This window comes from Ixodes scapularis, unplaced genomic scaffold (assembly GCF_016920785.2).
Source record: "Ixodes scapularis isolate PalLabHiFi unplaced genomic scaffold, ASM1692078v2 PGA_scaffold4__175_contigs__length_147842914, whole genome shotgun sequence".
In the NCBI taxonomy this organism is placed as follows: Eukaryota; Metazoa; Arthropoda; class Arachnida; order Ixodida; family Ixodidae; genus Ixodes; species Ixodes scapularis.
The window spans coordinates 56,795,319-56,867,407 of NW_024609879.1; the positions used below are offsets into that span (position 1 = coordinate 56,795,319).

General features: G+C 46.1%; 1 protein-coding gene across 1 annotated transcript; it reads left to right on the forward strand.

The window, feature by feature from the left end:
• Positions 1-9,448: 9,448 nt before the first annotated feature.
• On the forward strand, positions 9,449-41,419 carry LOC120849461 (retinol dehydrogenase 7-like). Its single transcript, XM_040221676.1, has 5 exons — positions 9,449-9,656; positions 18,596-18,802; positions 21,231-21,413; positions 23,829-23,961; positions 41,071-41,419. The coding sequence occupies exons 1-5, from the start codon at positions 9,449-9,451 to the stop codon at positions 41,417-41,419; spliced, it is 1,080 nt and encodes a 359-aa protein (XP_040077610.1).
• The last annotated feature ends 30,670 nt before the right edge of the window (positions 41,420-72,089 follow it).

The window sequence follows — 72,089 nt, forward strand, 5'->3', positions numbered from 1 at the left end:
AAAATATTAGACAAAAAGCTGGCAGGAATTTGTCGCTGGTGGTTTCATACCCCTGTCAGATAGACACACAAAAGGATCTTTAGGGCAGTATAAATGTCATTTAAGCAGTGTAAAAAGGCAACTCAATGGCATTTAGCGTAAAGGTCCTTTTTCTGAACCTGAGTTCCCCACAACTCCTTTGCGGCTGCTAAAGGCGTACTGTCGCCGACGGCGGTCTACACGAGAGACGCGTATTGAAATTAAAGATCGTACTGATATCAGATATCAATGTTTTTTTTTTAAATTTTTATTATTGAAAAAGAGCGTGTTTCACGTATATTCTGTACAGAACTCGCTCGACTAATAGTTTTTTGTTCTCACGGCCCCAGCTATCTAGTAGGCCTCGTCGTCCCGCTGCTCATCTGCTCGCATCGTCCGCTTCGGCATTTCGGTTTTCCTCCTCTCGATTTTCCTTACAACCCTACTTATCTAGCTTTTATTTCTCTACTTTATATTTTATCATTCTTTAATAGTAGTTTACTAACTATACTGCATATATTTCATATAGTTTTGTACATATATATTTCTGTATATCACTCTTGCGTCGTGCGATATGTCGAACAAAGGAGGAGCGTCCACGAGTAGGAAGGGGTCCATTGAAGCGTTGAGGCAACCTGGGCGCTGGCACAGCTCTGGGAGGACCGGCTGGAGGACCTCCGACGCGCGCGATAACACTCAAGCGCGAGCACAACGCCAAACCGAACACAGCAAAAGCGTAGCACGGAAAGGAGCGGGAGCACTGAGCTGCGTTAGGACTAAGTGAGCGGGGGACGCTCAGGGTTGCCGCTAATTGCCACAAAACTGCTTCGCTTGGGTTTAAAGTGAACTTTGCTGTAATCACTCGACTGAACTTGGAATTTCGTCTTTTATTTTTTTTTCTTTTCTTTCAGAAAAACGTTTAACATAATTTCTATAGCCAATACAATATTTTCCTGGCGTAAACGTCATTTATGCGTTTGAACGTGCTACAAGACTTCAGTCTCAGTAAACAACGTCTAAATGACGATGTTTACAGCGATGTTTACATGCAGAACTTAAATGCCCTTTGAAACTCCTAGAGGCTTTTGGCGTATAGGTCCTTTTATGCCCGTCTGAGAAAGCTATAATAGTGTAAATATGCGTTAAAGTCTTACTTGTTTTCAACATTCTTGCCTTTGGTAAATATTCTTACTTTCTGTAAAATGTTTTACACCAAGACTTTTCAGAGAAGATTGACCAAAGGGTGGCTGGTCGACATTTCTAAATAAACTGATGTTTTATATGCTATTTTCTAGTGTCTGGTATAAACGAATCCAAACTTATTTTTGACAAGAAAAATATTTGGGGACAGGAAAAGTCGTAAGGCATGAAGAGGTGGACAATTTCATTAACGCGCACTGATGGAGGGGGCATGTTTGAAAGTGAATAACTAAAGCGATAACATTAGAAAAATTATAGTACTTCATGGACGCAAACTATGCGTATATCGTGCTTGTAATAGAAAGTAATAATATTTATTTAAATTGTATTCAGCTTTCTAACAAATTGCCAAACATGGCTACTCGAACGACAAATGGCAAAATTTGGAGGCCTGTACCTCATAAAATAATTCATTCATTATTATATAATTTTCAGACAGTATTCTAATTATATGTGGCTAATATTTAAAAAAAAATGTATCTGAGTGATTCGATAGACAAGATATATTTAGGCAAACATGGAAAACAAATCAAACAACAAAAAGTTCCGATACAAAAAAAACAAACAAAAAACACCACCACCACCTTCGGTTATATTTTTTTTTTTTTTTTAAATTTCGGTACCCTATTATACTCTATTTGGGCATTTATTTCTAATAAAAAGAAACAACGCCCCAAAATAGGGTCCTTTTTCAAAGCCTACATTTAGCACTGCCTTATACAGGAGGTGACTCTGAGTTCCAGTTTCATGAAACTAACACACACCTTTTATATATTTTTATTCAGATGAGGCCATTGATAACTATAAAAGTCGTTCACACACTAAAATTGAGGAGCAACTACTGTGTACAAAGAACTATCATATTACGAACTAGTTATCCGATAAAAAATCCAGCAGCCATCGGCCACTGGGAACCTTGTTTACATTATTTTCCTACCGCTCTATATATGCTCCTCTCTCTTACCCTCTATCACCATCTCTCTATTTTATATATATCACTGACTTATATCTAGAATAAATATATTCAAGCATTACCTTTCTGCGTGATAGTGTTCTGTGGCTAGCAACAACTATTTCCTCGCGTAGATCACGATTATGCCGGAATAGTTGACGGAAGTATCAGGAGACACTCGTCGCTAGTTCTAGCAAAACGGCCGATACAATCTTTGTTCGCATTTCCCCGCTCGCGGTCAAGAATGAGAGGGTTAGCGTCAGCCAGCAAAATATAGCCGCCGATGCCTGTTTACTGAGCAGTCATGCCTGTCGCCATCCCACTCGCTGGGTTCGCGGGCGATAATATCAGGCACACAGTGGCACACCGACAGAGAGCAGAACCCCCAAATGCTCGAGCCCCGCCTAAATACAATAGAGCGTAAACGCGGTCGCCAGGTTAACCTAGGAAAGGTTAATATGGCGACAGTGTTTACGTTTTAGCTAAGGGAAGGCATGGCGCGTGGTATGAGCAGGATCCTTACGCAAGGGGCAAGGTGAGCCCTGAGAACCTGTCTGCTGCCATAGAGGACTTCACGAAAGACGAGCTACAATGTTCGCGCCAAGGTCTCAACCAGAAGGAGTGATCTTTGTCATGCTCGACGGGGAGAAAACGTTCGCGCCAAAGCGCTTCTGACACGCTCAATCGGAGAGGCCTTTCGTGTATACAAAGACAAGCATCCTGATTCCGGCGTTGGGCTAACAAAATTTTTTTTCTTGCGCCCTAAATGGGTAAAATATATCCCATACCGGGAAGTGTCCGTTTCTGTGTGCTGCGCCAATTATGACCTTTGGGTGACCGCTGTAGAGAATGCTACAGGCTCAACAGTCAACACTGGTGAAATGAACTCAGCATTTCTGTGCGACCCAGTAACAAGTCTGTGTCTTTAAGGAGTCTGATATCACTGCCCAAAAGGCTAGTCTCTTACAATCGAGAAACTTTATATCCCAGAGGCTGAAGAGATTGTGCTTACAACATGGAAGTCCGGCGACCTTGTGAAAAAACAACAACAACAACAACGACATTGCATTCTGAGACTTTCCTAAAAGTCGTTCAAGTAACGGTTGAAAGTTGGATATTTCACAACCATATCTGACAAACGCAAGATAGAGAGATCTACGATGAAAAGCTGGTGCATGCAACACTTGAGCATTGTCTTTCATTTTGACTTTGATGATAACTGGACCATCGTGCTTCCTGACTAAGTTAAAGCATACCACTGCAGAAAAAAAAAGTTACGATGTTTAAATGTGTAGTGACGGCAAGAAAATTTACAAACAGCGTTGCTCTCATTAGTGAGGACCTGTGTGACGACGTCGCTCTCACGCGCTTGGCTCTAGAAAAAGTGAAAGAATGGGTTGAAGGCAACGTTGCGGTATACTCGCACGTGACGTACGTAAGTGACGGGGCCGCTAGTAATTTTTGAGAACTGCTACCAGCTTCAGCAGTTTGCACAGAATGATTGCCCACAAGCCCAGTAGTTATTTTCTGCATCTATCCATGGGAAAATGCATGCGTCGGAGTTGGCGGACTTGTGGAGCACCAGGCCACGCTGAACAACCTGAAAGAACGTTCAATAAACGCAATTCAGACGGCCTGGACAATGGTGAGCGTTCTATTTGAGAAGCTGGTGCATCTTGCGTATTTGTACGAAAATGAGCTTGTTCGGTATCGTCAACAAAAAAAGAAAGAGTGGCTGACGGTGCGTGCCTTTCCTGGCATTCAGTCTTGGCATACATGACGGCTGTGCAAGTCATCGACAGAAGGAACTTCTGACCTATATGTGGTACAGACAGTCGGATTTCGTTAGAAGAAACTTAATTAAATGGATACATCGAAGAAAGCCTTAGTGTCAAGTGCCGAATTTGATGCCCCATGGACTGCCTATTTTGAATGCATGGTTTTCTTAATTATCACAGTCTTCGCGGGGTATTCAACCTACTATTTTACTTGGTGATAGGTTATAATCTTTATCTGATCACCATCTGAGAATCACGAAACGTTATGATCGCGCAGGATAAAATATCTCGGCTTGCCACGATCCATTCGGTCACCGAGAGCATCGATGCTCTTACAGTCCGGCGCGGTGACACCGTTCACCTGAAATGATTTGTACCTGGACATACATAACTAACCTAAACAATTTTAATATTCTACCTTTATTTTTTCGCCTGGAAGTTAAGTTGTTTCTTCAGTTTAAGTATAAATTATACCGGAAAGCATAACATTACACTGCCTCACCTTTTCTAGAATCACTAGTCTCTAGTACGTCTTCGTACGCTGTAGGTAAAATGCTGTATATGGCTTCTCCTCACTTTTAGTGTGTGACCGATTGCTCTAGTTGTCAGTGACCTTATTTGATTAAAAATATATGATACGTGCGTGTTAGTTTCCTGAAACTGGAACTCAGAGTCACTTATCGTGTAGGGCACTACAAAGTGTAGGCTTTGAAAAAGTACCCTGCTTTAGGGAGATGTGTCTTCATTCTCAATAAAATAATGCAACATGCTTTTAACAGAAATGAACTTTGAAATAGAATATCACAGGGTACCCAAATTTAAAAAAAAGAAGTCTCGAAGGTGGTTTTTTTTTTATTTGCATCGGAATTTTTCGGGGTTTGATATTTTTTCCCATGATTGTTTAGATATATCCCGATTATCGTATCACTCAGATACCTTATTTATTTTTTACATAATAGCCAAATATAATTCAAACACAACCTGCAAATTATATGATAATGATTAAATGATGTCATGGGATACAGGCCTCCAAATTTCGCCATTTGTCGTTAGAGTGGGCAAGTTTGGCAATTTTTAGAAAAACAAGTGAAATGTATATATATATATTACTTTATATTAAAAGCAAGCTATACCAATAGTTTGTTTTTAAAAAGTATTACAATTCTTCTAGTTTTATTCTTGTAGTTATTCAGTTTCAAACGTGCCCCCTCCATCAATACGCGTTAATGCAACTGTCCACCTCTTCATGCCTTACGATTTTTCTCGTCCCCAAATATTTTTTCTGGTCAAAATTAAGTGTGGATTCGTTTATACCAGACACTAAAAAATATAGCACATGAAAACATCAGTTTATTTAAAAATCTCGACCAACCACCCTCCGTTCGATTCATCTGAAATCGCTCATATCAATTTCGCGTCCTCATAAGTCAGTTCACAAAGTATATTCCAACGTATTATAAATTTTTATTAGTATATGAAACGTATGCTTTTAGTACCTAGGCCGTCTATTCCTAACAGGGTAAGCGCGCTAACCATGTTGCCAAGAACGCTAAGTACACTCAATTTATTTTGAAAATATTCATTGCATAATAAACGCATAACAAAGAAAATTTTCACTGTATTTTGATTCATAAAAGTACAAACGTTTGCACCATTTCTTTTATTTTCTTCCACTAAGGGTACAGATCATTGAACGCATTGACCGGACAACTTCCTGCGTTCATATGTACGGTAGGACCCACTCAGTGCTTTACACTATGCTGGAATATTTCATCGTTAAATTTCTATCAGCACACGTAAGTGATGTTAAAGAAAATAAGTAGTATCTAATTTCTGCTGACTGTTTCGTATTCCTTATCACACGTGTAAAAGACTTACAAAGCAAAGTCTTCCTCTCTGTCAATGTGAACCACTGCAGATGAGCGCAACTAGCGGCGAGCACAATCACTGATATCCAAAAGACAGATGTCGCCTTTATAAAGTAATAATTGAAGGGGAAAAGACTACAGTGTTATACGGATTGTAGTTTGCACCTGCGGTATAGTCCGGAAAGGCCGAATTTCATTTGAGAAGATAAGTCTTTATTTTCCTCCCTCAGACCGCACCTGGTGAATAGTCTGTGAATAGTAATTTTAACGCGCTCGTCAGCGCATGAAAATTTATTATAGACAGCAAAACTTTAGAAATGCCTACTCCATTAAATATGACCTCATAAAAATACTAGCACAATACATAGATCATTACTATCACTGCCCATAAAGTAGTAATTTTACCGCTTTGGTGTATTTAGTCAATGGATTACTTTTATTGCGTTTAATACAGAGGTTGATATATTTGCTGAAGTGCTGAGAGATTATATAGATACTAATTACGCGAGGAGAACGAAATTTCTTAGACTCCTATTGCATACTGAATGAATAAATTGTGCGTTTTATTAAAGTTTCTTAAAGAATAATAATTATCTGGCACAGACTGAAATGCCGTGAGCCGAGGGCAAAAAGGACACAAGATGGTGACAAGGAAGATAAGCACACATTTTAACTTCAGTTTGGCAGCTGCAATACTCGTAGTCACCCAAGGAAAATTTCACTGCAGAAACCACTATTGTTTGTAGCCTATGACTTGCTATATCATTTGTCATGAGAGTCACAATGCAGCTCATAGTGCATACGACGATGCAAAGTTTAGATAAACACTGTATTTTATGAATAATTTACGACGCCCTCATGAACCTCAGTGCGATCACGGTGCGCCACTTCGAAATCGAGTGATTGCTTTGTCCCCGTGTTATCGTGCAGTTTATTGTCTCTGTGTAATCGTTTCATGTTCAAGATGTTTTCCCAGCATCATTGTAGCTTCGTGTGTGTGACTTGTCTTGTTTCTCTGTAATCGTGTAATGGCCAAGCTGTTTCGCCGCCATCATTGACCTTGTAACAACCAGCTCAACTAAAACCGATCATTGCTTCGTAGCTGGGGCGCAAATGTGGATATGTGCGTACTCCCGCTCCATGTATGAGCGGCGCTGGTTTATCGGCTCGTGCTGCAGCCATGAGCAATCGCTTCATAGCTTGGGTGCCAATCTGGTTGTGTGCGTACTGCCGCTCCATGTATGAGCGGCGCTGGTTTATCGGCTCGTGCTGCAGCCATGAGCAATCGCTTCATAGCTTGGGTGCGAATGTGAATATGTGCGTACTCCCGATACGTGTATGAGCGGCGCTGGTTTATCGGATCGTGCTGCAGCCATGAGCAATTGCTTCATAGCTTGGGTGCGAATGTGAATATGTGCGTACTGCCGCTCCATGGATGAGCGGCGCTGGTTTATCGGCTCGTGCTGCAGCCATGAGCAATCGCTTCATAGCTTGGGTGCGAATGTGAATATGTGCGTACTCCCGATACGTGTATGAGCGGCGCTGGTTTATCGGCTTGTGCCGCAGCCATGAGCAATTGCTTAGAGGGGAGGGCGACGTCAAAGACGACGCTTATGACGACCTCTAGGACGACCTCTAGGGCGATCTAAATGACGACTTCTAGGATGACGTGAAAGATGATGTCTAGGTAGACGTGGAGGACGACGCCCTAAAGGACTTCGTCTGGAACGACTCCTAGGACGATTTCTAATGTGATCTTAAGGAGGAGGTCGAAGACGACATCCTAGAAAATGTCGTAAAACATGACGTCTAGACCGACCTCGAGGACGACCTCCAAAGTAACCTCAAGGACGTCCTCAAGAACTGCGTCTAGTACGACGTTGAGGACGACGTTCTGGAGGACGACGTCAAACACCACGTTTAGGACGACCTCTTAGACGACCTCTAGAACGACATCGAGGACGACATCCGCATACGCGCGGCGCCTGCGGACTTCGTGCGTATGCGGACTTCTTGCGTATGCAAAGGCGCTGCACGGTCGCGCGGCGCCTCCGCATGCACGCAACGCGCATACCTACGGTGTATTCGAGGCTAAATAGCCCATCTCGAAACGACGGTCAAGTTGCTAAAGGACTCTATCGCATTAAAACACGTTTGCACCCTGTCCTATTGCTGGGCGAACTAGCTCTTGCAAAATTTGTTGGGTGGGGGTAGAAATTATGTTTTTTGACTTTTAAACGTGTGAGCCTTGACAATGAAACATAGATATAATGCCTAAATTTCGCAATATATATCTGAATTCATCGGACGAAGGGGGAAATTAATAATTCTTGGCGTAAACCCGGACTTTTTCATTGAGGTTTTTTAAGGCGGATACGAGAATAGGCCAATTTGAATAAGTGAAGCCATAGCCTCCTCTATACGGAGAAAGCCTGGCACATCGACGACGGAGCAATAGGGCGCGCGGCCGCAGGAAAAAGGAGAGGAGGAGCGTGCCGAACGGTGACCAATATGGTAGCGCAGAGCAGAAAAGGCAGACCTAGACAGTGAGCGCTTGGGTCATGAGCGGCCGCTCCCCGAACCACGCTTGTTTTTGTGTTTTCGTCACCGTCGTTATCGTACTCCGGGAGAAACAGGCGCGGCGATTCGAAAGGGCGCAGGGAGAAACGGGAAAGGGTGGACGTTGAGTTTCTCCTCTCCACGATAGCGACAAGAAAAGAGAGAGAAGAAGAAAAGATTGTTTCTGCGTTTGGCCGCTCGCTCTTTTGTGGCGCTAGCAGCAAAGGTTCTCTCCGCTCCCGTTTCTCCACCCCTCCTTTCCCATTTACGGCGGCCGTCTTTTCACGCGACGCGCCAGGCTTTCTCCGTATAGAGGAGGCTATGGTGAAGCATACCGCCTCTGTTATTTATATATAAGTATTCGTTCGATTCAAACATGAGAGTGGAGATTGACATAAAATGAGCGTGGTTATTTACTGACATTTCATATTCCTCTATTGTTTGGCTGTAGAAAAGTGAAACACAAAACATGCCAATAAAAAATTCGTTCGCCAAACGAAAGCTAATAAGCATACATAGGTGACTCTTAGCCAAGTTTAGTTATAGTCATCGGAAAATGCGGGTAGTGGGGTTAGCGATTTTTAAACAGATGATGTTCAGTGACATTGATGCTACGGGATAACATGATATCAAGTATCCCAGAGGCAGTGTGAGGTGACGTGGTACCCTGATGTCACGCGACACTAGATTCTCATTAAAGATAGCAAAAATGTCAGCTAAATTTTATTTAGCAAACAAAGTTCAACACTGAATTTAGCCAAATTCGTAGGCGCTAAAGTTAGAGAGTACGTTTTGACGGCATAAAAACGTCGTCACGTCATACCATGACGTCACAAGATAAAGACATTGTGATCCCCTAGAAAGTATGGCAAACAAATATTTGCTCTAAATTTAGCGTGTCACGGCTTTGTCGAAAAAGACATGCGACCTGCTCGCGAAACCGCAGTTGCATGCGCCAAGCAAGGCTATCGCCGTAAAACGCGTCTGCCTGTATCCGGTGAGTACCTTCGCAGCGAGTGTGTGCTGATACAGCTGTGGGTCCGCACGTTGTTTCTTCAACCAGCGAGCGAACAATGCGAATCGCCACGGCCCACCTGTTCCTCCTGCTGGCGGTGCCGCTCTGGCTGGTGTCTGCCAGGGTGCCGCTGCTGGTACAGTGCGCCCAGATCCTCGGCCTGCTGATTCTGATTACGCTTGTCAGCTACTGGACGGTCTGGATTCTGCGGCGGAAGGCGTTCCTCAAGCTCGTTGATGGGGACGGTAAAGCTGTGCTCATCACAGGTGAGACTCAAAAAACCTCCGGCCTGTTCTGTATCAATGCTACAGAGAAGACGAGTCCGCTCGTGACGGCATCGTCGGTGGATCCCCGGCTTGCTTCAAGCGGCATGGCTTGCCGCAGTTTGACGAGAGTACGCCGCAAAGCGACAGTCGCATGCGTCTTGGCATCGCTGTATATCTTCGCGAGCCTTTTGAGACGCTGCTAGACGCTGCAAGACTCGCTGGCGGCGACGCTGACAGGAGCTAGACGGCGCTGCGTAATTCCAATAGCGGTGCCGTTCGAGGTGGAAAGGTGTAGGCATTGTCTTCTATATAATAATAACTGTTTCCACGTTGTCCTAGAAAGGGAGACAACGCGTGCTCTGTTTTTGACTTGAGTTTTTCTGAAATTGGTAGACCTTAGAACCTTCAATGGGTCGAAAGGTGTGTCCCACTCTAAAGATAGGTGCTCCATGTAGTGAAGGTATGATGCTGCTGCTTAAAGAAAATACCGTAATTAAAACGAAAACAATTTCTTTAACGCTCATTTCGGACACTTAGTTCTTATCTCAATTGTTTTGACGAATCTGTTTTCCATTTTTCGGACAATATTTACGCTGTTAGACGCAATTTAGGTGGAGGTCACGGCCCGCTCTAATCCCCACCCACAGATCAATGGCCCCGCCCATTACTCCTGGATTTTTCTGGCTGCTCTGCCGAAAACCCTCGGAAGTTTAGTGTCAGCATTTCGCGACAACCGGTAAGCCTAGTTGGGCGTCTGACACTGCCCGCCAATTAAGAGTGCAGACGCGAGGCAACCTTCGGAATCGTATGCTATTTTACCAAATCTATCGTCGTCTGCAAAGCCTGTAAGAATCGGACATGAACTCTGCGCGTCGGCGTCCGTTTTTGCTTTCGTCCGTCTGCTATTTCGCCCCCGCCTAAACAAGTTCTACAACACTCGCAATAGACGTCCATAAAAGCGGCGTTTTAGCGTTCCATATTGTGCGAGCGACTGTCGAATACGAGCGCCTCTCAACGTCTGTCGACTTGCGGTAAACGTGACCGAGAGGGCTAAGAAAAACACAAATTAAATATGCCGTCATTTCAGTGTCTAGGTTGTTGTTATTTCTTCGCATGGCATCCGCGAGCAAGGTGAGTGAGCGTCATGACGCCCAATTCTAATGTGACCTAAATATATTCACTTCCGCAGGCCAGGTGCACTGCAAACCTTGAGCTACTTTCCTTTCGAAGCGAAATGACGGGAACATACCTGAACTAACTTGATACGAGCCGAACGCAAGATTATCTCCAGCCAAGTGGCCCTCAAATTTTTCCTGTCTAGCTACGTTCTCAATAATAAAATCATGGTTGCAGTAGACCCTCTTCCAAATAATGCCCTCTGTTGGCAGCTGTGGAGTTCCTGCATACTGAGGACTAAAACCTCAACGCCGCAGCACAAGAAAAAAAAACACAAAGAAAACGGGGATGAGCGTAGTGACGTTGCACGTTCGATGCTGTTGGATTGGCTCGTAGGCTTGTAGAGTTGGCCACGCTCCGACGTCCGCTATCTTAAGGAATCACTGCAAGTCCCTCAATACAGCCACTCCACCATTGTGCAGTGGTTTCGATCTTCTAATAATCGGCGCGTGACTTCGAAAGGGGTGTGTCACGGTGGTTGCAGAATTCAAAAGCATCGGTGTCGCTTTAAGGGAAACCAACATCGTTATTCAACAGAAACACGCACTAACGAACAAATCAACTCAGAGCGAGCAACATAGTTGACGTGGTAGTTTTCGTAGCGGGACTGACTTAGGCTGCAGTCCCGCTACAAAAAACAAGCACCAGCGCAGCTCTTCCGAAGTAGCGTACTTGCGGTAGTTGTTGTTACAAACTAAATCGGTTGAGGAAATCTTCCTTTCTACACTCCGGTGAACGGAAAACGACACACACTCGTAAAAAAATACGAGTTCAACAAGCTGCACTCGTTCATCACGCACTCCGTCGACGCTGGCAGCCATGTTTGTCATCGTGTCACACCATTCCGGAAAAGACAATCTTGGGGCACTTTTGAAAACATCAATAACTCTTGAAAATATAAATGACTCTGTCGAACTTTTTCTTCTTCAAAGATGAAAAAAATTGCATTCAAAATATTGTTACGGCGCGGTAATTCAATTCCACAACCAACATTTCGCACGTCGATCATCTATCCAGCCAATGAGAGATGAAAACAACTTGTAAGCACGGGTCGGGGTTGAACGCGCTGCAGCCTCCACCTTCTTCACTTAAATTTGGTCTCACTGCTCAAACATTACTAGAATATGTCTTTTCAGTCGTAAAATAAAACAAAAATACTTAGGTGTCCTGTCGATTCCCTTTAGAAATTCTTTTTCGTTGGAATGTCACTTTAATGAAGCGCGCTCCCAATTCCGAGTTTGAACTGATTCGTTGCTGATACGGCTGTATCAACGCCATATCGGCCCAGTATTTGTATTAATTTCGGCGTTGTCACATACTAATAGAAACTCTATTACACTTTAGTATACTGGCACCAACCTTAATAATAAATATTCATGGGAACCTTATTTTAGCTAGATTTCTATAAGAACAAAGTGAAGTTTATGATTTTTAAAGTAATTTGTATGTCCACGCAGGAAACTGAACTTATCGCATACAATACTCTCAACCTTCCTCAACTCAAATGTACCTCACATGTCTCTAACACCTGCCAGCTATATAAAAACAGCTGTATCTGTACAAAACAATACTCCTAACTGTCTTCATCCTTTTTAATTATAGCAACTATTATCAGTACCATTGCAATAAAAGCTGCATTAAGCATTCCTTTTTGTTTGGAACGCTGAATAAATATAACACGTTTTCACGGCAAAACAAAATTCATTACTACTCTGTTAAAAAAAACGCGCATTCTTTATTAATTTTTTTATATTGCGTATCAATATAAAAAGGCAATGATCGCCAGTTTGAGTTATCCGAGTCATAAATCACAAAATTGGTTGCATAGTTGTTCTTAGAGCAGTAGTATGGTTTGTCACTAAAGGAGCGAAAGTTAAGCTTTCTTCCAGAGATGCAATGCAAAGAGTGAACTACGACCACTACAATAGCGTATTTAGCTTCTCGGTTTGATGGATAGTGGGAGTGCGATCAATCAAGAAGTGCATGGCGGGGGTATCATCATTACTTGAAATACCATATAGAAGGCAAGGCTTGTGCAGGACGTCACTCTAAGTGAATTCTCGACCCATCCCGAGCGGGAAACACGTGCAAGCTTGACGGCGGTCACCGAAAATTGACAAACACCTCGATTGTTGCCTTACATTTGTAACTGAATATTACTTTATATAGAGGCAGGTTACTAGCACGCCAGGTTACACGGCAACAAAGGATTTTTTTCTCGTAATTTCAAGAGTCAACGCCGGTTTCTTTTTACATTATTCTTCATTTTAAATATTTTTGGACGTTCGAAAGTGGTAGTTGTGTCTCCCCCTGCACGTCAGCAATTCGCTGACGAATTTTATAGAGCTCTGTGTCCCTCGGACAGCGAAATTAAGCTGAAAATTAATCTTTGACAAATATTCCTGTCTGCGCTCGAGAGCAATACACCCTTTTCAGTTTTACACAAGTGCCCTAGCGCGCGCCCCATGAATTTTGGTTGCTGCGTTCTTTCTTCTGGCTGCCCTCCCAACAGATCGCCTTACCGCACTGTTGACGTCTTCTTAGTCGTCCCCTTTTATATTTAATTACTTAGTTTTTTTTTAATTGCAGTGTAAGTTTCTTTTTTGTCAATGTTTTTTTTTTTTTTTTTTTTTTTTTTGTGTCTGGTGTATTTTCTTAATTTTTAGTGTTTTTCTTGCAACTTTCATCGTCTTTGACTCGGGAGTCCACAGACATCATGCCGCTGCTAACGCTGCTTCAGAGGTCTGTACTACGTCACGATGCTGTATTTCGCTATAAACTCGTCTGTTTTACTATTGCATGCATGGAGTCTCCAGAGAGCAAATTTGGAATGTCACTGCTCATGTCATCTTTGTAAGCGAATCAACGACGTAGCAATCGCGACGGGAGAGCCGACTGCGCTTCGACCTGGCCGATCGCGCTCGCTCCGCTGAAACGAGAGCGCCTGACTCTTCAGAACCGCTAGCTCGGCGGTAATGCAGCACGCTGCTTATTCGTGTGGAATCCTTTGACCTGCGAACGCCCGCGAAGCCGTTTTGGTGTTCGGCGTAGCCTAGCAGCGCCAGTCAACAACCATCCCCGCGGCATCGCAACCTTTCTGGCGCTCGTCGGCCGTCGGTGAGCGCCGGCGATTAGCAGTCACGACACGACTTGTAAGCGAGCATTTTATAAACCTTCGCAAACATAAACCCCCGTGACGATGGACTGGCGGCGCTCGAAGAAGAAAGATTACGATGCTGCAAAGACGGTTGTTGAATCGTAAGCTGAGCCCTGCAACGGCTTCGCAGGCGTTTGAAAGAAAAGTATTCGCGAGGAAAAAAGCAATGTTAGGAATCCTCAGCAGGCTAACGGTGCTTGAAGGGCCCCCGCTGACACTTGAGAAGAGCGAGCGCGGTCGACCTGATCCAGGCGCAGTAGGCTCTCACGTCGCAATTCCTAAGTCGTTGCCCTGCCTTCAGTGATGACATCTGCATTGATATTCGAAACGGCTTTCTTGAGAGTGCATCCCGATCCAATAGGCAAATTTATAGCGCCATGCCGCGCTGTGAAAGGAGTGGCGCTTATCTTCGCCGCGGCGTAAGCAGCGACGTAACTTCAGTCGACGCCCATGTGGAAAACAACAGAATATATTTAAACAAAAACTAACCAGACAAAACGTACAGCACGCAGAATGAAATAAATTTACCTAGAAACAATAGAAACACACTGGAATATATAAAAGTAAATGATCAAAGCTAAAGACTAAAGAGTAAGAAGACGCCTATGACGAGGTAAGGCGAACTGAAATGCTGTGCAACCAGGAGACAGCACGCGGTAGCCACAATTCCTCGGGCACGCACTAGGGAACTTGATAAAACAGCAATATCTAGATTATTCAAGTTGCAACAATCAAAGACTACAACGAAGTTAATGCACACCATGTGCATTACGCCTTTCCTACTCGAATGCCTGACTGTAGTGAGCATTGCATGTACGGGCCTGTCAAGTGCAACGTGCCTCTGGCGGCCTCTAACCTAAATAGCCTACACCACCTCAGTTCTGGAGCACCGGCTGTCACAACATACTCAACGACTTCTTTCCCCAGGGAGCGCAGCAGAAATTTGTGTTTTTTTTAGGATTGGGGCTGTGAAATTCAAACCTATCCAAGCTTTTGGTTCTATAGATGTTCGATGTTCAATTGAGTTGTTATCTAATAAAGTTTAACACTTCCTTACACCCATTTTCAACAAGATACTCCGCAAACTCTTGAACAAAGCACGATCTGAAGGTGTATTCGACCTAATCACTTAACAATGACGTCAGTAAAACCGCTATGAAAGTCACAGTTGGCACGAGTTTGAGACTTAAAACCCAAGCCTCTAGACAATTTTTTTCAGGTGGCGAATCTCAAAATGCTGTCTCTCCATAACATTTGTAACCGCTCAGGTATAATTAACCAATTCCAGTGACATAAATCGGAAATGAAAGCTGTAAAAACATGATAGAGCATCACTCATCTTGAATGCAGGCATCGCTAGGAAGCATATCTAAACAGCGAAAGAGTATGACATTTTATTGCTAATGTTACAGTAGTACTATAGTGATCCAGCTGTTAGGACTTTACGCCATAAGAAAGCAACAGCTTCTAGGGTCTGTGAGCACTGTTCTGTAGCATTGCCTCTTACCACAGGTGACCTACTTTTACGAGTTAGTGATGACTTAGCTTTAAATAAAGTTCATAACGAAATTGATAGAAGGCGTTTTTTTAAGCCTTACATGTTTGTCAAAAAAAGTTGTGAAAGCTACACTTATGTGGTTTCTGTAGGTGAGTTATACGGCCGGGAGGCATGGAACACGCGGCTAATCGTAATGATCAGTTGGCTAAGTAAGTAAAGTTTGTTAATTCACTTTATAATTAATGAAATTAGGCATGTGGTTTTAATTAGAAACTTGCTGAACGTCATCGGAAGCCACTAATTCAGTCATTTTCAGAAAGCCTTTGAGCGGATAAGAAGCGTAGCAGTGTATAAGTTACCACTCGTGGAGCAGGTACAAGTCTAGCGGCTGCGGTAAGGCGCCCGCGCGATTTTTCCGTCCCTTATGAGAGCCGCAGCCCTGTATTTGCTCCACGAGTGGTAACTCTAGCGCACAGCTGCACTTCTCACGCGCTCAAAGTTTTCTAAAAATTATGATTTAAATGTTTTCGATGACGCTGAGCAAGTTTCTAATGGGAACTAAACGATTATTCTCACTAATTAAAAAGTTAGTTCGCAAATTTCACTCAATTAGTCGACTGATTTTTACAATTAACCCCATATTCTATGTCCATCTGGACGTATACGTCACTTGCAAAAACTGCATAATTGTAGCTCAACTTTTTTAAACGAACCTGTGAAGCTTAAAAAAGACACCCTATATATATATATATATATATATATATTGCGTCACCTCGAGCAGTAAATTTCAAGTGTTTTTTTTGTTTTTTTTTTAGTTTGACAAGTTTATTTCTAGACATGGATGCTCGTACAAAAATTTTTTTGTGGCTGCCTGGATTTTGGTGTAGCATATGGTACAGGCGATGCTTCTCTAAGTTGATGTGAACGTCCCTCAGAAGCTTCGGCTTGTGCTGCTAAGTGAGAACGAGTTAATCAATATCTTATATGACACTCATATAGAACGGCTTCTTAAAGCACTGGACCACATTCTACTTTTTTATCTATATGATTACACCTCAAAAATTAAACCTGCCAGAAAAAAAAAAAGAATAATCGCCTAACTTATCAAATACTTGCTGTAACAAGCGTGTGAAATTTTTACATCGTTCGTTATAGAGATTTTTGAAAAATGCCAAAAAGCAGACTGAACTATGGAACTGAAATGTTAAGACATAGCCTCCTATAGTTTTTAACTTGTTTATTAATATTTACTACATACCTGTTAAAACGCTAACATCAATTTCATTAAAGATATGTTTATGTTATACTTTAATATTTTCTAGAGGTGTGCACATTTCGAATTCAGTGTTTTCTTAGAGTTGTGTGTTTTTTGTTTACTTTGTCTTGTTCTATCGTTGCAGGATTGCAATTTCTTTCTTGCATTTCTCATCATATATCCGCGTCTCTCTGCGAAGCGGCTATGGACGTCACCAAGCCAACATATATTCTGTTTTTGCCCAAGTCTTCCGCACCTGTGCAAATATATATATGTAAATAAATTGAAATTAAATGCGGGAAAAAGAAAACATAAAGTAAAACATGCATAGATGCTCTGCTATATTTTTCACGGGCATCGAATACAGCCACCGGATGCTAGATTCAACAACCCCACCGTTGAATTCGTGGAACAGTTGCCCCTGCTCTGGGTCTTTAACTATAGCTGCTGACGCACGTAGGTCGGTTCACCAGTCGGCCGGATGCAATGCGCACGAAACATAGGACAGCGGAAACAGTTGCGGAAATATTTATCGCCTTGTGACTCATCCACTTTGGAGTACAGGAAACTGTAACAACAGATCAAAGGAAACAATGCAAACGTTTCCTCTTTCGCAAGTCATTTGTTCTGGGTGCAAACCGCACCAAGACAACAGCATACCAGGCATGATTGAACGGCATAGAGTAAACATGCCTCGGTCAAATAAAGCCTGAAATTAGAGCGTGTGATTCATCAAGCTAGTTGACAGAAGTCGTGCCAGCTGTGTATTTGAGAATTCGCACAGCTGCGCTAGCCTATATTAAGTGAAGTTCCACAGAACAGCTCTACGGCACCGATATTTGGCTACTCGGTGTATATATTTTTACACAAATAAAAAAACTTGCCTTTCACACTGCTGAAAATACGCAATCCGGTTAAAATCCTGCTACGAAACCTACAGCCAACTGCGCCAAGAAACTAGCCCTGAAACGTGTTTGTAAGCCCAGATTTGCAACATTGTACACCTTTTTTTTTAAAAAAACGATACCATAATTCGCCTGTTACAGTGCCCTATGACGGAACATAGCTAATCTTACAGCGCAGTGACACTGAGTTCACCCTCTCAAAAGACGTCCGGCAGGACGTTACACCGCTGGACCACATCCGACCGGGCCTCTATATATAACAATGATTTACATCAACCTAACAAACCATATTACACCATTGAGTAAAGAGAACATCTCGGGCCTATAAACAACTCGCTAGGGGCGAACCATGTAGCGCTTCCTGGTTAGCCAAAAGAAAAGAAAGGCCCCGCAAAAAGCACACGAGCAGAACCAGTATTCCAGCATATTATGTTAGCTTGATATAAGTAATGCAGATGCATTAGTTGAATGCCTTCTATAGATTCAGTACTCATTTTGTGACAGATTATCGCGATATTTTACTACCGGCTAAATATCGTAGGTCATGTGTGCATTTAGGCAATTCCAGCGGTTGAGTTGTGATTTTGACTGCACAGAAATCGTCCAAAGGCATTGCTAACAGATAAGTCACATAGAACAGCATGTATATACAAGGTGTTAAGGATAATTACAATCAGGTGGCATAGTCTCAGCGATGTGAAAATTATGATGCTAGCTCATCATAGATACGAACTCACCTTGTTCAAAGTTTAATTTGCTTTCCGTTTGATATTTAACGAGACTTATTACGACAAGATAACTTTGTGCACATTTGGTGCTAGAGTACTTTAGTTGCCACAAGCTGTTGAAGCTGTCACATCAATTTCATCTAGGTGATTGGCCTACTCTCTGGAATTTTACGGATATAAAATGCTGGTAGTATTTTTGTATACTGTTCTCTCGATGCAGGGTGTGATACGGGCTTCGGTCACTTGCTGGCCAAGCGATTGGCCAAGGAGGGCTTCTACGTGTTTGCCGGCTGTCTCTTCTCCGACGGCGATGATGCCAGAGAACTAAGGTCTTCGCCGAACATCCACGTCCTTCAGCTGAACGTCACCAAGGAGGACCAGGTGGAGCTCGCCTTACAAGAAGTAAAGAATAACTTGGGCTCCAGAGGTATATGCACTCCAAACAACAAGTCGGCTACTAAAAAACTGATATTATAGTTATGTAGACTTGAACCGATGCCTCAAGTTTCAACCAGTTCAGAAGCAGGGTTACGTTTCAGACATTAAAAATATTGAGCAAGGATTTTCCCGAATGTTCAAACGGAAACCAGCTTGCCTGTATTTGTTTTTCTGTGAGATATATATATATTTTATAAAAGCATGAAGACGAAAACCGGGATTGTTCTGTGATGGCGCATCCATAGGAAAAGGTAAAATAGGATGCAGATATTAAGAAAGTAAATACGCATATTAACGAAACACACGGGCACTGTTTTGGTTGTGAAATAAAGAAGCTCCAGTACGTTCTTGGAGTGCTCTAATTACCCTACGCCGCTGCTGCCAATTATTCCAAGCGCCAAGGTTCTGCGACCAGATTCAATAAATGTGAACCTGACAGTGGTGCACTCATTTGATGTCTCTTGGCATGTATTGTTTTATGTATATACACAATAAATGCCCAACATCTTGCTTGCAGTTGCACACAAAAGGCGAATGCCAACGTAGACTCCGTAGCCTTGTCGAATGTATTAAGACCGGTAGCTTGAAAAAAGCTTCGAGCGGCATTGGGTGAACTGTTTCAAACTTGAATCACCGGCAAAATGACGAGCGGCAACGCGCCATCAGAAGGCGCAGCCAGTCACCTCAGCTGGCGCTCTGGTGCTTTACAAATTACTGCTCCCGTCTGTAAACTATGTAAAAAAATAGTGTATGAAAAAATGATGAAAACATCGAAGAACGCACCACTTTAACTGTTTTAGAAACACTATGGTGTTCAAAAAAAATACCACGCAATATAAAACAGTTTTTTTCTATAATGGTTGGCGTTTGCAAAACAAAAGGTTCTATTATACTTCACTGGTGTCTCTTACTTCTGGTGAGTATTCCCATTGGGCACATACTACGGCCCCAAAATAAAAAAAAATAAAAAAAAAACTACTGCTATGAAAAGAACGTATTGATGTGTTCTTTATATGAATATCGATGCCTGCAACGCTTTATTGGTGAACTTCGGGATTATTTCTTTTATTGTAACCAAATTTTTCTATTGTTTACCGGTTTGCCAATAATTTGTTATCAGGGAAGTACTCTGTATTATAGAATTTATTCTGTAATTTTTGTCCTTGATGCTGCGGCCTAACTGAAACTGAGGATCAGTGAAGCTGATTCATCATATGTAACATTAGCAATTAAAGACAGAGTTAGGCCTTGTACAATCTGACTGTTCCCGACAAAGCGAAGGGGATGGCGACAAACATGTGTAACAGAGTGATGAAGTTAATTTTGCAAAAATAAAATGGCGACAGATTTTTTAAATTGTTTTGCAGAGTGTTTGCGCTCTCTTGAAATTCATATACTTAACTCCTACCGTTCCATATACATTTCTCAGCGGTTCACAGCTCTGCCGTCAACATTATACAAAGATTTCGTTTTTCTTTTCGTTTTTTTTGTCACAATAGCATGTTCAATTAATAAAAAAAGCGTGGCTCTATTGCTATAATAAACGCTTATGAATACGGTGTACTAGAAGTATTACAACTGCTCTACAGTTTCTAATATTAAATCTGTGTTTAATGCTCAAATCAAGGCTCCCTCAATTTCAAATAAACAATTTCACGAATAGGAGCCATGATATATGAATCAGGTTGCTCCTTATAAAGTCAGCCGAAAAAATCGGCGCCTGCCCGTAACGCGGTCAGTGATCTACCAAAAATGTATTTTAGTGGTGCATTTTAACCTTGTGAAATGTTAAGCCTAGCTCCCTCGTAAAAAAATACCTATATTCCCACCAGCTCCTACGGCGGTCGCCAACCCAGTACACAAAGTTAACCGAAGGAAGTATGCCTAGATTTGAGACTGTTTGCAACTGCTTGAACGAGGTGACGTGGTGTGAACCCGCGTTTGTAATAAAAGGCGCGACGGGAAGGAGACACCGTCGATCATTTGCAAGTTAACAAATGCATGAGCGACCAATATGCACAGGTGGTATCTTTCATTAAATTGCAAACACGTTGCGGTTTGAGTTGCTACTTCTCTTAGTTTTAGGTTCTCTAATCGAGTGTTTCGTACGTGACGCCATTTTTTCGGAAAGCGAACAAGCAGAGGGCGGGGCTCGGTCGAAAGCAGACGATGCAATCGAATGCCAACTGTTCCTCTTAAAAGAAGGAGGAAGAAAGCGCAGAACCAAATATTCCAATCACTCTTGTTTTGCGGCCTTCGGTATCTCAAACGGCATCACTTCCCTCACCGCGGGTCCAATGATGTAAACAATGTATTCTACAGATATGTTGCGCAATAACTTGCATTCTCTGGTAGTCGCTGCGTCCGCAACAACTGCAAAACTTTGTGATCATTTTCTTTCGTTTATTAAATCGCAGTACTCTGGTCAGTGGTGGCCAATGCCGGCGTGCAGAATTCGGGCCCCGTCGAGTGGCAGACCATGGCTCGCATTCGGTCCGCCTTCGAAGTCAACGTCTTCGGCGTCGTCCTCGTCGCCAAGAGGTTCCTGCCGCTGCTTCGATACTCAAGAGGGAGGCTCGTCATCGTTTCGAGCGGCTTTGGTCAGTGGTTATTCAATTGATTGGCATAAGCTAGCATTTTTGTTTCGAAGTAGTTTCGCAAAACAGCTGAGTTCCACTTACCAACCTCCAGTAAGTTATGTAGACAATGCATCAGAAGAATAGCCAGGTATCACAGTGCTTTGCCTAAAATTATTTTTATATCTGAATATATGGGGCTTTAAAAAGTCAGAGAAGGCCAGGGTAGAGCCGCACTTGAACTTGTTTGGCCAGAGTCGAGATAATTTGACCATAACTCTCCAAACAAGTGCCAATATTTTGCTTCACTGCTGGTAACCGGAAGTAATTTAGCCTCTTAGGGCCTAAATTGCCGAAGAAGTGCCAGAGTTCGGCTTCCTTTCTAGTTTTACGGTTTTCAAGTGGTATTTTCGGTCCTAAACTGCCAAACAAGTGCCAGATGAAGGCTTGAATACTGATTATTCAGTTCATATGCAGTATCTTTGACTCGGGTCTTGCACTTTGGCAATGATGTGGTGAGCCAGAGAAAAGTCATAAAAATGCCAATACACTGTGGCACTAGCCAACGCATTAGAGCAAACCATACTGCCGAAATCAAGCCCCTAAAATTGCCATGTTTGTGCCAAATTAGGCCATTTCCTGCTGTGCTACTTGGGCACACTCTCGAATTAGAGCATGCAATGTTATTTCCGCTGCGCCCAATAAACTGCATGGTGTGTTAAACCTTACTGTGCCTACCGAATATCCCTTCAGACTTCTTTTCATTTTGAGATATATCCAACAGTTTTTCTTGTATCACAAAAAATCGAGCGTATGACGTTCCGTGAAGTGGTGTCAGCACTAGTTCCCACTTTGAACAATGGAACGCTGCGACTCTTTGACAGCTAATTTCAAGATCAAATAAAATGTAGAAAACTTATATTCTCGAAGCAGTGTCCTCCAGGAAAGGCTCGTAAGCTCTTTTCTGGTAGCTACACGGGTCCGCAATTCAGGCAATCCGAATCTAAGAAGACTCGGATTTGGTTTCAGGGGTTGCAGCGTGAAATGATACAGAACTATACTTTGTTTTACATTAAGTCCAGACGCAGCCGCCGCTCAAGCTGGTGGGATTAATCAGGCAGTGTCAAAAGGGCACCACCATGTTGTTCGACGTGTTTCTGTATTCGATATACCATCGCTGAACAAATCATAAACAAAAAAGGCCCGGCGACTTGAGCTTTCCACGCTGCTTGATTGGTACCATTATCTCGTAGCGTCTGGTGCGTCTGGACTTAAACCTAAGCAAAGTGTAGTTCAAAGATATTTTTTAGGATAAACATTGAAAGTCATTTATATGTAAAGAAAACAAATCACGTACACACCTTCAAATAAAAAGTGATTTACGTCAAAAAGAGCTAAGCTAGACATTATTGGGAAACAAGGTTCTATATCCCGCAAAGTTCGCAAAAGAGGAAACGTGCACGAAGGATAAAAATATAAAATAGCTAAATAAATTGCCGGGAATGCGCTTTGAAAAGTTGGATCAAAGTAAATATGCCGTGTGTATGTTTTGACACTGGGAAGATAGTCAAATCCAACGGGCGTCTGGAGTCTACACTGCAGATGACAATATTAGACAGTTGAGGACCACTGCTGGCCTGGAGTCTGTAACGTGCATCACTCTGTAGTGATACACGAGCGTACGCTTGCAAGATGCTTATCCAGATCAAAACAGGCAGGGGTGCGAATGAAACCCAGGATGCCTGGGTAATCAAGCTACGTGGCTGGATCGTAACTAGTTGGATCTTGCTCTCTCCCGATGAGGTTCATGTTTGAAACTGCGTTTTGGGTTGTTACAATGCACCTTTGGCCACAGTCAGCGAACCGATGTTCTTTTGACTTTTTTGTGTGTGGAAAACAATAAGCTGACTGCAAACGTGCCTATGCTCGTCTCCAAAAAAAGGTATTCGCATCTGGATAACTTTTGCCTTTTGCAGTTTAAGCAAATGTACAACGTAGAGTTCAAGCTCTGGGATATCAAAGAATGATGTGTTACACAAAAGCTCGAAACCTTTTTCTCACGATATTCAGTTTCAAATGCCAAAACTTGCATAAAAGAAAAAAAAATCGCCTCTTTTCAGTTGTCTAGACCAATATATCAATCGTACACGTGCTGCGGTTGGCAAGTTTAAGAACACTAGGAACTTCTTTATAAATGCTTTTCCTTCTCCATTAAGCTTTCCTCAACGCAGACGCAACTAGAGCGCAACCACTCCGTTTGCATGTCTGTAGAATTCCGTATGTTATAGCTCATTGCAGAAAACGTTGCGGGACGGTAGAAATGATCTGCTCAAACTCCCGATTATTTGTTGCCAAAGTGAAAAAGTTAGTGCTAGTTATTCTTTATCCCCTCCAACTTCAAAAATATTTTGTTTTCTTCCCTGCATCTCCTACGCCCAGGCCGAGATACCCTTCCAATAGCGCCAATTTATTGCATGACCAAGCACGCCTGCATTTCACTTGCCGATGGACTCCGTCGGCAGTACTACGAGAGTGGAGTCCACGTCAGCACCATTGAGCCTTGGGTGTACAGGTGGGCTCGGTTGTGAATTTCTGCACGCTATTATTCGGAGCGTCCAACACCTATAGAGTTGCGCGCTGCTCCCACTTTCTATGGCGTTGTGCTCAAGTAAGGTGATATTAATCATATACTGAGGTTGGCAGCTACACTGGATGTCATGCCAGTCCGGCCGTGGTCTATATACGCAATGCTTAGTCTAAGAGCCGCACGGCAGCGCATCTGTCTTGGCACATGCTTGCTTGCTATACAGAAAGAAACCGTGGAACAGGAGGAGATAAGAGCGAACGGGGACTTCAGTACGCCGAGCTTGGATTGGAAGGATGATGGGTACACGCAAATGTGTAGTCACTGACACGCTGAGAAACGCAGGGTATGGAAAATTATGTTCTGGCATTTTTGCTTTCTGATTGGTTATTCCTACATTGTTATCGCCCATGCCGCAATGTCATAGTGGCTGTGGAGCGGTCAAGAAACGCTCGAGGCTAGTCACGTCACTAGGTTTCCTAAGCCGTGATTGACTTTAGCTCCCGTTGTCTCTACACACAGTGAGAACGTGCGTCTGGCGTTCGAGTGTGAGACACTCAACGAGGAACAGACGACGCGCTTGTTCTATGATGCCTGAAGCTCGTCTCCAAATGGTGAGTTTACCCCGTCTAAACAAATTGGTCCCTCCATATCCGCCTGATCACGTCATGGAAGTGACACGCTGTCGCCGGTCGTGATCCTAGCGGTGTCCCAGCAGCGATGTGCTTGTGGCGGACGCCTGTATTGAAGCGGTAGCTCTGTCGTGTCGCAGTCTACGGAAGCCTCGGCAGCCAGAAGTTGGGACGCCGTGACGACACCGGCACTTCGCATTCGCATGTGGTTTTCGCCAGCATTTCTACGACCAACTGCGAGAATTGCGAGATCCGACAGCAGGACTACCCGGATTCTGTGACGCCATTTCTTGCCACCTCGGGACCACTTTTGACGCATGGGCGGGATAGGACGCTAAACACGCCAGTCCGAAACGGGCTCCAAGCGCCATACTTAGTCGCACTGATTGGAGCGAGACAGTGGTTAGAGGCAAAGGCAGTTAGCCTTTCCGTCTACCCACTAATCCTTCCAATCCTAGCTCGGCACTCTGACGTCTCATACGCCCTCCGCCCCCCTCCCTCCCCCCCCCCCCTCCCCACCACCGCTAACTCATCTCCTGATCTACCCCAGTTTGGCGCCACATAATCCAGACAGCCTCCAGAAATGCTTGTTTTGGCCATTTTTTTTATTATGTTCTAGCGGTTTTCACACCGACATGTTTCTTTTTTTGTTTTTTTTTTAGCTTGAGCTTGCTAGTCTCTTGATACCTCAATGTTTTTTTTAAGAAAAATTTAAGTGCTCCTTTCCAAAGAATTTTATTTCAATTCCAATATTTGGTCTTGGTTTTCCGTGCGATCCATTAAAGCCCTTGCACATAAACAAATTACAGAAAGGTAAGTTATGTCGGAATCAACAGCGGGTAAGTTTCAGGGGGGCATGAGCAAAAAAGCCATTATCGCACCCCCCAAAAATAGACAGAATAACCTTTTCGAGCGCTTCATTGATATAAACCAATTACTACCTGTAACTTCAAAAGTGTTTCGTATGTTAGCGTGTGAAATTTAAGTTGTTTAGCTTGTCGTAAATTCGTGAAACGTAATGATCTATACTCATGTTAATTGCGTTAACATCTTCACTAAAATACAGAGTGTCTCACCTACCTTCTTTTAGAAGTATAATAATGTCTGTGTTCTCGAATTCAAATCTGACCATACTATATTTCCCGACAAACGTTTCTATGTGATATATATATATATATATATGTATATATTATCACGAATGACAATTGATGCGGCAATGATAACTGAAGAATCCAAATGTTTAATGGGGCGAACTTGTGCCCCCCAAAAAAGGGAACCCAAGAAAACAGCAGAGCGTCGCGGGCGTCGATGTCCGCGAGACCGCAGGATCGAGCGCTGGGGCGAGACCGACCTTGGCTCGCCACGCGAAGCCCCTGATGTACCAGTGTTGCGGAATGGGCACCCCCATTTCATTCCAATTCCATTCCGGGGAATTAGAGTTTTCGATAATTCCATTCCTTTCAACTCCTAGGAATGGGGACACCGGGCCCATTCCCACTCCTGGAACGGCTAAATCGTTCCATTCCATTCCTCTAATTCCTAAACGTAAAAATTGGCACTTGATAGCTGCATTGTGTTGCAGGGTTGCGCAGAAATATTCAAAAATGTATTTGGAAATATAAATAATGGGATAGATGAAAATTGTAGCTAAAATACTGATACTCAAATATATCTGTAAAAATGTATCGCGATACGTATCGGAAATGCATTAAAAAAAAGGCAAAAAGGTTTTGGAAATACAAATACAAGAACACATTTTAGGGAGGGCAGAAATATAAATACTGAAATTGTAATACATTTTTTCAAATTTCTTTTAAACGCCAAATGAGATGAGGCTTTAAGTTTGAAGCGGAAGTTTTTTGTGTTCTTTTTTTCTGGTCCCGAAATGATTTTTTTTGCAGGCTTGGCACTTCGCCTTCAAGGTAGCGGTCCCGGACGAAGAGTCCTCAAGTCAATGGGTTTAAGAAAACGTTCCATCAAGGATTGACCGCGGTCCCTTCCCTGGCATCCTCTCTGACTGACCAGTGATGCGAAAAGACTTCGACCTCTAAATAAATTCCATCAGAACATCATCACTTCCCTGTCCAATAAATGCGCCCCTGTCAGCACTGATCCCATGACGTCAAGGTGGGATGAACTAGTATTCTTGAATCTGTAGGTGTTGCCTTAAACATGAAACTTTACCCACGCTGCTGTATGAAAGAAGAATACATACTTTCGTTGTAGGTGACCTCGTTGAAGACCACGCAGGCAGTTGCATTTGAAACTTTCGAGAAAAGTGGACCGCTTGAAGCATCTTGAAGCACATGTCTTATCTTCTGTTACGGTTGAAAAATCGATACGGTGTTATCCCTGTTGTGATGGTCCTTCCTGCCGACTCTCGGCCTCCCACGCATGAATGGCAGTCTTCAAGTTTCCTAGCATCATTCAAACAGAGACCTCTTGGATTGCGACCTGAGATGGCCGGCACAGGTGCAAACTCTCCGAGAAACAGCGCGCTCGAGACGAGTCGCAGGTGTACGAAGTCTGGGTCCGCACAGCGAGGCCACGTCAGGCCTCCTTCCTGGGTATCGGATCACCAGAGCAGCGGGTCACGTTCACGTCGGCTGGTGACGTACCCTTGAGCCGTGCAATATTACAGGCGCAGACGCTTTCGGATATGTGTTGAACTTCGCTGGTGAAAGGCGCCACAGCCCCCCCCCCTTTCCCCCCTCTGTTCTTTGCTTTGGCGTTTGTTTTTTGTATTGAATTTTTTTTTTGCGTATAAGTCTGTTAGGGCCTTACACCAGTTCGCAGTTTCCCTCTTATTTTATTTCTGAACAACCGACTCCCTGACTGGCTCGGTATAGCTGAACGTAAAAAAATAAATAAAATATAAAGACCTGGCCCATTCCATTCCCATTCCGGGCAAAAGGCATCTAATTCCATTCCAATTGCATTCCCATCACCGTTGCCGCCATTCCATTCCCATTCCATTCCGGGTCGCGAAAATTCGGAATGATTCCGGAATCATTCCAACTCCGGAGTGGCAACTCCGCAACACTGTTATGTACACGCGTGGGCTTCTGGAATGGTCGGCGTAGAAGGTTCGACGCGTAGAACATTCTAACCTCGAATTAGCCAACACGGCTCTCGAATTTACCAGAACATCATATTAAGACAAGAAAAATGCGTACCCGCGGCCAGGAATCCAGCCCTGGCTTTCTGCGTGGAAGGCGCGCGCGATAACCGTTAGGGCACGAGCGCGCTGCCTGCTTGGTCAAGCTGCGCTCGCGGCATTAATCCCTCCGTTAAAAAAGTGCATCGTCGCGATGCACAAAACTAAAATACAGATCCGCAGCAAAATGATAGCAGAGTCGCGAGCCACAGCTCACAGTTCACAGTTCACTCTGACGAGAGTCCAAAGTTCTATCGTTCGTAATACGGCTTGAGCCGGACGACGTGCACCATAGGGTCGTGGCTGGCGTCTTGCAGATGGGCACGTTCCGTCGGGTAGAACTTCGTACTTCAGATTGAGGAGGCGTCGGATGATTTTGCAGGGTCCGAAACAGCGTTTGAGAAGCTTCTCGCTGAGTCCGCGGCGCCGCATTGGTGTCCACACCCATACCCGGTCTCCGGGTTGAAAGTGGACCTCCCGGCGACGAAGGTTATAGCGGCGTGCGTCGACTCGCTGTTAATTGTGGATTCAAAGGCGAGCTAGTTGGCAAGCCTCTTCTGCTCTCTGACTGACCGCATGGGCATCGTCGCGTCCTTCATCCACTGGCTCATGGGGCAGAATCGCGTCCAGCATGGTCGTCACTTTTCTGCCATGCACCAGCTCGGATGGTGTAAACCCGGTTGTTTCTTCAGCTGCGGTGTTCTAGGCGTACGTGACGTATGGTAGCACCTCGTCCCACGCCTTGTGCTCTACGTCGACGTCGGCGATCGTCTTGTTGAGTCGCTCCGTTAGGCCGTTGGTCTGCGGATGGTACGCGGTGGTCCGACTATGTCTGGTGTGGCTGAGCCGAAGGATCTCTTGCGTGAGCTGAGCCAAAAACGATAACCCGCGGTCGCTTATCAAAATTTCGGGGGCGCCTTGTTGAAGGAAAATAGATTCGACAAAAAACTTGGCGACTTCCACCGCTGTTCCCGACGGAAGGGGTTTCGCCTCGGTGTATCGTGTAAGATAATCGGTCGCGACGATAATCTAACGGGTTCCTTGCGTCGATGTATGGAAAGGCCCAAATAAATCCATTCCAACCTGCTGGCAGGGCGTAGTCGGGGCAGATATCGGCTGCAGGAGTCCTGCTGGCTTCGTCGGAGGCTTCTTACGTCATTGGCACTCATGGCAGGACCGTGTATACAAATGGACGGTTTTCGTGAGTCTCGTCCAATTGTACTCACGAATCCGGGCGAGCGTCCTGCTGTAGCCAAGGTGTTCAGCCGTCGGGTCGTTGTGGCATGCTTGAAAGATTTCTTCTCGCAGGCTGGCAAGAACAACCAGCAGCCAGGCAGGGTTGCTGGTTCCGAAGTTCTTCTTGAAGAGGACGCCTCGCCGCGGAACGAAGCTTCCTTGACCTTCGAGGTGGTCGATCACGGCGCGAAGTTCTGGGTCGCCTTGCTGAAGTTCTCCCATATCAGTATGTGTAGTTGCTCCGAGAAAACGGGGGTCATCGTCGTCGTCGGTGCTGTCGGGAGGAGCTTCGACTGGGGCCCTAGACAAACAATCGGCGTCATTATGCTTGCGGCCAGAGTTGTGCACAATGGTCATGTCGATTACTTGCTGTCGAAGGCTCCAGCGATCGAGGCGTCCTGACGGGTCCTTGAGGTTGGCGAGCCAACAGAGAGCGTGGTGGTTCGCGACTTCGCGAAATAGGATCCCGTACAGGTACGGGCGGAACTTCGTTAACGCCTAGACGATAGCGAGACATTCCTTGTCGGTTATTGAGTAATTTTTCTCTGCCTTGGACAGTGCCCGGCTTGCGTAAACAATCACGCTCTCTGCTCCGTCTTTTCTTTGGACGAACACCGCGCCTAGCCCGGTGTTTCTGACGTCTATGTGAACTTCCGCTTCCGCTGATGGATCGAAGTGTCCGAGGATAAGGGGCGACTGGGGTCTTTACTTCAGTTCGTTGAACGCTTGTTCTTGCTCCCCCTCCCACTGGAAGTTCACGTCGTCCCTCGTCAGATGCGTGAGCGGTGCAGAAATCTTAGCAAAATCGCGAACGAAACGTCTGTAGTAAGCGCGCACCCCAAGAAATCTTCGTACGGCTTTCTTGTCTGATGGCTTCGGAAAAAAAGCACTCACGACATGGCCCAGGAGTTTGAGCTCGCCGTCAGCGAACCGACATTTTGACGGCTTCAGTGTCAGTCCGGCATTCTGGATAGCCTGTAGCACGGCTCGCAAACGTCACAGGTGCTCGTCGAGTTCGCTGCGAAAACCACGACGTCGTGGAGATAGACGAGACAATTTCGCCATTTCAAGCCGGAAAGAATGGTGTCCATTGCGCGCTGGAAAGTCGCCAGTGCTGTGTACAGTCCAATGGCATCACTTTAAATTCCTACAGCCCGTACGGCAAAAGAAAGGCACTCTTTTTACGATCTCGTTCATCGACCACAATCTGCCAGTACCCACTCTTCAGGTCCATCGACGAAAGGTATCGGGCGTGGTGCAGCCGGTCCAGATTGTCGTCAGTGCGTGGCAGCGGGTAGACGTCCTTTCTTGTTACGGCGTTCAGTCGGCGATAGTCCATGCAGAACCCAAAAGTCCCGTCTTTCTTTTTCACCAGGACTACCCGTGAAGCCCATGGACTGCTTGAGGGCTGGACAATGTCGTCGTCGAGCATTTCTTGGACCTGCTTCTGGATGACGTCTCTCTCTTTCACAGAGACATGGTACGGCGACCGATGAACAGGAAGCGCGTTGTCTTCAGTGACCATTCGATGTTTCGCAACGGTCGTTTGGCGCACCTTTCACGACGTGGAGAAGCACGCATTGAACTCGGCGAGAAGGTCACTGAGTTGTCGTCGTTGTGGGGTAGGCAGGCTTGAGTCGATGTCAAATGTGAAGGCGGCGTTTTCTTGCGTGGCGACGAAGAGAGGTCGTCCGACATTCCGGTGATTGCGGCTGAGTCCGGGATTTCCTCGGCGTGACCCAGGGCGGTGCCTTTCGTAAGGTGCTGGGCCTCCTGTCGGAAGTTCGTTACGAGTGCGACAGTGTGTCCGTCTTGGAGCTCCGCGACGCCTCTAGCGATGCCGATCTCTCTTCCTAGAAGCAACTGGAGGCTTCCTTCGAACAGAACATCGCCGCAGAAAGTCTCATCGATCCCAACGGGTACAAAAACACTCGACCGCGGCGGTAAGTTCACGTGGTTTGCGAAGACTCGTACCGCGGATGACGTCAATTTGGGTTTCTCCAGTGGTGGAGCAGGTTTTCGTAGCGTCAGCCGGATTGGTCCGAGGTCGATGACGGCGCCATACTCCCAGAGAAGTCTATTCCGAGGATAACGCCTCTCTAACAGTCTTGCAGAACGACGAACTTGACAGGGCACGTCTCACCGTGGATTTCGACTCGATCAGTGCACCTCCCGGCAGGCGTAATGAGGTGTCCTCCAGCAGTTCGTACCTAGGGCGCCTCCCACGGCGTCGTCACTTTTCGAAGGCGGCGAGAGGGCCTCCCACTCAAGACTGAGTAGTTTGGTGCGGTGACCACGAGTGCCGATGCGTCGTGGCCGTCCATAATAACGTTTAGGTTATTGGACACCGATACAGGCGCGTCGTTGTGATGCGAGGCGTCGGAAGAGTGGGGGCACTCCGTCGTTCTTGGAGGCACTTTGCCTCGGTCGTCTTCGGCAACGCCACCTCCAGACGTTGCCGCACTTAGTTCTCCCGACGAGATAGGGGCGACAGGCTGTCCCGACGAGAGCAGCGGAAGGCGAAAGCGCACGTCGAGGCGAAGGCGAACGGGAACCTCGGGGTGGAGTCGGCACCGGGGACAGGGGTCGTCGGAGGTACTCCTCGATGTCCCTTGGTCGCTCCCCATCGGCGCAAAGCCTCGCAGGCCCATTTGTCGGTAAGGGCACCTCCGGTAGACGTGATCGGCTTCGACGCAGTGATAACACAGCGGTCATCGATCGGCCGTGCGCCACACACCCGTCTTCCTTGGCACCGGTTGTTTAGTGCGGGCGAACTGGCGTTGCCCTTCCCGACGTCGGAAAGTCTGTGGCTCTGCTAGGACACGTCGAGGTGGCGTCGAATACTGCTGGGCAGCTGGCGCCGGTCTCCGAGCTACCGCGGCGTAGGTCAAAGAGGGCTCCTCGGGTGCTGCTACGCTGGCAGGAGCCTCAGGTTGGAATGCTTGTTCGACCTCCTCACGGACCACTTTGGCTATTGACACGGAGGCCGGCTGGTGGGTAGCAGGCAGGAGCTTCTTGATTTCCTTCCGGACGACGTCCCGGTTGATCTCGCGTATGTCGGGGGTGTTGCTGCTGTACCGCGAGAGGGCAGCGAAGCCAGGAAGTGATTGATAGTGGGAGGCGCGTGCTTGAAGGGCACGTTCGATGTTTGTCGCCTCGGTGATGAAGTCTTGGACGGTGGTAGGCGGGTTCCGCACAAGGCCTCTGAAGATGGTTTATTTCACTCCTCACATCAGGAACCGCAGCTTCTTCTCTTCAGGGGCGTTTGGGTCGGCGCGGTTCATGAGGCGGAGAACGTCCTCGACAAAACTTGTGACGCTCTCGTTTGGCCCTTGGCTTCTTGCTTGAAGAAGTTCTTCGGCCCGCTGACGTCGCTGCTGGCTGGCAAACGTGCGTTAAAGTTCGGCCTGGAAGTCTTGCCACGAGGAAGTTGACGCTTTCTGGTTCTCGAACCAGGTGCGTGCAGAGCCTTCCAGAGCGAAGTAAACATTTCGCAGGCTCTGCTCAGGACCCCATCCGTTGAACCGTGCGACGCGTTCATACTGGACCAACCAGTCGTCCACATTTTCATGAAGATTGCCACTGAAATTTGGTGGCGTCCTTGGTGGGGCCTGCACGTAGACAGTGGACGTCAGTGGCGTTCTGTCTGGCTGCGACGTGGTGTTCACCGTAGGCTTCGATAGCGTTTTGTCCTGTCCGGCAGTGGTCAAAGTTTCGGGGGTAGGCCGAGGTTGCGGCGACTTGATCGGGTCCCTGTCCTCTCTTCGTTGGGTCCTCGGGGGCTTGGGGTCGGACTTGCACTGCGGGCCCTCGTAGGGGCGCGCTAAACGGACATGCGTACCCCGCACCTCCACCAAAATGTCACGAATGACAATTGATGAGGCAGTGATAACTGAAGAAACTAAAGTTTAATGGGGCAAACTTGTGCCCAAAGCAAAAACTGAACAGAAGAAATCCGAGCGTCGCGGGCGTCGATGTCGGCGAAACCGCAGGATTAAGTGCTGGGGCGAGACGGGCCTTGGGTCGCCACGCGAAGCCCCTTATGTATGTACACGCGTGGGCTGCTGCAATGGTCGGCCTAGAAGGTTCGACACATTGAACATTCTAACCTCGAATTAGCCAACACGGTTCTCGAATTCACAAGAACATCACATTAGAGTCAACAAAAATGCGTACCCGCGGCAAGGAATCGAACCCTGGATTTCTGCGTGGAAGGCACGCGCGATAACCGCTAGGCAACGCGCGCGCTGCCTGCTTGGTCAGCTGCGCTCGCAATAAATCCAAAAATAACCTTCTCCCCTCTTCGTTCACGATATTACTAGGGCTGCACTTGTCAATCTTCACTCATTCCCTTTATATAAACGGTGCAGCCTGCCCCTATGTGGAGGAGCGGTTCCCCAGATATCATGGAAGACGGGCCCTTTCTGACATTTGCAAGGTGAGATGACGTGCCACGTCACTGCCACAATTCGGAACTAGCGCGGGCCTTAAATCAGCAACTGGTGTCGTCTACCCAGCTAAGCGAATTCGAAACTAACAGTACACAGAGAGCTGGACAAAAAATGAGTCTGCCGATATTTTTATATATATATATATATATATATATATATAAACGAAATTGTGCAGATGAATGAACCGTACTTAATCCAATGAATTAAAGAATCCAAGTTTCCAGGAACCCGCCGAAAGCCAAAAAACGGCGGAGCCAGGATTTGAACTCTGGGCCTCCCAATGTCCGGTCAGGTGTGCTAACCACTACACCACTCCACCTTGGCTTCCTGGCGTTTCCTACCTGTCTTATTAATGCACAAGAAACGAAATGTATCCAATCGGAGGTGTTCTGGAAACACACGCCGCCGCGTGGAACGCGGTACGACGCTTAGTGTCACGTGGTACGTGCTCGTTTGTGCTCCAGAAATCCTCCCAGTGTTTGTCTCGCCCCGTGTACATGTAGTAGTATTCTTTGTTTTATGAGCTTTTAGAGACACGGTATCATCATCATCTGCGAGAATCAAGAGCCACGTTATTGAATATACAACACGGGCACTTCACACCATCGTACGTGGTCTCCGAGGAGGATATAAACGAAATTGTGCAGATGAATGAACCGTACTTAATCCAATGAATTAAAGAATCCAAGTTTCCAGGAACCCGCCGAAAGCCTAAAAACGGCGGAGCCAGGATTTGAGCTCTGGGCCATCTTTGCCAGAGAGGGGTACCCTGACAGCGTTGTGAGCGACAATGGGCCACAGTTCGTTTCAGGCGAATTTGAGACGTTCCTTAAAGCGCGCGGTATAAAGCACCGGCTGGTTTCTGTCTACTACCCCCAGTCCAACGGGCAGGTTGAACGTTTCAACCGTACCCTGAAGGGTTTTCTCCAGTGCGCCACCCTTGAGCGGAGCAGCATCCGGTCATCCCTTGTAGACTACCTGATGATATATCGCTGCACGCCCCATGCCACGACTGGAATTTCTCCTGCTCTCCTGCTGCATGGACGGAAGCCTCGCACCTGCCTTAACATCCTCGGACTGTCGTCGGCGCAGTTCTTGCAAAATCCCATCGAGGAGCTGCAACGGCTGCGACATCGAGTGCAGCAGAGGCAGCAGTACACGAAGGAGTGCACCGACCGGCGTCGAGCCGCGAAGAGCCCCAGATTCAGGGTAGGCGACTGGGTTAGAGTGAAGAAACCAGGAAAGGTAGCCAAGGGGGAGTCGGCCTTCGGGCCGCCACTACGCATCATGAAGCGGGTCGGTAGGTGGACATTCCGGCTGGGAGATGGTAGAGTGTGGAATGCCTCTAAACTCGCAGCTGCTTCCGATCCCAGTCTAGGAAGTCATCAGCAGGGGACACCGGCTGCCGTTCAAGGTGGCCAGCCCGCGAGCCACACTGCTACTCCAGGTGACGCGTACCACAGGCATCATACTTGGCAACCTCAAGAGTCAAGTTCGGCCATGCAGCAGTTGCCTCGATCGCGGACGCCTGAGTGCAGACCTGCCCCGGACACGCCTCCAGGAATGGGAACTTCAACTGCTCAGTGTCCTAGGCAGGTGCTTCTAAGGCGCTCGGGGCGGAACCGTCGACCACCAGTGCGGTATGGAGACCTTGGTACTCGATGAAATGAGTGAACTATTTCCTTCTGTGTTTTCGACGTAGAGTGAACTATTTGTGTGCTTCATTTAAACTGCGCTTATCATGCTCTTGATATTTGCTCTTGTAAATGCGTGCATAATGTTTTTGTCATCGTTTTGTTCCTACACTCTTAAAAAAAAAAAAAAAAGAAAGAAGGGAGGGGAAAATGTTATGTTTAGTTGTACGATCTAAATTCTTCCCTCTTTTGTTTTTTCCTTCTTTGCTGGCATCTGTGGCAGCGGCCCCCTTACACCTGCATATATATATATATATATATAAAAATATATATATATAAGAAACCGAAATCTATAACGCGTCCGCGTTATAGATTTTAGTTTCTCATCGGAGAAACCAAAATCGGAGCGCATCTCCGTGCCCGCGGTCCTGCTCCCCACCAGTGTTGCAGAGTTACCACTCCGGAGTTGGAATGTTTCCACAATCATTCCGCATTTTCGCGACCCCGGAATGGAATGGGAATGGAATGGCGTCAACGTTCATCGGAATGTAATTAGATGCCTTTTGCCCGGAATGGAATGGGAATGGAATGGTCCAGGTTCTTTATATTTTATTTATTTGTTTATTTTCATTTGTTTTTTTACGTTTAGCTATACCGAGCCAGTCAGGGAGTCGGTTGCTCAGATATAAAATGAGCGGGAAACTGCGAATTCGCGTAAGGCCCTAACAAGCTTATACGCAAAAAAAAAAAATACAAACAAGCGGCAAAGCTAAGAACAGAGGGGGGAAAGGGGGGGGGGGGGGCGGTGGCGCCTTTTACCAGTGAAGTTCAACACATATCCGAATGCGTCTGCGCCTGCAATATTGCACGGCTAGTACGTCACCAGCCGACGTGAACGTGACCCGCTGCTCTAGCGATCCGAAACCCAGGAAGGAGGCCAGACGTGGCCTCGCTGTGCCGACCCAGACTTCGCACACCTGCGACTCCTGTCGAGCGCGCTGTTTCTCGGAGAGCTCGCACCTGTGCCGGCCATCTCAGGTCGCAATCCACGAGGTATCTGTTTGAATGATGCTAGGCGAAATTTGAAGACTGCCATTCATGCGTTGGAGGCGGAGAGTCGGCGGGAAGGACCGTCACAACAGGGTTGCCACCGTATCGATTTTTAAACCGTAACAGAAGATACGACATGTGCTTCAGGATGCTTCAGGTGGTCCACTTTTCTCCAAAATCCCAAATGCAACTGCCTGCATGTTCTTCAACGAGGTCACCTACAACGAAAGTACGTATTTTCCTTTCATACAGCAGCGTGGGTAAAGTTTCATGTTCAAGGCAACACCTACAGATTCAAGAATACTAGTTCATCCCACCATGACGCCATGTGATAAGTGCTGACAGGGGCACCCTTATTGGGCAGGGAAGTGGTGTTGCTTTGATGGAATTCATTTAGAGGGCGAAGTCTCTTCGCATCACTGGTCAGTCAGACAGGATGCCAGGGGAGGGACCGCGGTCAATCCTTGATGGAACGTTTTTTGAACCGATTGAAGACTCTTCGTCCGGAACCACTACCTTAAAGGCAAAGTGCCAAGCCGCGAAAAAATAATTTCGGGACAAAAAACAAACAAAAAAACTTTCCCTTTAAACGTAAGGCCTCATCTCAGTTGGCGTCTCAAGGAAATTTGAAAAATGTATTGCATTATCAGTATTTATAGTTCTGCCATCCCTAAAATGTATTCTTGTATTTGTATTTCCAAAGACTTTTTTCCTCTGTTTAAAATGCATTTTCGATACGTATTGTGATACATTTTTACAGATATATTTGAGACTTGAGTATCAGTATGTTAGCAACTATTTTCATCTATCCCAGTATTTGTATTTCCAAATACATTTTTCAATATTTCTGCCCAACCCTGCAACACAATGTAGCTCTCAAGTGACACTTTTAACGTTTACGAATGAGAGGAATGGAATGGAACGATTCAGCCATTCCAGGAGTGGGAATGGGGCCAGTGTCCCCACTCCTGGGAGTTGAGAGGAATGGAATTATCGAAAACTCTAATTCCCCGGAATGGAATTGGAATGGAATGGGGGTGCCCATTCCGCATCACTGCTCCCCACTGGCTAAGTTGCGCAACACACGTGCTCCCTACTTCACTCCATTTTACAAGAGAGGCGAGGGGGTGTCTTCGCGCCGCGACCACCGGGGAGCAGGACCGCGGGCGCAAAGATGCGCTCCGATAAGAAACCGAAATCTAGAAACGCGTCCAAATTTCTCAGAACGCCGTAAAATGCTGCCCCGGCGTTGTATCCTTCTAAAAATAGTTGATTTAGCGGATTTTAATGATGCTCAGCAAGTTTCTAATCGGAAATATGTCTATTTTCACTAACTAAAACGTTAATTCACGAATTTTATATAAATAGCCAACGTACGTCAAAGATTATCACCCACATTATGTCCGCCTGGCCGTATAACCCACCTGCGTAAACAGGATTAGTATAGCTTTCACGTTTTTTCTAAAGAAATGTGTAAGAATAAAAAATAAAAAAAAAATGTGTATATAGAATGAGCCGTCCGTTGTTGCTCTTTTCACAAAGGCTTTTCTTTTCTTCTCAGTTATATATATATACATATATATACAGGGTGTTTCAGAGAACTCAGGCCAAATTGCTCCTGCGAAAACTACTCATCGCAACAAAAAGGGCTTGTGTCGTTTTGGTCCTGGGTCAGGGGCCTATTTGGGAAAATTATTAAAGTCCGGGATAATAAGATTGTTAATTATTTTTCGTAATTAACTTTTTTAATATTGTGTTTAAGGGCATGGTTTCAAATAGAAAATTGCTCAGCCTAATCAAAAAAACACTAAATCAACAAATTGCAGAACGATAGAAGGCACACGAAGCATTTTACGGCTTTCTGAGAAAACGCACGAATTCGCCAGGTTTTTAAGTTTCGGTTTACTATCGGAGCGCATCTCGGCCCGGGCGGGACCGCCCCCCGTGGAGAGACAGTGCAACAAACCTCTGCTGCGCCGTCATCGCGCGACGCAGCAGAGGCTGGTTGCACTATGTCTCCACGGGCCGCGGTTCCGCCCGGGCCGAGATGCGCTCCGATAGTGAACCGAAACTTAAAAACCTGGCGAATTCGCGCGGTTTCTCAGAAAGCCGTAAAATGCTTCGCGTGCCTTCTATCGTTCTGCAATTTGTTGATTTAGTGTTTTTTGATTATGCTGAGCAATTTTCTATTTGAAACCATGCCCTTAAACGCAATATTAAAAAAGTTAATTGCGAAAAAATAATTAACAATCTAATTATTCCGGACCTTAATAATTTCCCTAAATAGGCCCCTTGCCCAGGACCAAAACGACACAAGCCTTTTTTTGTTACGATGAGTAGTTTCGCAGGAGCGATTTGGCCTGGGTTCTCTGAAACACCCTATATATATATATATATATATATATATATATATATATATACGCTTTTCTAATTCCAGTTTAGTCAGGTACATTACACCAAACGGTAGTTATATGTATTTCTACATAACGATCAGGACACTCGAACATACCGTTAAGAGTGTTGCTGCTGTAGAAAATGAAATGCAAAGATTTCTAAGCTGCACAAAAATCACGGTTCATAAAACGAACTCTGTGGAAGGATTTCTTTTCTAGTCTATTTCAGGAATGATGGATGATGGAACGACCGTAGGCTCTAAGACATAGCGTCTCTCCGGAACTAAAGGGTGTCATCTTCAATCAACGAAACTGACCTACCGTAGTGTCGTGTTCTGTATGTTTCGTAAAACCAACCGCAAGCGGAACATGCATGGGGGCATTGATATTGGCAATGCGTTGGTTACACCCACTCAGACATTGAATTCGTTGGAAGACATACAGGGTGTCGTTTTCTAGAGGAAGTCACATTTTAAAAAAAAGAAAGACACAAAAAAAACGGAACTTGCTTTAGGGCGTTTTTAGCTGTTCTGCTAAGTTTGAGGCATTAGGGGTCATAGAAAAGAGGCAAAATCGCGAAAATGCTTAGGTAAAGAAAGACAACATTGGTTTGCGGGTTATATTTTATTTTAATTTATGTTGGACATAATGTTGTTGTAGAATTGATGCTTAATCTTAGTGCAGTGGAGACGAGACGCGAGTATGTTATGAAGAGAAACAATTAGCTGGTTTTACGGGGCGGCAAACTGTAATCCTATACACAACAGAAGCAACCGGCAAAGCGCGACCTTGACATTGATCGCTCTCTCCTGTCCTTTCTCTGCTACCCACGTCTCTGAGCCGCCGGTGACGTCAGTAGTACGAAGCAAGCGTAGAGCAGAGGAATCGACGTGACGGACGCTCTTCACCTGGTCAGTTTCCGCATTACATTGCACGAACTGAGATTTCTCGCTTCTTAAAGTTCACTGCGAAATTTAAAGCGGTATTAATCTGGTAGACCCATAAGGCCAAACACCGTGAGAACCACTTAAGCTCGCAAAAATGTAGGTCGGTCATTTGGTAACCGCTGAACAATCTTGAGAAAAGGGCAACCGGTATCAGGGATCGAACACCCGTCACCGGCGAGAACGTTGACTGCGCTGCTAACTGAAATATGGACCCAGCACGCAGAAACGGGAGGAGAAAAAGCAGGTGGTGTGAAAAACCGCACGGATCGGAAAGGGGTGGAAAGGACAAGGAAGAGAGGAGCAGAAACAGTTGGCCTAGAAAGAGCACGTCAAACGAAGACGAGTGTAAAGGGCAGGGAAACGCGCTTCCCCTTTTGTGGTGACCCAGAAAATTCAGAACAAAGGCTTTGTATCCGGGTAAAGGTGAAGGGAAGCGCGCGCAATGTCACAACGAGACAATGGTGGGACGTAATCTGTTTCTATATAAAACCCTCCCGTAGGAGCCGCCTGAAACTAAGAGCACCACCCAGCCTATAAAGCTATCGCCTTTAAACGCGTTTGGCAGAATGACCAAAGAAGCAGCCAGTTTTTAATCATACCTCAAATTTTCATGTTATGGTTGGATTATACTGAGGTCAATCTTCGTTTCTTTATCACATTACGAGACAAAAGTGAACCGGAAGACATTCTATTGCACATGTTTATTGATATATTTTACTAAATTTGGTTCACTTCTCGAAGGACCTCTAGCTACAAACAAAGCCCAAAGGTTGTGAAATCAGCCACGGTGGTAAAAAAAAACTGTAACTCAATTTCCCGTTTTTACACATTACGCCCTTCCCCCCCCCCCCCCAAAAAAAAAAAAAAGACCAAGTATACACGTTTTACTACCGGAAGGAGTTGTACATAAAATAAAATATTTATTGTCATGAATAATCCTGACGGGAAACAAACGTGCTGGTAGGTTGGTGATTATAAAGTTTCACAATATCGCAGCATGTCAATTTATGGCGGCCTGTGAGTGCACATATTGGCTATTTTGATGTCGTGCAACTATTGTTACTAACTTAAAAGTTTCAAGAAAATTGTTCAAGGCCGACATTCCAGAATGTGCAACTCTGACGCAAAGGGAAAGTTTGTATCTTTAATGGTGCAGCATTGGCTATGTTGTGTTTTCCTGCCATTGTGCAGGACTTGTTGATTTTCTCGACGACTTTCCCGGTTTAAAAGTTGCTGATGGCCTTTGTGTCTATTCAATCCTTCACATAAAATTTCGGATTTTCTTTTCGAACTGTTTACGCTTTGCCGCAATGTGACCATATATCTTATTGCAGTGCTATGTGAACAATATATCGCGCCCATCCCCCCTTTCTTTTTCCACAGTTTTTAATTTTTTACATGTTTGTGTGGAATTCTAGCGAACGTTGAAAGTGAAAAGTCACGAGATTTCATTTGCAGCGCAATGACAGTTGTTCTTCACAAAAACATTAAATATGTTTTATTAACAACTCATGTCAATCAGTATGAAAGTCGCCTACAGGCTAAAATATTTGAAGGAGATGCTACACAATAGTTAATACATTTATTGTCTTCTCAGGACGAAGATTACCAGCACCGACACAGCTCACGACGTGCTTGAGGCCGACGCCAAGCTCCTTCCCGCCGATGTACAACGAAGCATCACCAAGGAGAAGTTGTCGAAGTTCAAGCGTATATGCGATGCCTTTCTCAATCTTGCTGCAAGGGACGATCCGAACGAGGTGGTGCAAGAGATGACGCTGGCTGTCAGAGAGTGTACGCCCAAGGCGTACTACATGACTGGAGGCCAAATGGACTGTCTGGCTCGCTGCCTTATCGGTGTCATCCCCGTAGAACTCACAGACGCGTGGATCTCGCTCCTCCTAAAACTTATTTTGTGGGGACGATCGAAAGTAAACAAAAAATGAGCAAAACAAAAATACTATAATGCAAACACTTCATGAAAACAGTCCTGGAATAATCGAAACGCTCTATAGTGTTCCTAAAGACTTTGCCAAAGAATACATTTTACTCTGTGAATATCAAATGAACTCGGACTCGACAGATTCTGCAGGGTGATACAAGGAGACGCCTGCTGTTTAAATCGAACGGAAAATTCGGTTTCTTAACCCATCGCGCTACGACTCTGTGCAGCGTTGCCCACAGATGGTGCATTTTTTTTGTAAAATTTGCGAAGAGCGAACTTACTTAAGGAAAAAGTAAAGAAACAAAAAGGCTTAGCTCCTATGGAAACGCAGCGACGCCACTGGTCTGCAATCAACACGGCGCCGTTTCGAACGGGAGACAAAAGATGGCGCAACAAACGCCGCCAACGAACGAGCATACGGCGCCTAGAGCAGGCATTTTTAGCAGACGATCTTTTCGACTCAAAAGCGGCGCGCGTTCCGCAGGTGGCGACAGTCACAGAAACAAAAACAGGCGCGGTAACAGCAAGGAACTGCAGTTCCTTGTCTGGTAAAGGGCCGGCTCTCGGCGTCGTCTGCTCGTTCGTTGGCGGCAGTTGGCGTCGCGACCACTTGCGCCACCTCTTGTCTCGCGTGCGAAACGGCGCCGTGTTGTTTGAAGACCGGTGGCGTCGCTGCGTTTGCATGGGAGCTAAGCCTTTTTCTTTCTTTACTTTTTCCTCAGGTGAGTTTGCTCTTTGCAAATTTGACAAAAAATGCACCATCTGTGGGCAACGCTGCACAAAGTCGTAGCGCGATAGGTTAAGAAACCGAATTTTCCGGGCGATTTAAAGAGCCTGGCGTCTCCTTGTATCACCCTGTATGTAGTTTGAATGGCTGGCGTGCAGCCTCGGGGCTATATTCTTTAAAGTGGGAGGGGTGGCTGACGCCATTATTCGTCGTTGACAGCATTCGAGACAGACAGAGAGCCGTCTTTGCTATCTTGGCGAATCCGGCATCACGATACCCTGGGACGTCACCTTCCCTTGGGCGCTAGATGAAAGCGCGACTTTCTTTGAACGCGTGCTCTAAACACCGCTAGGAAATAACATGGTGCTGAATGAGCGCTAATTAAAATTAGCGGTTTACAATGTATTCTATTAGGAAAGCATTTGAGGCCCCAATAAAGCACAAACGAAAGGGTGCGTGGATTTCGATATTGCTCCGCCATTTGAAGGTCCCTATAACTTCATACAATTGCGGGCGTAGACATGGTGGCTTCAAGGATTTGCGTAATACCATGTTTTATACATTACCTAGTTTGAAATTTATTATCACGCTATGGAAACGCTTTTCCTTTTCTCAAATTGAAGCACGAGAAGGAGAGGGGGGAGGGGGGGGGGGGGTTGGCGACATCAGATATCAACTAACAGATCCCTCGGGAAACTTAAAGGGAAACTCCGCTTCATTCTTGGTTGTGAAAACACAATGCAGCTCTCTTTATTATAATCTAGAGAAACCACATGTCAAATATTAGAATATAATATCACCTAAATGATTATTAAACCGGCCAGCAAAGACTAAGATGCCCGTAATCACCAAAATTTGCTAATTTAGCCGGCGACGTGCAGCGCAGCCAACCTTGCATTTTCGTTGTGGCTGACGTCTGGTGCATGCGCAGTTTTTTTCTTGGCATTTTCTTTTCCAGGGAGAGCTTACCACATAGCACTACCGGCGCTCCATGTCTGATCGAGAGAAGAGGCAAAAGAGAGACGAAAAAGGACAAACGAAAACAAAAAAAACCTGAAGAGGGGAGGGTGGTACGGGATGTCGCACGCTATGTTTCACTGTCTAGCTGCTTGGGTTGCCGCATATATAGCCTGCTTCGTCGTCACTAATGTCATTGGGTAAGGGGAAAGTAGCGCCAAGGTGAGGAACGGAAATTAGTAACTGGTCGATGCAACCAGCTCATGCTTTCCCTATTGAGTTCTTAAAAAAATGTCAGATAGAAAGAAAAAAAATAACAAAAACAACTCACCACTGAAATAATTAAAAAGTTTCTTACCACTTCACGATGCAAGAATACAATAAATCAATCTCCCCATGCCGTGATGCATGAAGTAAACTTTAGAAGTTTTGCACGTGCGACAACCTCGCAGGTGCTCTGCGTGAGTCAAGTGACTATTCGTGCGCTGAAAACGAGACTGCGCACACCGTCTCGAGCTCTGCTTCTCGTCATGTGAACTAAAGTTATGGCAGCGCCATGCATGTGGCAAACGCTTGGAGAGATTGGTCTATTGCTAGCTAAAGTTGCTACCACACGGCATTAGCAGTGTCGCGTCCCTACGCTACTGGTTCCACATTTCGAGTTTCTCTGCTTTACTGCATGACGCTCATTGTACTTCCGCAGAGCAAAGCGCCGCCTCATCAACAGGAAAGCTGAAACAAATTTTTGTGCAACCTTATTACCGTTCGGGAGATGCTCTCCTGAAAAATCACAAAGCACCAGTGCAGTTATGCTTGGTTCGTCAGCAGTACGATTTACAATGTGCGATTTCTGTGTTCGAAAGACAACCTCACACGTCTCCAACAAGCCAAAAACAGGTGTCGACACCATGAACTGTGCGTTTGACTCATTAGGGCTTCAGCAAGACTTCTACTGAATCGATTCCTGTGGTCCGTGTTCTGAGGGTATGTTAGTGCAGCTTTGCACCTGGCTCAAAGTTTTATTTTTATTTTGTGCAGACGGCTTTTACAGTATACCCACAAAGGTACTGCAGCGAGAGTTAATCGGTCGACTTCAGCCCACTTCTTGAAGTGGTAGCAATAAGGTCGTCGACGAGCTGAGCTAACATCTGAGACTGAGTATCTTCATTAGGCAACTCCCACTCAGATTCCTTTTGGACGACGATGTCTTGCAACACCTCTTCCGGCTCAGCCTAAATTTTAGAAAGAATGTCCGCCAGATAATAGGTCTCGATCTCATGGGTCCCTGTGTGGCATAGTTGAAAAAAACTGACAGCGCAATTGTACGCAAAGCAGTTTTAAACTGCACAGGTCGCGGAACGGTATTTTTTTGCCTAACGATATTGAAGAGGTTCTCAGGTGCGTTTTGATGGAACCGACTGAAATGCAAGTACCTGAAACCATTCTCTTTAAAGTAAAGGTCTTGGATAGATAGAGCCGCAGTTGTGATGAGGACATCCGTTTGTACAGGTTTCCGCGCTGGCTTCTTAACTGATCCTTGGATTGTGAGTCGTTTGAAGAGGTCCAGCGCTTCAGACAGAAACTCCACGGCGTCGTCATGTTTCCCAGCGTCAATCTCACTCATCACCAGGCTCATATTGCGCGATGGTAACAGGCGGAACCACTTAAAAATAATTTTCGAAACCACGCTGTCGTTATAGCTCAGAGGACATCTGGCCCTCTTTCACGAGCGCCCGTATTGCCGACCCTGTGCTGTGGTTTATCACAGCCAGGGCCGAGGCAACGCTCATTTTTTCATAATGGCGGCGATCAAGATGACTGTCCTTTAGGTGGAGTGCCAGCTTCAACTCGCTTGTTCCATTTCTTTGGGCCACCTCTTCGACATAGTTGATCGACACCTGCATAGCAAAATGTTCAGATAAGCAAGGGGAGAGCACGAGTGATATGCTACTACACTTATAGTATCAGATGAATATTTGAGCCGAAGTGGTGACTGATGATGATTGACAAGATTCCAAATTTACCTCGTTTAATGGAAGGTTGTGCTTCTGTACCATCTCGTGCGGAATGACGATATGCTGTCTTCACACAAGATTATCTCGGGGGTTTTTGAGGATGTGCGGTGCACCTGCTAGGAAGTACAACTCTCGGTCAGACCCGCTGGTACAAGGAGGTTAAGAGTAGACTGAGGTCTTACCAAGATTAGTGGCAGTAATGCCATGTTCCCTCCAAAGGCCCAGGTTCCCTTGGCCCATGTCCGTCATGATGGCGCTAATGGTAAGGCCAATCGACTCGCACTTCTTGATGAGGTCGAATGTGAGGTTTTTCACTTGAGCCGAACAACTGGATGTCCCTATAAAAATTATTCACATCGACTTGCTTTTAGCATCAGTGCTGGCTACTTTTTTTGTTATCCCCTTTTGTCTCAAATAAAAAAAAGTAAACCTTGTCTTCTTTTCATTCGATTTATTCGTAACATAGTTTATTAGTGAGAAATTCTGCCATCTTGTATTTCAAGATACCATTAGCATGTAAATAATCATAAACAGTAGGTACATAAAAAAAAATGTGTGACTACCTGTAAACTCCTACGCAAAAGTTTGCTTCCATCGTTACGACATTCCTCGAAGCATGTTTTGCACGTTCATCACTGGAGGCGTATCCTGGAGCCAGTGGGGCAGTGATCTTTCCGATGACTTTCTTCTAGGATGAGTCATAGTTTTTGCCCGGGGTTATCTGCATCTCATCAATCATAAGAGCAGTAGGCCATTCCCCGGACTGCTTTGAGGCAACATTGGCCTTACAGGCCGACGACCAGGCTCGAGATTCTGCAAAGCAGATCCTCCTCACCATGGGGGAGCAGGGAACAGGCAGCGGTAGACAGTGTAGAAGGGGGGAGAGAAGGAAGCGGGGAAAAAGTGGAAAGCGCGAACTGTTTTTCGGTCTTTAAAGGGGTACTCCGGCGATTTTTGAGATACCTCAACTAACTATATTTTCTGAGTCCCCGGCCTTTACCCTTTCTGGTATGCTATTTAGTATCGCGAAATTCATAATGCAGTTGAACCTTAATTTAACGAAACCCGATTTTACGAGTTTCCCGTTTTAACGAACAAATTCGGATTCCCCGCGCAGCCTATCCCGAAGAATGTCTTTCTCGACTTTACGAAGTTCCCGATTTAACGAAATAATTAGGGGGTCCCGGTCACTTCGCTAAATCGAGGTTCAATTGTAGTTATTGCGAAATCGGCAAATGAAAATGATGCAAAAACCAACATTCAAATATACCCGCACTTTTCAGTGCCGTGACGTCAGTGGAACGCAAGCGTGATAGTCGGGCGAGCAGTCTAAAAAATAGAATATGCCAATCATTTGTTCCGTGCTGGAGCGCGGGGACTGGAGCGAGCTTCCAAAGCATTCATTCGACACCATGAAACTGCTTCGATTCAGTTGGGAACAAATTCTACAGTCCAAAGAGTGAACCCCTGCACTTCCACGGACGTCGCTTTTTCGTTGTTGCCAGTAGAGATTTTCAGTTTGAAAAACACGGTAACGACCAAAATTGTAAATTCAATAACTTCGTGAAAACAAATTATTTTGACCTAATATTTGGGATACTATTTTAGTGATGTTTGTTGGCGAGTTTAACAAAATTTCAAGCAAATCGGGACCATGAAGAAATAGGCGGAGTACCCCTTCAAGCGACGAAAAAAGCCCAATCAAAATACCTGCATATCACAAAAAAAAAAAATTCAAATTACATTCCGACACTAATAGAACAAAATAAACCGTGTGTAACATTTGCCAGAATTAGATTGTTTTTTTTTGCGTATAATTTGTGCATTGTACAACATCAGAGACATTTTGCCAAGAACGTTCTGCTTTGCAAACAATACATGCTTTACATTGCATTTGACAAAAGACATATGTGGTTACCAGGTTTGAACTTGACATCCTCTATCCTCCACTGGAATGTACGAACACTGGGCAGTGGCACCAGATTCTTACTGATGCACAAGTAGCCTTTGTTCGCATACGCACAACGTAGCTTCATGGCCAATTGGAAAGACTTGTCCGAGCAACGCCCACCTCAAAAGCCATTCTTGTGTATGCACTCTAGCTGAATAGTAGCAAAAGGAGCATAAACACGATATCCGCATTAGAAGAACAAACACAAAACACAAACTACGAATGACCGCTCAGTGCATAATATTAATTGCGGCACACATTTCACTAAAGTTATTTAACCAACATGCAGTACTTTTTAATTAAATGTTCTGTACAGCACTAAGAGGACAGAAGGCAAAAGGATGCCCTCCTTGCCTGAGCAAACCAGCCATGTTGCGAGAATACTGAGGGACAGTGGTTCTGCCACTGACAATTACTGGCGACCATATAAAGAAGTCAAATTGCATCTACTGCAGCAGATATATTAAACATCAGAATTAGTTATGAGCATGTACCTGACCAGCTGCTAGGAGCATTCGGTAACCGTTCAGGAAAGATTTTTCTTTTTTTCTAAAGCGTGCTGGATCGTCTTTCTGCATTTGGTAGTTTTATCTCAAGTTCTTTACTCCGATCTTTATGAATGAGACAAACTGAAGCAAAAAGTAAACACCGATGTGGATATTCATGACACAAAATATCTCATCTTAACCTGCACAAAAGAGATGTATCGAACATATCAACATAAAAATGTTTTACACAGTTCCGCCAAGTTGTACTTTGAAGTAATACTTGACGAGATTTCCTACATCCAGTCATTGCACACAAAGGTTTGTTGCTCATGGCCGAGCATCGAGGCTGCATGTACGAATAACCTATTTAGACTAAGCAAAATATTTACATTAACTTTCAATGCCGCAGATGAGAAATTGAGCCAAATGCTGTACAAGAGCTTCCCTAGAGTCCTAAACATGCGTCCGGCAATAGTGCTGAACGAATGCACGTCGCCATGACGCGCATTTAGATGAAACAAAAACACTAGTGGCAGGCATATCGTAAGTGGGAAGTGACTCACACTCATGACCACTGAGAACTAGTGTGAATTCAAGAAACTGGATTGATGTCATTTACCTTCAGTCATTGCCCTGTTTGATTCATTGCTCACGGCCGAGTTTCCAGGCCGCAAGTTTGCGTCACCTGTTTGGACAAAGCACACACGCACCTATCATTTGTGTAAGTGCATGCTTCAGCTCGCACAATTTCCGTGGACACACTTTTACCGAATGTCAATAGATTGCAATAACACGCTGTACATTAAAGTATTACCTAGACACAACCTACGTGCTGCTGCCAGCGCCTATGATCGATTCTCAATGAGACGGAGTAAATACACTCGGCAAAATATACCATACACTCTCATTTCCTTTGTGGTCGAGCCTCTGAAGATTGTTAAAGCCCAGCAACATGGGGCATGGCTCCTGAAAATCAGGCATCTCTTGAGTAAGAAGTGGCTGACACAGGTAACTTGTCCGGTGAATCCATGAGACTGGATTGATGTCACTCACCTTCAGCAATCGCCGAGGTTGCTTCGCTGCTCACGGTTGGTATCGCAGGCTGCATGTCTGCGCCACATGTTCGGACGATAGTCACACAATCATATCATTCGTGTAAATGTATGCTTCAGCTCGCACAATTTCCGAAGAGAAACGTTACCAAATGATTACAGAATGCAATAAGTGTTGTACTTCTCGTTCATATATTGCTCAGAGACGACTTGCGAGCTGCTGCCACCGGCTATTATCAATTCTGAATCGGACTGAACTAATACACTCGGCAAAAGATGCCTTATACCATCATTTTCTTTGTAATCGAGATATTGAATATCGCTAACGCTTAGGAACACAAGAGCCATGGCTCCTCAATCACAGGCATCCATCTTTTAAAAACAAATTGACTTACACCGCTCCCCACTGTCAACTTTTACGGTAAATTCATGAGGCTGGATTGATGTCACTTACCATCCGCCATTGTTGAGGCCGCTTCGTCGCTCACTGTTTGGTTCCCGCGCAGCATGTCTGCCTCACCTGTTTAGACAAAGTACTCGCACACACCAGTGGTGTGAATGTATCCTTCAGCTCGCACACTTCCCGAGGAGAAACGTTAATACAAAAGAACTACAAAATGCAAGAAGTGCGGTACATCTTGTTCCTGTATCGCTCAGAGAAGACCTGAGAGCTGCTGCCACCGTCTATTATTAATTCTGAATGAGACGGAGCCAATACATTAGAAAAACATGCCGTATAACATAGTTTCCTTTGTGGCGAGACATTGATAATTGTTAACGCCTAACAACACGAGGGCTTTGGCTCCTCAACCACTGGAATCTGTTGAGTAACAAGAGACAGATGCTGCCGAGTACTCAAAACTTCTACGGTGAATTCAAGAGACTGGATTGATTTTTCTTACCTTTATACATTGCCAAGACTGCTTCGCCGCTCAAGGCCCAGCTAGCCCAGGCTGCATATTTGCGTCACCTTTTTGAACAAAACATACGACTACATCATTTGTGCAAACGCATGCTTCGACTCGCACTATTTCTGAGGACAAACTCTCACAAAATAACAGGATATGAAAAGAGCTAACACCTCATTCGACTATCGCTTGGTACATCAATGCCACCTACATTCCATCAATGTGCCTTGTTGTGGTATTTTGATACTCGTACGCTTTGCAAGAATTAGTTGTTTTCAAAGATGTCAACAATTCTCGTCCTGCCGAAAACTTGGCAGTAGTGCCTCCACGAAGATATGCCTTCTGGAAACAATGCCAAATCCATTTATGTATTAAGCATTTTGGCATACTAGGCATAAATTAATTAAAAGGCAACCAAATGTCTTAGTTTTTTTCCTGCTTATTACAGCTCCCCAACTACTGCAGTGGCTAATTTCAAAAGAGCAAGAGCAGAGAGGACCTTACTAAGACACAAAAAAACTCTGCTGAAATCGGCCCAGTAACTTTCGAACTATGTCAATGTACTGCTTGTTATAAAATGTCCTTAATATATTTTTTTAAATCTTACCCTAAAACCGTAGCGATCTAGGATAAACAATAAGAAACGAAAGACACCACAGTAGTAATAAACATATCCCACACGCAAAATGACCTACGTGCGAACCAAAATAAACAGTTCCTAAAAAGAAACTCAAGTGTTCAGCTAGGTATTCTTATTAAACTCCCGAAAGGCGAAAGATTTGATACGCGATGCAAACACCTCTACCAAAAGCGCAGAACGAACAGACGGCAATAATCACGATCGAAGGAGGAGTATACTATAGAGTTCAAACTCAAACTGTACTTACATCGCACAGTTCTTTGTCGGGGAGGCCTCCTTGGATGCGTCCGGAGTTTCAAGTGAGCGAAAACCGGCGGCACGGCGTTTGGTTTTAGTTTGCGTTTTCCGTCTTCTCGATGTCTTTCAAAGGCGTCTGGCGTAAAATGATCCTGTCGGTTAAGGGGGAATTAACACCAAGGTCGATTGAAGTCCACGTATTGCTCACCTCGGAGAGTGGTGCATGCAAGGAGGTTAGAAGTACTAGGAGGGGGCACGTTGCAATATTGGTCAAGCTTAGTCATAAATAGTTTAAACGATTTTTCGCCCAGCGTGACCGCAGATCTGTCTGGCTATTGGTGCGCGTGACATGTCACGTGCGAGATGGATGGTTGATTGTAGGAGTATTCCTTGCAGGCTTGCGCGCGCTCCGCCCGGTAGGTTTTATCAGATCGAATGCTAGACGAAGGCTAACTACGGTCACGTGATGTGGTGAGAGTAAGGAGGAAAATTAGAAAAAGGCGAGGCGTCAAGGAATTATGGCTTGTGCGGGCTACGCGGCTGACGTCATGCCCTCTCCTACCCTTCTATTCTCCATGAATGCATGCCCTGACGGCGAGAAGTTCTTGCGGCTTATTTTCCGCAACCATTCTCTCCGTCGAGCGATGTCTCGCTTGCACGATGACCACTCTAAGAAGAAGCTTACCTTCTTCGCAACGGCTGCTACACACGACGGTGCAGCACACTGGCATCTCGCCAACTTTCTGTTGCAAAACGGGAGCCCGGCGTGTAGCGGTGCAATCGCCTGGTTGCACAGGAATCGTAATGGCGACGTTCGGGAAGCGGCGAGCGGCCGTGGGGCCAATTTGCACTACGTAATTTCTGTCGACCTATCAGAAAGCAGCGTTGTCGGCTTCCCACCACATCAAAGAATGGCGCTACTTTCCTCCATACTTGTGCTAGTTACATGAAAAATGTTATGAATTACATTTAGAAATTACCGAGCCGCATATGTAATACATTACAAATTACTTTCGCTGAAAAGTAACGGTATACTTAACTCGTAACGTTACAAATTACTTTCACGTTACTTTTTCCGTACACTTATTCAGAAAACAAAGAAAACAATTTTTGACATTTTTAAAACATATTCTGCAACACTACTTTCCATTTCTCATACGCCCGTATCATGGTGGTTCTTCTAAAAATAAAATATTCTATTTAAGAGAAATTGTGTAGGTGCACGTCTTTCACCTGTAAGCTGACAATGCACCGAGCTGTAACCACACCTGCCATCCCGCTAGCTTACGGCCTCAGGAAATGATCCCTTGCATTTTGCAGACAAAGCTAGCGGCGCGCATGCTCAGTAGTAGCGTCTATTTTCAATACGAAATTCAAAGTTAAAAAATCGATCTAGGAAAGATCCCGTTTTACTCGGGTGGTTCGCATGCTATTAAAAAGAAAAGAAAAACTTGGTTGTAACGTTACAATGTATAGCCCATGCAAAATACAGGTGCCCCAGCTTACTCTGATGTGTTTCCTTAGATTAGAGTTTGTTGTTCTTGCTGATGACAATGTGCGTTTGTTTTTGGGCAAGAAAAGTAGGCACGGAAACTCTAGGTTTCCGTTCTCCTTAATGCCCTGAATTTTGAACATCTACTATTTTGAACACTTTATGTTGACAATTGACTGTAAGGGTAGACCACCCTGCCCAGCACAGACCCCCAAGTGCAAAAACAAGTCGTCCGTCTTGCCGAAGACGCCGCCGGGATCCAAGGGATCCTATCCGCCGCCTGATGGGGAGATAGAAGGGCGCCCCTTAGCGGGTTCCTGACCGGCTCTTACCCCATCTCTTGGCGCAATAAACGTTGGTCTGGCTGACTCACTGACTGAAAAGTGAGGAGTGGACTCGATCACGATGCCCAGACAAGTAAACCAAAAAATGTGTCGTCCGTACCCTTGAAGACGATGCTCTTAGCCTAGCCTCGGGCGCCTTTCAGCCGTGCCTCAAGAGCGTGCTCGAATACGGTAGTGCACATCAAAGTGAAAGCGAATTCGACCCTCTCGCGCGAAGCTAGATCGTTTGTTACGCGAGTTGTGAACCCGCGAATCGAGGGGGTACGGACCCGCGTTTGATGTCTGTGCAGGTGGTGGGAGACGTCGAAGAAGTTGGATAGGGTGAAACCTGTAAAAGACAAAAATAAGTAAACACTAAGAGCTGTCTCGCGCCAGGGAGAGGAAGAAAAACACGATGGAAGGCGACGCACAGCCTACTCGGCGTTGTCTTGATCTTTGTCTTTCGAATATTTGTACATGCCTTGCCCGTTTTTTCTAATGGTTCTAGTGACCGGCGTAAAGAAAACAAAATCTTGTTTTCTTTTGGGCAATTCTCCCCTTCGTAATGTTTTCTATTTTGTTGAACTTGATTTCTTTATGCTCATGAATATTCTGTTCGAATTGCTCCAGTTACTGTATTACGCTCATACTCTTTTCGTTAAATAACGCGTAAATAAAATAACTTGTTACCAATATTTTTAACGAAATAAGATTCCAAATTACTTCCGCAAAATAAACTGACGTAGCAATTACAAAATTACTTGAAAAAGTAACGGATTACTTCCCAAGTGTGCATTCCTCCCATCTAGAGACTTCAGTCGTCACTTGCGTTGGCTCTTTGCCTCCGCCACTCGGCCTGTCCTCCCTCCCCACTTCTCGCCCCTCCCCGTGCTTCCTCGTTGTTTTTGGGTTACCCCAGGGGCCCAGGTATATCACATGGCCACTTGTATCCCACGTGGGTGCGTATGCAACTGCCGTTGAGGGTACAATGTTGCGCGGCTGTGTCAAAGTTTCAGTTTTGGTTTGAGTTTATGTTAAATAACAAGGTCGCACGAAAAATATTTTGCTTTTCATGAGGCAAACGCTCTCGGCTTCTTTTGGAGTATCTTTCACATTTATATCACCCACTATTTAAAAATTTCCGAAATTGAGTGCAATTGCCCTTTAGCGGATGAACTGGGTTCAGAGATGCGAACGTGGGGAAAGTTGCTCGAAATACCCACTCTCTAGTAAGAACACCGTCGATCTGTCAAAAAGATGGACGATTTGAAATACCATCTATACTTGCGATCTATTATAACCGATTGACTCGTCACGTGAAGGGTACTACGTCTTTTTAGAACATATATTTCTTTTTGAAGTGTTTTTGTTTATTTTATGGATATCCTTTTAATCAATGGGGGACCAGCGCCACTTAATTGTGGTGGCATTTACTTGGGCAGAAAACGTCAATGTGTCTAGACCAGCCAGCAGCGTATCTGTGAACAGAGGTCCAAGCAAACGCTTCTAAAGGACAAGTTCGCAATACTGGGTTATCTCTGTTATCTAGCAACGGTAAGATCGGTGTACAGCTTGGTGCATTGTCAGCGTGAGCCTCATACTCATGGTCTCACCCATCGCAGCCACCCGCAGCACATGTGTCCACTTTGTTCCCCTCCCTGGGTTGTCGTACGTGGAGTGGCGATGCCAGCACACCGACCTTTATACCGGTGCCTGTTTCATGTCACGCCCGAGGCCTATGCTTCATTTCACTCAGCGTCCGACCGCAGTGTCATCTGATGGAGGCAGTCTGGCAGTGCCCAAAAGTGCATCGTAACGGTGCTCGTCGTCTTACGTCTTCGCTCTTCACGGCTAATACAGTGATGCACAGTGAGCCCGCTTTAATTGCGCCCGTTTTGTCAACGTTTGATAGAGTTAACCGGTGAGAGCAAACGCACAAAGACGACAAGCGCCGTGACGATGCACTTTTCGGCACGGCTTTAATTCGTTTCATCGCAATTTAGCGTCGGCCATGGTCGGACTTGGTACGAAAGGAAGTAAACTGTAAAAAAAAAAACCTAAGTTAACAGCCTTTTTCAAAACTGGGAAGCGCCGTGAGAGGCGCGCACGGGCAAAACGCCGTAGAGGCGACATGACGGCACGAGTCCGTAAATGTACGGCTTCCCATATTTCCTAGTTCAGGTCTGTGTTCCCTTTACTTTCAAGTAAAACACACATAACACACGCCACGTTTGCTCTAGGGATAGTTTTCTTGTTGGCAGATGTCTCATGTTACGTGTCATGCGTGCGAATGCGAAAATCTCTTTGAACGGCGGAGGGAGACCCACCCGAAAGCCGGCGCACTCAGCTCGCGGACGAAGACATCCGAGCAAGAGGAGCGAGCGTCCGTCACGTGATGTTTACTCGCTGTGCGGCGCTGCGCTGGCTGCATAGAGATGCTCACTGGGCCGCCGCCCGGTGCGTACGTTGGCTCGCGCAGGAACCACCACAGGTGGCAATGTGGCCAGATGCGGCCGAGCAAATAAGCAAATAGTCGTCCCCCACGAAGCCGAAAAAAAGCGGCGTGACCTTCGTGAAGAAGCCCAAAACAAGCGGAAGTTCAGTAAACGTACACATTCTTGAAAATAGTTTATTAATAATAAACTGAGGAAGAGAACTGGCTCAAATACGAAGGCAAACTCGCTCTAATACTAAGTCAGCGTGCCATGCCACTATCCGGCGGATAGTGGCATGGCACGCTTAGTAACACGCCAGCTTGAGCTCCTGTTCTGGTATCGTTTTTGGAGGCGACGACTTAGTGAAGCCATGGTAGTCAAACGTGCACTGGAAAGTGGCCGAGAGTTCCTCACGTGTTTTTCTGTTGCCATGTGCTGAACGAGGCTGGCATGATGAGCGCGGATCTCGCACTTGTACGCTGCATTTTTATCGTTTCCGGTGACTGGTCGCAGCCAGTCCTTAAGCTGTGTTTCCTTTTCCCACTCTTTACAATATCTTTTGCCATACTTCGACATCTTCGAAGCCATTTTGCGCAAAATACAATGGCAACTAGACACGACGACCGCGACCGCCGACTGGCAACATGGGCGAGGCGCCAAAACATTTGTGAATGGATAGTAATTGTTTTTTACTTTGTGACGGACGGTAGCTTGCGCCACCTAACCGCGGCGCCAAACAGTAATGCTGTTTTTCGGGTTTTCGACGACAAACGCGTCGTCAATGAGCATGACGAGCAATAAAATAACAAAATTTGCGGTGAAAACGCGAATAAGCCCCAAAAAACGCGACAAGCGACTGGAAGAATGTACCAACGACTAAGTGAAAAAAGATGCCCAGATCCGCTTATAATAAGCGGTACTGGCCACCCTGGCAGTCGGTGAGGGCGGCAGCTCCCTTCGTTGTCGCCGCAATCATCTGTCACCATTCAACCGGACTAAGAAGGTAAGCTAGCTCATTTTTGCACGCGCCTTGCGAGATAACCGATGTGCAGAAGGAATCAAAGACGCGTAACTTACCGCGATGGCGCGGGCTGAGTCAGAAAGCGCACTAAACCTTTTACTTTAGCTTCCCGACTCAGTTGCACGAAAAAAACCTATCCACGCATCAGACTCGACTCGATAGACGTGTGCAGGCAGAGGGCTCATCGCCATGGGCGTTTGGTTTGCTCTCGGCTGAGTGAGCTCTCCCGAACTCTTTCCGTTAGTACCTTTTTGCTTTCGGGCGCCGTCACCCTTTCGCTTTCGGGCGCGGTAAGAACCGGAGAAATCAGATTTTAACATGAAACACTGAGCCGCGCTCGTTGAATAATTATAATGAGCGCTCTCGCGTACTGAATTTAAGAAAGCATGTCGTGTTTTCTCTAGTTAGTAGTTTACACACTGATGTTTAGGACAAGCGGATGTACGCGACCCCCGATCAAGCGGGGATCGCGTACCCCCGCTTGATCGCTGCAGCTTGAGTGCGGCCATCGGACGCCACTCTTGCATGTTGAGAAAGCGCGCTTTTGGAGCGTTGCGGAGGCTGGCGGCAGCGTGCTGAAGACACGGTTTCTACTCGTTCATCGTCATTCACCTAAAAAGTTCTTTAAAGCCCTATTTAAGACGTAAGACTTGCCGTTCACAACAAGTGACAAGTTTTACGGAAGCGCAGTGCCGCAGCAAAAAGGCATAACTTGTCGAAAGCGGTGTTTCGCCGGTCTCGCGGCGTGTCCAAAGCTTCCTTCGCACGCCGAAGCGCTGCGTCTCTATGCCTTCGCGCGCTTGGATGCTGGCCAAGAATCGTCACCGTGTGGATGCGTTTTGCGAGTGCGATGTGCCTGTTGACGTATGTGGCTCTGGAGAAGCGTTTTACTTTACTCTGACGACTGTATTTGTAACTAAGTGGCAACGGAAGAGGGGATGGGGGGGGGGGGGGGGGGGGGAGGCACCTATTTTTTTTGTTGTTAGACGGTTCAGCTAATACCGCGCATAACAGCTATTTATCAGTGATCAGCGGTGTCCCATTATCTACCTACTTAATTTCGCTTGATGTTTGAGCACGGCTCCCTTATTTGTGATTGGTCAATAGACTGTACACGACCGTATGAACCGGTCTTCAAAGATTTTTATTTTCGCCGTCGTGTACTTTTGCTTTCGAAAACCCTCCTTGCTCCACTGTGTTGCTCTATTTGTTGTGCTATGTGATCCATTAGAGTTGATTTGGAACATAGCCTTGGTTAATAGTGCATAAAAGCAAGTGTACAGATTGTTTTCCCCCTTAATTGATAGCAACTCGCCTGAACATCTGGACGATCCAGAACTCTTTATCCGATATATGATGCAGAGACACCTGTTGGCGACACATTTTCCAAACTTTGCCGCGGCACCGATTCTTGATCGGTATCCAAGCGTGCGAAGGCACAGAGACTCAGCGCTTCGGCATGCCAAGGAAGCTTTGATCATGCCGCAAGATCGTCGAAACTTCCTTTCGACGAGTTGTGCCTTTTTATTGCGGCACTGTGCTTCTGTAAAAATTTACACGTGTTTTCTTAAAACACAGGGTTTTAAGAAAACGTTTTTGAAGAATGACGACGAACGAGTAGAAAACGTGTCTTCAGCACGCTGCGGCGAGCCTCCGCAACGCTCCGAAAACGCGATTTTTAGACATGCAAGATTGCCGTCCGGTGGCCGCACTCGCGGAGCGGGGTTGCGCGATCGAACAATTGTCATAGAGATCAGTGAGTTTATGTGTAAAAAAATGTTCCTGTCTATGTCAGTTTGTTTCGAGGTAGGCCGCTAATCTCCACTAGAGGACTGGATGGTGCATTGAGCGAACAGGTGCAAAGCCACCAGAAGTAAGCGGCTTTTCCCGGAAGTGAGCACTTGACAGGCTTTCCCACTCTTACGAGCGATGGTCCAAACAGTGTCCAAGGGGCTTGATCCGCTTTTGTTATATCAAGAGAGCCTGCTTGTTGTGCAATAACAGTTCATGCAGGCCCGAGAAGTCTTTTTGGAAGCCATTTGATGTGCAAGAAGTTTGAAATTCTAGTTGATTTAGTGTATATGCCCAAGGTGTAAATGCCTCATTCTCAAGATTGATTACTAAAACGGATTATTAAAACCCACATAAAAATGTAACAAAGCGTGAACCAAAACATTAACTAAATACACTATAAAACCGAGCAAACACTCGACTTCCGGGACAAGCATCGAACTTCCGAAGGCTTCACTCGCGCCCGACTCAGAGCGAAGCTAAGCGCCTTCCAGGCCCTTATATACCAGTGCCTGGAAGTGCTCTTTTTAGCCTCGACCACAAGGAGCAAAAGCGAACGATGATCTCGAACCCAGACGCTCACGGGAAAGGGGGGCTGCGTCGGCCTGCGTCGGCTGCTTCCCGCCGCAAGCTTCTTCGCTGGTGTGCCGACTGCCGTTTCGCCGTCATCGGTCATGTTTACTGCGGTATGCGAGTATAGTGCCCGTAATGCGAGAGCCGTCTGTCCATACGCCACTTTGCCGCTGTTGGTTTCCAACTAGCCAAGCCAGAAAACATCTCGTGACGATTTGACCGCGCCGCGAGTGACGAAGGAAAAGCAAACATCGCGACGGTTCGTACGATTGGTTTTGTGGCTCCGGTGTTGCGTGTCTTCAACGTCCTTGTAAGAAGATTCCCCTGCCCTTTGAAGTTATTTCAAGCTCCACAAGTGGCACGAAAGATGTGGAATCATCGTCTCAACTACAAATAAGCAGGCCTTCACGAGCAACGACGATGCCGAACAGGCGCTCGGCACCGTTGAGAGGTTGTGTCGTCAGATGCTTTACAACGCCGAGGTATTTTCATTTATCATTTGGAATGGCTTCAAGAGTGGGAAATTAATTTATTTCGCGGATTGTAAAACGCCGAGGCGAGTGCCCTCCGTTGCAGTGCCGTTGTCGCGCAAAGTGCAGAGAAAACCGGGTGGCGATGGCGGCGGTGCTCTTTGATCGCTTTGATCTTGCGCCGTCGGGTTCATGGAGTCCGGAGTAAACGTACGTTCGTGCGTCTGCTGGATCGGTGTTTTGGACTGCCGCAAAACTCTTTCTCGCGGGCATTTTCCTTGTGAAAGTTAGAAGCTCATTACACCTCGTCGTCGACTGCGCTCATTCGACTACGACGCACGAGCCTGCGTGATGTGAATTTCACTGCCTAAGATCTTTGGTGTGCTGTAACGAGTGCTAATTAAATATCACCGCGAATTTCTGATCAAATGAGTCGAAGTTTCGTCTGTTACCATAACTGATCGCCTGTCACAATATTAATCAGTAGCGTTCTTAGACTCCGCCCCCACGGGCACCCTGCTTCGTTGCCCGATAGTGTCTCCTGGTACCTCGTAGAGTTCCAGCTCCCACTTCAAGTAAGTACCATCCTTTAGAGCTGCCAAATAATAGTTTTGAGCCCAGACGCTCGCAGCGTGTGTGTGTGTGGGGGGGGGGGGGGGAGGGACGGGGGGACGCGTGTAAACATACTCGGAGCCTTCGTTTACGTAAGGCGTCACATTACAAAAGAAAGCTAGTCCAAGCTCTTTATGTAACTAAACCCATTCGCTAATATGAACGCCGCCATTCGCTAATCATTGAATGAAACGTCGAGGTCTCGTTTTCATTCGCTAAAACGTCTTTCGATCAAGTGAACGCCTCCCACTTATTTCGGCTCGGCAGAGCCGCGCTGCCACAGAAAGGCAAGTAGATCGCGAAAATCAGTCTAAAACGTCCCACGAATGTAATGTCGTATACAAGAAGCCAACAATCGAGCCTTTGAAAGCTAAAAGAAAGCGGTAGCGAAATATTTACTACGCAATGAACCCGGACTGAAACGCGGATGTCAAGGGCCAGCAGACACCGAGAACATCTAAGACAAGAAATGTTTTCCCTTGTTTTCTTGATCGAGATGGGTTCTCGAATGTTCACGACATCTTATATGTTGAAGAACGGGCCGCGGAGGCTTCTGGTGAAGAGTTCTGTCACGATGTGTCGGTGCATTCGGACAGCCTGCCGCATCCAGCTCCCCAATGCAACGCCGCCAACGCAGCCCCCTCCTCCGGCCTGCCAGTTCTTTCCGCGTGGTGGCGCCAGCGTAGATAAACATGGCGGCGCCCTGGAATTGGCGCGGACACTGGTCTACACTCTGAGAAAAAAGGGAGGAGAAAGGTAGCAACAGCGACAGTTCCTCCTTGTTGCGGACAAGTTGCCCAGAGGAGGGAGGAACGGCAGTTCAGATGAAAGGAGGAGGGCGAGTTCCTCCTTGTTCAGTTGGCGCAGGGATATTGTCACGGGTGGTGACCAAAATAAAAGGAAATAAACGGGAAGAAATAAACGTTTAATGTGGCGAACTTGTGCCGAAAAAATAAAGGGAGAACAAAGATAATAACAGAGCGTCGCGGGCGTCAAAGTCGGCGTAGCAGCACAGTCGAACGCTGGAGCGAAAACTGACTCTGGCTTGCCTGCGGAGCCGCTTTTGTACACACGTTGGCTTCTGGAGCATTCAACGTAGAAGGTTCGACGCGTAGAAAATTCTGACCTCGAATCAGCTAGACGGTTCTCGATTTCATCAGAACGTCACATTACAGTGTTAACAAAAATGCATAGCCGCGGCTAGGAATCGAACTCTGGCCCTTCGCGTGGGAGGCAAGCGCGATAACCGTTAGGCTACGGCCGCGCTGCCTGCTTGGCGCGGGGCAATATAACATCGCTCAACTGACGAAGTGGTCAATGGTTCGATCCGTAGAAAAGCAGTTTGTTTTTTTGTAAAGTTTTTTTTTTTATTTATCAAAACACACATAAACAAACCCAGACCGATTAAACGAAAAATTTAAGTCCTTATAATCCACCGACGCCAAGAAAACGTATACAAATATCATTGCTACAAGCTTCATCACCACGCTGTTTGATAAACAAGATTTGGGCACCCAGGTTGGATCTACGCCGTTTACGCAGGGGCCAAGACTACGGGGTCGGTCCTTCAGTCGTTTCTTTTGCTGTGGCGTTTTCGACATTCATAAAGAAAGAAGTTTAAACATCCGTCATAAACCGCTAAGCTTCGAAACGATGCCGACACTGCTGCTACGTACACTGGGCGGCTGCGATCAGCTGCGATGGTGGCGGGCTTCGGCCACTTTGGCCATATATCGAACTCCGGGCCCTGACCCTGGCTCTGACCACTGCAACCAACGGTGCAAATTCTACAACGCTGTAACGCTACGAGGACTGCAAGCGGGTTGTGGCCCTTTGAGGTCCCCTGTTCTGGCGACCGCTGTGCAGCGACTGTGATGTGCGGTTTATCTGTGCGTCTTCTGTGCAACGTTTGGTGTTGTCAGCCCTTACCGTTTGCCAACCGACCATCACCTTAATTCTGTGTTTCCGGAGCTGCAGATGGCCGTGCTGCTGTTGTGTACGAAGAAGCGAACGGTCGCCGATGTTCTCTGTGTGCATAAGCGCCCGTTCGTTCTTGTTACCCCTTATCGTGTCAACCGACAATCACATTAATCTTGTGTTTCTGGAGCAGCAGATAGCTGTGCTGCTGGTGCGAACGGGGGCGCGAACGGTCGCCGACGTCCCATGTGTGCAAGGGCGCCCGGAGGCGTTGGTGCAAGGAGGGGTGTGTGGCAGTTGCAGCTTTCTGCTTCTGGAAAAGACGCAAGAAAACGAAAGGGTTTTCATTTCTACTCCGGCCCCTCTCCTTCCTCCAAGAATATATCTGCGGGCGCTCATTCCTGCACGTCGTGATATCCGGTCAACTTGCTGAAAACCAGTAGCTAAAAGGCTAATTTGTCGACAGACAACTTGTAAAATAGGCAACTCCATCATAGGCCAATGTGCAGATCCCAACTCGTCGAAAACCAGTTTGTGTGGTAGGCCTCAGAGGATTTAAGAGGAACCCTCTTATTGTCGTTTCTTGCTCTGCATTTTCTGCCCTTAATTATTTTGTTCCCTTTGCATATCCAAGTGCAAAGTACTATCGGAAGAATGATTAAATGCGAACGGCGGAATATGTGGTTTTTGATACACACTCCGTCACCTGGCAGCTCTCTGGGAACTCATGGAAATGTGCCTTAGGAGTGAGGGTACTACTCCTACCAACCGTATTATCTACTGGGAAGTGCTAGACCAAGGGTGCACAACTAAAAAATTAGGCAGGCCAAAATTATGTTTATTAAATACTGTACAGGCCGCACCTAGTGCGACGTGTTCCACATTTTGGTTGCGGTCAGCCTTCCGATATCAGGTGTTATCGCACTCGTTTCCGTGTTGAGCACATCTCGCAATGTCATGTCCGTCATGACAGATCCAAGGTAGTTCTTGTTCAGAGTCGTCAGTCATTAGTAGCGTGCGAGTGGTTTCAGGCAGTTGTGAGCCCGATGATACGAGTACATTCAAGACTCGAGAGCTGCTGCCTGTCTGTGACAAATGAGACTGCGAAATCCGCATAGCTGCGACTCTCATGCCGATTATTTGTCTGTGCGCCTAATGTACTACATTCTTGCCGGGTGCGGCAACTGTTGATCGCCCTGTTTTTGTTTCCTGCGCATAACCAACATGCTCAGGCACTGCTATCTGTTGTGAAAGTGGTCATGAACAACTATGCAATTGGTCGCCGATGTTGCCATGTCTCCGAGTGTCAACCGACGATCATCTGAGGATAATCTTGGTTCGTGTCTATGTGCATCATCAGTATCGCTAAAACAGTGCTGTCTATCTTAGAATTGGTTGTGAACGAAGACGCGACTGGTCGCTCAAATCTCCCTGTCTTTCACAGCAAGATGACATATGCTCTCTGGTTGCTAATCTATTTAAGATTTCAGTGTTTTAGGGAACCGTTTGTGCGACTATGGTATAATCGATCAACCTGCAGATAGTCATGTTCTGACGCTGATCTAGACCGTGACTTCGATCATGCTATGGCCAATATTGCTGTCGTCTGCATGCAATGCTAGCCGCACTTTGGGTACTCTCGGAAAAAGAAGGCTGAACAGCATTGAAATATTCCAGAAAGGAGACGTGTCCTTGTCTTCAAGCAATGGCGTTTCTTAGTGGTCGAGACTCCTACGGCATGGTGCGCCGGCCTTGTCGGGGCTCCCAAAGCAGCGGGAGGCTATCGACTGTGCGCCGGCTTAATCAAGCTGAACCAGGTCATTGTCCGAGAGCAGCATACGATGCCGACTGTCGACCAGGCGTTCGGGTTGCCGGGAAGCACTACCATCTTCTCGAAACAGGGCGCAATGTCTGGGATTCGCCAGGTGCGCCTCTTCGAAAGTTGCCAGGAGTACATGACGGTCATTACACCCTTCGGGCGATTCTATTATCGCTGCCTGCCCTTCGTAATTAAGTCGGCCCCAGAGGTGTTCCTCAGCCCGATGTCACTGATTCTCGAGGGAATTAAAGGATGCGTCAACATGGTAGACAACATCCTGGTGTTTGGCAGAGCCCGGTCTAAACCCGACAGCAGACTGCAAGTTGCCCTCGAGAGACTGCAGCAAGCAGGAATTATACTGAATGCCTCCAAGTGCCGCCTCGGGGTATCTCCCTCAAGTTCCTCGGTGTGGTGTTGAGAACCAACGGCATAGCAACAAACCACGACAAGGTACCCCGCCATCACGGGTATGCGATTTCCAACAGATATGCAGGGCATGCAGCGTCTCCTGGAAATGCTGAACCACATTGAATATTTCTTGCTGCGCCTGTCCACCGCCACTGCACCAATCACGCTCGTCCTAAACAAGGGCAAGGTCTGGACTTGGGGGACTGGCTAAGCTTCAGCCTTCGACTCACTAAAGAACGTGGTGGCATCCAGCACCAGCGTGGCTTAAGAGAGCCCAGGATATTCAGCAACCGTTTCGGGAGGCACCAGCTCGTACAACCTGGGTACCGTCCTTCTGTAGGAGCAACATCTGGTGAGCGACAAGCGGTTGCCTTTGTGTCGCGTTCACCGACTGCTGCCGAAAAGCGGTACAGCAAAATCGAGAAGGAAGCGCTGGGAGTCCTGTGGGTCATCCAAAGGTTCCTAAAGCTGCACAATCTGAGCTCTTTTTTCGAAACCGACCACCAGCCGCTGGTCCGGTGGCTGGGCTCCACCGACCTCGACCTTATGCCTCGTCACGTCCAGCGGTTCCGCATCCAGCTGCTGCGCTACCGGTTCATGGTGCAGTATGTTCCTGGCAAGTGCCTCGCCACTGCCAACATGTCGTTTAGAGACCTCGAGGTCCTCGCTCCAGCTGCGTCTTCTGCGTACAGCATTGAGCTCTTCGTGTCACAGGTTGTGACTGCACACTCTAAGACAAAGGGAGGAGAAAGATAGCAACAGCGTGTTTTCCTCCATTTCACTAACGCGCCCCCGAGCGGATCCGAGAAGCAGGAAGGAACAAGACGAATAGCTTCTTTTTGAGGCTGACTGGAGGAAATTTATTCCACCTTATCTTCGTGAGCTGCTCTAGGCTTTGTGACTTCTTTATTATTTTCGTTCAGACACGCTGAATGTGCAGTTTGATATGCAGTACTTGTGCACCCACGCATGCCCACGCAGCACGATAAGTTACCTGAAATTGTGAACCTTTGTATGTCAACCATAGGGCGTCCATAGCATATTCTGCCAAGAACGCAGAACAATATGCTGGTTTCTGCCCTTCATTTCGTCAAATAAGTAAACGGAACCCTCATCAACCGCCAATTTCTAAAATGGTGCTACGTACACCGGTCACGGTGGATTCGCAAGGGTTGCCCGAGTCTGCTTGAGCCTATTTAAGTGTAACGACGGTGAGCCCGTGACTATGGTGACCGCGAAATCCATCGTTGCAGCGACTCTGCCTGTTATTAGTCTATGGGTCTATCATACTACATTCTTACCGAGTGTGTCAACCGCTGATCGCTTTGTGTTTTGTTTCTCCACGCATAACCAACATTACTATGGCAGTACTGCCGGTTGTGAAAGTGGTCATGAGCCAAGACGCGAACCGTCGCCGATGGCATCGTGTGTCTCATTGCCAACCGATGATCATCTGTAGTCTTGGTGGTTTGACTCCGCACATCATCAGTATCACTATGGCAGTGCTCTATACTGTGAAAGTGTTCGTGCACGAAGGGGCCAAGAGTCGCCGAGCTCACCTTCTGTTTCGCTGGAAGTGGACGTATCCTCTTTGCTGGGCACTATTCTATTTCAGGTTTCAGCGTTTTAGGAAACCATATGTGCCGTTACTGCGTAGTCAATGTACCCGTGGATAGTCATGTTGTGAAAGTGATAGAAACCATAACTTTGATCGGGCGTTCTGTGTATTGTCTTGACAACCTTTTCCAGCTTGCTTCTTGTCGGCATAAATTGGTTGAGACGTGTATGATAGTCCGTCTTTTTATTGTTCCCGATCTGGGGATTGTGATGGGAGCTGTACACCAGCTGGCCTGTGTTTTCACCCTTTGATGTTGAAGGACCAAACTGTTCTCTTTTCTTTTTTTTAATTCTCTCTTTTAATCCCCATGTCCCCATCCCCCTAGGAAGAGCTGCGAACTGGGAAAAATAAACCAGATTAACCTCTTTTTTCCTATTGTGATTTTTTTTTTGCAACACCTCGAGCTGATTTTTATTGTCTCTCCCCTCGTAAACTCCTGGCAGGCAAACTGTGGTGCATCACTGTGCAGTCTTTGGTTTTCCAGTGCAACTGTGGCCACTTGCCCATAGGTTGTAAAGAAGATCGCCACCTTTTTCTTTTCAACACCTCTTGGCATTTTGAGCCTCAGCAGTGGAGTTTCTCCAGACAATATCCAAACAGATGACTGGTGCTTGGTTTCGAGAGCACACTGGATAGTCCTCGTTTTCTAACTCCTTACAGTCAGATATTTTCTGTTAGGGTTGCCAGTTTAGAATCGGTATGGCATTCCTTGGCACCATTCCACCCTTGCCTGGTTTAGAGCTACCGTCGAATTCTTTGGCACCCAAGAGATGAAGCTTGTCAGACAAAGGTCCTCTTGAAGAATTGCCGAAACGTTGGGGGAACTGATCTTCAGCGACCCTTTGATATCACCATCAGTCAGCCGAGGATTCTCCTTAACGAGCCTCTTCACAGCAGCAGCGTTTTCTTCGGTCGCAGCTGTTGAAAGTCTGCCAGTGCACTTGTGACCTTTGAGAGAGGTATGGCCACACCTTAATTCACCGAACCAACACGAAACTTCTTTCACCGAACCAACACGAACCAACACGAAAGCGTCTTCAGGAGCACATCACAACCGTTCCAGTGATTGAGAATCATTTAAACCACTTTTGAAATTGCAATGCTCCACCGCTCGAAAATCTCGTCTCTTGATGTCCACCACCGTAGTTAAGTGAAAAGATGGGTCGTAACATGCCTAAGTCCGCAGCTGACACAAGGCGGCACTGTTGCAGACAATGAAGGGCTTTTTTTATCTACCTTAGAATACCGTGCATCTGCCCATTCCGCACTAAGTGTCCACCCCCAAAATTTAAAACATCTGAAGAAATATGCTCAGTGCATAACTATGTAAAGTTGATGACCTCAGGTGCGCCCTTCCCCTATTTGTTTTGCGATTATCTTCAAATTTTGAGGGGGCACTTGTTCAATATTTTAAGGTGAAAACAAAGGAAGCTTCATTTGCACCACACTTCATTTTTGTTTCTGCCTTGTCTGTGTGCCACAATTTCCAACCTTTGTAGTGACCTATGCATAGTAATAGTAATTTTTATTTGCACGACATGTGGTCCGGGGAGACGTGTGAGGCTTGACAGTACGGCAAAAACCCATCTGTAGTGTGCCTGTCAGCCAATCGCCTAAGGGTGTGAAGAAGGATGTTAAGAAAAATGAACAACACAAAATATAACTAGGTGACGGAGCTAAGTCAAGTGCCGAGAAAGTTCTCGACACAAAATTCGCAATTCTTCACGAATTTCAGGAAAGGGAATTTCAACGCCGAGCGGAACCCCTTTCAGGGGTTCCGCTCGGCGTTGAAGAACTGAGATGTAGGAGGCTTTGAGTGACCGGTCCAAGGTGCAGCAATTGGAGGGCAACAGGAGTCGCAGTGTGGCGGTGCTTTTCCGTCTGCCACTTCCAATGCTGCAACCACGTCTCGTATGACAGAAGCGTATCACGTCAGCGGTCGGGACAAGTGAACAGTGTCCAAATGGCATGGTGTTGCACATCCTCCAGCTGGTAAGTCAAGCGGACTCCGGATGGGTGCCACACATATGCGCAGTGCCCCAACTTTGGTAGAACAAGTGCAGTATAAATCAAGTCAAAGAATTTCGAGAACCATGTCACAAAGCCCAAGGTGCACCGAGATTTAGCCACTATGTTTGAAATGTGGAGAGATAAGTCCAGTGCTGGGGTACAAATATCACAAGCGTTGCCCCAAGGATTGATGCGCATTGTAACTTCCATAAGGCGGATCCTGAGATAGTGTATAGGGAAATACTGGTAGTCTTGGCGTTGTGGAAACGCATCACTATGCTGTTACCCTCACTCATGGTCAGGCAGTTTGCATCCGCCCACTCTGAAAAGCAAGTGATGTAGCCTTGAAGGCCGACAGAGCAGTCGGGAGAAGTGATGCTGGCGACAATGGACCTGTCGTCTGCATACTGTTCATGTAGGGTGTTACTGTTTTGCGGCATGTCGTTAACATAGAACAAGGAAAAAGTTGAGCCAAGTACGGAGCCTTGTGAAACTCCAGAAAGCGCTGGATAGCTTTGGGACATTGACCCATGGTAGCACGCGTTGGGTATAACCCACCATAAAGCGAGTCAACCAAAGTAGTAGTGAGCCTCGGACACCAACCCAAGCGGCTTTCCTAACCAGGACGGTGTGATCGAGCATGTCAAGCGCATTACTCAGGATGAGTTGAATTAAATCAGTAGGAATGCGACTGTCGATACTGTTAAAAGTTGAGAAAATATGTTCAGTAAAATATAAAATAATTAAAGAAAGGAGAATACATAGTACATCATCCGACCCGTTCAATATCACGATACAGACATGTTTGTTCGGTCTCGTGCTGGCTTTAGATGCTCTCGTAAAAACACCGTGATGATGATTGTTGGCGCACACTATACACCACACGACAACAATCGGCCAAATTTGAGTTGCTGGCTGTCCTTAGTCAGTTAGAGTTTGTCACGTCTTAAAAACGCTTAGGCTGTTTTTTCTTGCTTTTCTTCTTGTTTTCTTTTTGACTATGATTTTTTCTTCTGCTTCTTTTTTAACTAGAATCACTGAACTGCTGTACTCTAACTTGCTGTCCCTTACGAGTTCATTGGTCTTACGCTCGTCGGTGATTTGCCGAAGTAAGTTGCCGCTCTGTCCATGATGCGCGGCAAGGATCGGTCAACCGACGGCTGAACTCCCTAGTTTCTCCCGTATATTCATGGCCGCAACTGCCATGCATCCCAGTTTTTTGGTGCTCATTGCAAAGCATTCACACTTTTTGTTCAATATCTCACAGATTTCTTTCTTGTGTCCCTTGGTCACGGACGGTCCAACCTTGTTCTCTTCCATGTTGATTGTAGAAAGGCCCTCCTTTCCACACTCTAACGTAGTGGCTACACGTTGTGAAAGAATTAGCTCATCAGTATTCTGAGGTTCGACCAGGTCTCCGCGCTTAACTGTCTGGCCCTTCTTGAGGATGATGTCAGAGTTGGTGACGTTCAAGATAGGAAGACGTGTATCCCCGTCTTTTAACTCTCACAGGTAGTCCATCTCGTCCTCCCGAGCTATAAGGAATTATGACTGTTTTGTTTGTCATAATCTGAGAGAGGTGTGACCCATTGTACACTGTTTTTCTCAAGCTTGACCCTATGGTGGGCAACGCAACTCGCATATCATGGTCAACCTTGATTTCTTTGAGAAATGGAGTCTCGTTCATCAAGCAGCATAATCGTTCCCTCTTTCCGAAGTAGCACAATGTTTGTTGTGTCAATGACGTCTGTTCCCACAATGATGTCAGGGCCCATGAAAATGTTGTCTGGAACCACCTGCATTCTCACAGCCATGAAAAAGTTGCTGTCTACTTCAAGGTCGGCTTGGATCTCCCCTAACGTTTTGCATGTTCCGCCTACGCCACATACTTGTTCCTTTCGGCTAGGAACTGCTACTTTTTTTTTGCCTAGCTGGGCGGCAAGTTTCCTTTTCATCAGGCTGATATGCGCACCGGTGTCCAGAAGAGCAGCTGTTGGTTCTGCATCAATGTTCACTGATTTGAATGCTTGCGACGACCCACAAACTTTGTGCCGGTCTTTATCCTTGACCACTGGTAGTGCATTTTCTTTTCACTCATGACAATTATTTGTACTGTGTCCTTGCTCCCCACAGCGAGTGCAAATTTTCTCCCATTGTGAATCCGGGCAATCTCGTGCAATGTGGCCAAATTTCTGACAATTGAAACATTTCGGCCCCTTATTCTGGGCATGGTTGGAATCGTCATCCTCAGCTCGTGACGACAACTTGGCTTTCGAAGTTTGCCGTGGCCTCTCGTCTTCTTGTTTACGGTCCGACAAGAATCTCGCGTCGCGATTCTTCTGGAAATGGTCGTAGCTGTTAATATCACGTAAAAGATCGTTAATAAAAAGGTGAGATCGATTTCGCATAGCATAGCTGAGTTCGCTCAATGCTAGTCCCGTGATAAACTCCGCCTTTGTCTCCTCTAAATTTAGTCTCAGGCAAATGCGAACCGTTTCTTTGTCGTGAACATAGGTTTCGTTGTGTTCTCCATTCTTTTGCACTCGGCGTTCTATGATTCTGCATTGTTGAGTTTTCAATGGTAGGCAGACGTAAGCGTCCCGAAAAGCGGCTTTCAGGATGGCCAAGTCTTGCAAGCTTCGCCCGAGGATTGCAGCCAGTGACGCACCGGTCCTGATAGCTTCAATTTGGCCACGGTTATCTTTTTTTTTTTTCTCGTCCCACCTTGCTAACTCAGTGATGTGGATAAACTCGGTAATCTACTTGTTTTGCCGCGATGTCACCATCACTTGCGGTGAACTTGGGAATCGCAGTTAACGCATCCGGAGTTTCCCGCATGGAGATATCCGAGGATGTCGGTCGACTCAACTGGGTCAATGACAGGCGCTCAAGATCTTGATTTCATCGTAGCTCTCGGGCCATATCAATATCATCTTGATCACCTCTGCTTTGACCTTGCCTGTTGAGTCAAACTTTTTGTTTTTGCTTCCCATTGCATGGTCACAGATCACATGTCAGTAAGATCTCGGGTATCAAAGTGAGGTCAACCCGCCTTGTCGCAGTATCTGGATCTTGTTCCGATGTCAGGCCTCGCACCACTGATTTGACGAATCGCAAAGTCTCTCTCACTCACCGTAAGGTATGAATGAGGAGCAGCTCATCCCACTTCTGAATTGTTAAAAGATGAGAAAAAATGTAGAATAAAATAGAAAATTATTCAAGAAAGGAGAATACATACTATTACATCATGGGACCCGGCCAACACCACCAGACACACATGTCCGTTCGGCCTCAATCTGGCTTCACGTGCTCTTCTAAAAACATCATGATGATTGGTGGAACACTGTATACGCCACAGGATAACAATACTGTGACTGATGTAATGCATAACCGTGGCAAGGGCAGTCTCGTATAGCTGCGATTTGGCTGGAAGCCGTGCTGAAACTGCAAGAGTGTGTAATTCTCTTCCAGGAAAAGTTAAGGGGCCCTGCAATCATGTTTAAGCGTCTAACTTTTTTGCGGTTTCCACGTCTCATGGGTTTCGGGTAAGCCAGCGGGCACGGAGAGAGTAACTAAATATCAGTGCGTCATATTTTTACCGGACGACGCGGAAACCTCCTCCACCTACGGGGGCGACCCGCGGTGCCGAAAGCGGGGAATATGTGAGGTCTTTGGTCCTGGCCTAACTACTGGTCAGAGCCACGAAAAGCTTTTTTTTAGTTGAAATACAAATTATAAGTGGCACAAACCGTTTCAATTATTTATGAAAGTAGGTTTTGTTCAGTATTTTAGATCAGAAAAGAAACAAATGCAGTTTATAAAGTACGGAAACAAGAAATGACCCGTCGACATACCCGCCACCAAGTGGTAGAAAAGGTGGCACATACTAGAAAGGTGTAGTGCATGGGATGACGCACCGACGAGCGGCGAGCGTAGGAAGGTCCCGAATGTATATGGCGGCACTGCGGTGGTATACCGGCGCGAGTATCCGACCGGCTCCGAGCGTTCCGAAGGCCTTCCGCGCAGGTTTCGCTTGCGGTTTCGCCTTTTGGCGGTATGGCAGTGCGAAGTGGCTCCCGTTCTGAACTTATCTTTACCCTGTGTTTGCTGTCATTTGTGGCCAATGAAGTTTCATGCCGAATTAGCGTTTAATCGTGGAGCAGATGCAATGCGAGCCGCTCTGGCTGCCCGCTTTATACAGCCTATCCGGAACATGCTTTAGCGGCGCCCTCTCGAGCCGTGGGCACGGATTGCGGCAGCCGTGAGCGCTCGCTGAGCTCACTACCCCTCCTCTATTTTAGGGCCACTCAAGGGACCAAGGACGTCATGAAGGGGGTTATTTTTTGGTTGTTTTTGTAATTTTAATTTGGCTATAACTTTTAAAAGAAAGCGAAATTCTAGAAAAGAAAAGTTTCATTAAGTTACTACGTTCAGTGCGCTCAGGTTCGCTGCAGATTAAGAACAAGTCAAAAAGTTGTTGCAGGGCCTCTTTAATACCGCACGGTTAAAAAGAAGTTCCAATGTTCTAGAGAGGATTGATGTGATTGAGACGGGGTGATAAGTTAAGATTGACTCAGCATAAGATGTTTGGGGAAGTACCCAGTCGCGTTCTGAGTGTAAACACTAAACACCCTGCTTGGTAAACATGACAAAACTAAGACACTAAACTGTAGCACTGCATGACTACATCCTGACTGTTCCTTCTTGCATTGCGACCAGGCTTTGGTACCTTTGAAAGGTTGCACAAGCAGAATATGAAAGGGGAGGTCAAAACCGCAACCCCCCCCCCCCCCCCACCCTAAATCGACATAGGAATATATACCGGGCAATTATAAATCTTGTGCAAAAGCCGCAGCTGGACGATGCCAGGCTGCCAGGACTGTCACGCAGTGCAGCAGACCTTGACCTGGGGGTTCGCTGCCTTGTTTGGGCTTTCGCTAGCTCCCAGAAGCATTATGAAAACCTAATGGCACATTTCGAATACTCCTGCCTTTAGCTTCCTTACCTCAATCCCCCTTCAGAAATTCCATAATCAGAAACCCCGAAAAAAATTACGGCGTGAAAACCTGCGGCACCCATTTTGCCTGGTGCTACAACTGAGCTTGGGGCGAAAGTATTGCAGCGATCGTCGACGCGTCACCGTAACGCCCCGCGACTTTTTAAAGGTAAAGAAACTCGAGCTCTAACGCACGATGAGCACCGATCAA

What these genes read in the sequence shown, in the direction of transcription:
- LOC120849461 (XM_040221676.1), top strand. Translation starts at nt 9,449, where the DNA reads ATGCGAATCGCCACGGCCCACCTGTTCCTCCTGCTGGCGGTGCCGCTC. An exon ending in TAAAGCTGTGCTCATCACAG is followed by an intron (nt 9,657 to 18,595) that starts GTGAGACTCAAA and finishes CTCTCGATGCAG; the next exon opens with GGTGTGATACGGGCTTCGGT. An exon ending in ATTGAGCCTTGGGTGTACAG is followed by an intron (nt 23,962 to 41,070) that starts GTGGGCTCGGTT and finishes TTGTCTTCTCAG; the next exon opens with GACGAAGATTACCAGCACCG.